We start from the raw sequence: 72,089 nt of genomic DNA on the forward strand, positions 1-72,089 counted from the left end.
CCTGTGGCGGGCGTCCTGTCCACTAGCACCGGTGGAGGTTGTGGGCAGTTCATCGTCCATGCTAGTGTCAGGGGCACCTTGTAGTGCCACAGTGTCCCTCCTGGTGTTCACAAGTTCCTTCAGCACCCCTAGGATGGTGCCCAGGGTGGAGCTGATGGTTCTGAGTTCCTCCTTGAAGCCCATATACTGTTCCTCCTGCAGGCGCTGGGTCTCCTGAAACTTGGCCAGTACCGTTGCCATCGTGTCCTGGGAGTGGTGGTAGGCTCCCATGATAGAGGAGAGGGCCTTATGGACAGTGGGTTCCCTTGGCCTGTCCGCCCCCTGTCGCACAGCAGCCCTCCCAGTTCCCCTGTGTTCCTGGGCCTCCGTCCCTTGGACCGTGTGCCCACTACCACTGCCCCCAGGTCCCTGTTGTCGTTGGGTTGCTGGGTTATCCTGGGTTCCCTGTAGTGGTGGACACACAGCTGATTGACGTGTCCTGGGGACGGAGGTATGGGCCCGCTGGGTGGGCACTGTGCTGGTGTTTCCAGAGGGTGGAAGGTCTGTAGTGGCCTGTGACTGGGTGATTTTTATTTATTTATTTATTTAATGCGTTTTTATATAGTGCGGACTTTACCCGAAGGTGTCAGAGCGCTTCACAATAGGCAAAGTAAAGATACAAGAGGAGAAGAATTACAAGTGAGCCTGTTACAAAACAAACGTTACATTACATGAGGCAATAGTGATAATTGTGCAAGTATCAGGAGCAAAAAATACACGAGGTAGCAAACGATACGTTACGAAAGGAAAAAGTGACGTGTGCAGGATACAAGAGCAAATAAAGTACGAGTAGAGGTAAAAAAATTGCAATAAATGGTAGATACTCAAAACACTAAAACAATAGTTATGTTACATGAGGCAGTGGTGGCCGTTGTGCATGTATCAAAAGCAAACAAGATATAAGAGGTAGCAAATGATACGTTGTAGAAGGAAAGGTGCCGTGTGCATGTTACAGAAGAGTACAAAATACAGGTAGAGGTATAATACTGCACTAAATGGCAGACACTCAGAACACAAAAAACACCCAGGGAAGGCACTTCTATAGGCATGGGGAACAGATTTTCCTATAATGAAAGGACTTCCTTCAGAAAACAGAGGGCTTGAATTAAATTTGGAAGTGTCTTTGAAGGAGGAGAGCTTTGAGGTCAGTTTTGAAGGCCTGGGAAGAGGTGGTGGTCCGAAGCTGAGGCGGAAGTGAGTTCCAGATTCTCACTGCGTTGCCTGAGAAGGATTGGGCCATCGATCTTTCCTTCTTGAAAATGGGAGGTTCAAGCAATAACTTTTCTGCATTACGTGATGGTCTGGAGCCCCCAGAGAGTTTCAGCTTATTCACCAGGTAGCGAGGGGAGGAGGAGTGCAAGGCTTTGTGAGTGATACATGCAGTTTTGTAGATAGATCTTGCCTCTATGGGAAGCCAACGGAGGGTGGATAAAATGGGTGTGATGTGGTCGCTTCTTTTGGCCCCATATATGAAACGAGCTGCTGAATGGAGAATAGACTTCAGGGGGGAAAGGTGGGATTTGGGAAGGCCAGTAAGAAGAGAGTTGCAGGAGTCCAATCTGGAGAGAACCAGCGATTGGACCAGGGTTTTAAGGTTGTGCTCCGGGATAGAAGCGACGAATTCCCCAAAGAAGGCGCAGTTGGTGTCGAGCAGACTTTGCAATGGAGTCGATGTGGGAGAGTAGATTGAGTTTTTTGTCAAGAATGACACCAAGGGATTTTGCGCTCTCGACAATGATGGGCTTATTATTCATTAGATTGATCTGATCCATCCATGATTGCACTGGGAGATGAGAAAGTGAGGAGGAGAGGGGGAGGAATTCTGTTTTGGAGGGATTCAGGATCAGTTGATGAGTTAACATCCAGTTTTGGATGGAGTCGAGAGTAGAGCTAAAGAAGGAGAGATCGTGAGTGGAGGCCACCTTCAGGTAGATCTGAGTGTCATCCGCATATAGATGATATTGGATCCCGGATTTACTCAGGAGATTTCCCAATGGTTCTAAATAGAGATTGAACAGTGTGGGTGCAAGTATGGAGCCTTGAGGAACACCTTGACTGACCGCTAAAGGAGTTGAAAGACTGTTCGCTATTTTGATCATTTGGGATCTATCAGAGAGGAAGGAGGCAAACCATTTGAGCACAGTGCCCTCCATGCCCATTCTCTGTTGAAGCGTGTTAAGGAGAGTGTTGTGATTGACAGTGTCAAAGGCTGCAGAAAGGTCAAGAAGAATTAGAAGACAAGACTCCCCTGAATCGAGTATCCGCAGCGCGTCATCAATCACTAACAGCAGGGCTGTTTCAGTGCTGCAGTTTTGAATGAAGCCGGACTGGAAATTGTCAAGAAGATCATTTTCCTTGATATGGCGAGAGAGTTGTTTCGCTACACATTTTTCTGTGATTTTCGCAAGAAAGGGTAGGTTAGTGATGGGACGGTAGTTGTTGAGGTCGTTCGCATCAGCGGTGGGTTTTTTAAGCAGAGGGGTGACCTGCCCCGTTTTGAAGGAAACAGGAAGGGAGCCTTGACTGAGGGAGAGGTTGACCAGAGTGGTCCAATAGGAAAGAGAATTAGTATAGAAGTCAATGGCAATGGCACTAGGGATGGGGTCAAGTGAATGGTTAGAGGGCTTTGTATCGAGGATGCATTTAAGGAGAGCATCGTCAGAGATGGGGTCAAAGTCTTGCCAAATGGTTAGGGATTTGCGCTCCTCTGTAGGGGTAGGATGAATGACCTGATCTACAAGTGATTTAACCTTTTCGTCAAAGAATACAGCGAATTCCGCTGCTTTCTTTGTGGAATCTTCCAATTTGGAGGTTGGGGGAGAGCTGTTTGGGTTCTTGATGAGGTTGAATAGTTTTTTGGGTCTATTTTTGGCTGAGTCAAGGAGGGATTTGTAGTGTGACGCTTTTCCAAGGAAGATGCGCTTGTGGTACTTGGATCTTGCTGAACGAAGCAAGGCCAAATTTTCAGTGGAGGGCGCTTGTCTCCATTGTTTCTCAAGGGCTCTTATGAGCTTCCTTTCTTCATAGAGGGATTTGTTGAACCAAGGTGCTGAGGGAGTGGGCCTTTTCTTTTTGCTTTGGAGAGGAGCGACATTACTGATTTCGACTGCAAGGACTGTGAGGCATTGGGAGGTGAGTTAGTTAACATCTAGGTCCGGGTCTAGCCTTGGAAGTGATAGCAAAGCAGAATCACAGAGGGTACTGAGGTCAATATTTTTAGTGTCACGGAACCAGGAAGTAGCCCTCTTAGGCTGGCCAAGAGTTATAGAGTGTGATAGGTGAAGAGAGAATGGGATGAGGAGGTGGTCCGACCAGTCTACAAGAATAGGGGTAGCGATAGTCAGCAAGCCTGCTTTAGAAATAACAAGGTCCAGGATTGAGCCTTTAGAGTGTGTTGTTTCTGTGCAGTGTTGGATAAGATCGTTTGCAGAGAGGAAGGTGGCCAGCGAATTCGCATAGGAGTCTTGAGGCGAGCCCCAATGGACATTGAAGTCACCCACGAAGATCTGATTGTCACTTTGCGTGTATTGGTCGCTGAAGAAGTCCGTGAGTTCCTCAATAAACGAAGGGCTGCTACCAGGAGGGTGGTAAATAGCATGGAATCTGAGAGGTGAGCGGTGGTGCAATTGAAGCTCAAGAGATAGGCATTCAAAAGTGTGGCAGGAGCTGTTAGGAAGAGCCTTAAGTAGAAGGGAGTTTCTAAAGATGACTGCAACACCTCCCCCAACTTTGTCAATTCTGTCATTTCTAAGTATAGAATAGCCTGTGGGTACAAGGAGATCAAACATAGAGTGAGAGGTATCGTTGAACCAGGTCTCTGTGAGGAAGAGCATGTCAATATTGTGCAAGTTGATGGTATCGGAGATTTCAAGTTTGTGTTTTATTGCAGATCTGCAGTTGTGGAGCAAACAGCGCAGCTCTGACGCAACAGTTTTGTTGACGGGGGCACTTGGGCTATGAGGGGTGATAGGGATATTGTACTTATATGAGGGCGCTCTGGAGGGTTTAGGTGGGCGAGTGGTTCTGGCAGAGGAGATGGTCGGAATAGAGTAGATAACAGGTTTACTGGGCAGTGGAAGTGAAGGAAGGGTGGCGTTTGAGTGCTTGTGTGGATTTGCAGATGACAGGCTATGCTTAGCTATAATTGGGAGTGGGGGTGAGGTGCATTTCGTGTAAGGGTGAGTGTTTGTCAAAGGAATGGAGGTGTGTGGAAAAGTCGAGATCTTGGAGCTTAAAACTAAAATGGTAGCTTCAAGTTGGGAGATGGCGGTGATTAGAGAGCCTAGCTTATTTTCCAGAGAGAGTAAGGAAGAGCACTGCATGTTGGGTGGATCGATGGAAACAGGAGGGGGTGCATTAGGCAGTGTCCGGCAGGGAGAGGTGGGGGAACGGGAGGGGAGCAGGGGTATAGGGTTCAGAGGTGCACTAGGCAGTGTACGGCAGGGAGAGGTGGGGGAACGTGAGGGGAGTAGGGGAATAGGGTTCAGAGGTGGGGAAAGGTTTTGGATAAGAGCAGGAGTTGGTGCGCCAGGGGTGAGAGGAGAGTTGTCGTCGTTAGCATTGCAAGAAGGATAGGAATTAAGGGCAGATTTAGGGGGCGAAAGGAGAGGAGTGGGGCGGTGGGGCGGTAGGAGAGGGAAGGAGTGTGAGGAGTGATAGGGAATAGGGAGGTATGGAAGGAAGGGAGGGGAGGGGGTTGGATAGGTCCTGGTAGCTAAGTGAGGTGGCTGTGAGGGAGCGGGTATCAGGCAGAGTGGGGGGAATTGGGAGAAAGGGAAGTTGAAGAAAGGAAGTGATTCTGCTCGGTCCGAGGGAGGGGAGGGGTTACCAGGGGAGGAAAGGGGGTAGCACAGTATTGCTGGAGGAGAGTGGGGAGGGAGAGAGATGGAATGTATTTGTGGGGAAATCGGGGTACATAGTGAGGGGAGGAGTGGGCGGAGGGGCAGAGAGGAGGAGGGAACAAGGGGAACGTAGGGAACATAGACAAGGGAGAGGGCTGAAGGAGAGGTGGTCTAAGGAGGGGGGTGGCCGGAAGGGATAGGGGGGAGGAGATGAGAATGGAGTGCCGGGACGGTGCAGAATGGACGAGGAGCGTGTTAGCTAGAGGTGAGGCTGAAGTGAAGAGGGGAGGGGCATACTGTGAGGGGGGAAGAATGGGAGGGGAGGTCCGAGGGGAGGGAAAAGGGTCGACCTGTGCCTCCCCAGGGTGCAGCCTATTGGAGAGTGGGGGGGTCAAGGGAGGAGAAAGGGAGTAATTGGTGGAGCTAGATGGAGAGTCAAGGGATATCTCGGTCGCAGGGGAGGGGAGTAGGGAAGGGAAGAGGCGGTCAAAGAGAGAGAGACAGGTGTCTTTGGCTTGGATCATAACAGTACCGTTGTTATAGAGTGAGATAGTGAGGGAGCCGTTAAAACCCACAGAGGGGGAAATTTTTAGCTGTTTCCCATGAGGGATAGAGGAGGAGGAGGTGACGTTAAAGGAATTGTAAAAGCTGGTAGACCAAGAGGGTATGTCGTGCGTGAAAAAAAATTAGATCGGTTTTGAGCCCCCCATACCGACCATTGTAAAACTGATCGACAAAAAGGGAATCGGGGAAACATTCAATGGTGTTATGCTTGAAACGTTTTGCTGCAGCTTTAGTCAGGTTAGAAGGGTAGATGATTTTGTAGCAATTAATTCCAGACTTAATTAGAGCGGTGGCCATGTTGGGAAATTGTGGAGGAGGAGGGTGGTAAGGATAAGGGAAGGGTGTTACTAGGACGGTGGTGGTGTGGAGAAGTAAGAGGGCAAGAAGGGGGCACGTAATCCAGACGTCGAGTGCAGGAGCCTGAGTTACTCGTAAGTATCACCAAGATTATGGGCAAAAAGCACAGGGTGGAACATAATTTCACTAGCATAACCCAAAATATGCAGGACAACCTCACAATCATAAAACACAATTTAGAGGTAGCCAGACCAGGGTCTGAAAATCGAACTACAAGAAATACATTTCCTAGCACCACAAATACGCAATGGGGCCTGGCGCCCTAGAAACCACCAAGATCCCCTGGTCACCTGGCCAACTCAACGGGGCTCAAATGCCCTGTGTCCAGATTGTCGGGGCTGCTGCCAATGCAGCAAAAGACCAGCGTGCGTACTTGCGCAAACCTAAACGTTGCAACTGGCACTAAGTGCTGCACAGCTGTGAAGAAATGGTGCAAGGAGTGCATCTCACTCCTAACTCAGACAGAACTACCTCCAAAAAGCCCTAAGAGTCTAGAGGAGGATAACTTTCGTCAGTTCACCCGTTGGGAGAGGATTTATCTGCTCTTATTGTGCAGCAATATAGTGTGTTGGCTCTGTATAGCAGCGTCCGGAGATGATTTAAATCACCCTTAAGCCTACACGCAGTCGCTACTCGCGCGCTGCTTTAACTGTTAGGTTACACATGTTTTTATTTCACAAAAATACTTTTTCTAAATGTTAATTTCCCACTTTGGCACTTCTTTCTGCGTAGCTTCGTAAATCCGAGTAGCCTCTTAACGAACTTAAAGCATCGCTTGCGCTTTTATTACGGCAGGTATAAGGCAGGCGCGGTTTTGTGTTTTTTTTTTTTTTTAAGTTCAATTTTAGTCTCTCGGGCGGCGGCGGTAATAAACACTGTTCCTGAGATGGCGGGTCGCGGAGCTGTGGAGAACCTTCCATCCGTCAAAATGGCACCGAGTGTACCATTCTTGGTATGGGTTAGCTAGCCTCCTTTGTGGCGGACTCACTGCTGGGGAGTGCGGGGTTCTTGCTTCGGCGGAAGCCTGCAGTTAGTGCGAGGGGCTTCTCCCGAGTAAACTTTCTGCTGAGCTGTTGGAGAAACTAGAGCGGGCTCTGCTGTTAGCTGCGTCCGGTGCTCCCACCTTCAAGAAACTCATCCGTGGGCTCCGGGTAGGCACCGGGGCACCCTTCCACCTCCGCACACGGTTCGCCGACGCGCCTCTGATCACTCTTGGGCTACAGGGTGCACCGCCCCTGTGCCTACCGTCTGCTGTACCCACATGGGCTCCATGCAGTACGTTCTCGGTGTCGCGCTCGTTGACGGTCGGCAATGGCGTCTGGGTGGACATCTTGCGCTGCGGGTCCGGGGCTCCGCGGCCTCTAGCCCCGGGCGGGCATACCGTGGCCCCGGGCTCCCCCGGCAGCTCCCTCGGCACGGACACAATCCCGAGGACACATGGTGCGAGGCACTGACAAAACACAGGAGGCGCGCGGTGCGCGGTGGAGCAATTGAGGGGAGCCGCAATGTAGGCACGAAGTGAAGTGGAGCGTCTGGGTTCTGGTAACGGGTATGGTTGGCAGAGATTCCTCTGCGCCTCCCTACCTATTTCGGGGTCTTCACGGGATGGGAACCAACTGTCCCTAGGTCCCCGATGGGCCGGGCTGGTCATCTAGATCCAGTTGGAAAGAGGTGCTGTCATCACTGTGGGCCTCTTCTATTGGTGGTGTGGACATGTGTGGACCCTCCTGTCCGGTGATGTTGGGTAGGGGTCCTGCAGGGGTATAAAAGGATGGTTATTACATCTGTGTGTATCATGGTGTGCAATGGGTGGGTGACCGTGTACCCCAGTGCTTGCATTCCTGTGTGAGACCTTGTGTGAGGAAGGTTTTGGGGGTTGTATGGGTATGTGCAGTGGCCATGCTTTAGTGATGGGTGTCCATGCTTTGTTGTTGCATGCAGGGCTTTGTGTTTGGATGGGTGGTTTGTGATATTGGGACATATGTGAGGAGTTGGGGTGCTGGGGGTGAGGGTGAGGGTGGGGGTATGTGATAGCATGCAGGTAGGGTGAGGGTTGTAATAGTTAAGATTTGACTTACCAGAGTCCATTCCTCCACCTACTCCTGCGAGGCCCTCAGGATGCAGAATCTCAAAAGACCTGCTCCTCCCATGTTGCTAGTTGTGGGGGAGGAGGTGGGGGTTCGCCGCCAGTCCGCTGAACTGCCAGGAGGTGTCTTGAGATCACGGAACGCACCTTCCCCCGTAGGTCGTTCCACCTCTTCCTGATGTCCTCCCGATTTCTTGGGTGCTGTCCCACTGCGTTGACCCTGTCCACTATTCTTCTCCATAGCTTCATCTTCCTTGCAATGGAGGTGTGCTGCACCTGTGATCCGAATAGCTGTGGCTCTACCCGGACGATTTCCTCCACCATGACCCTGAGCTCCTCCTCCGAAAACCTGGGGTGTCTTTGCCGTGCCATGGGGTGGTGTAGGTGATGTGTGGGGTGGAGTGTGTGGTGATATGTGTGCTGATATGTAGTGGTGTGTTGTGTGAGGTGCGTGGAAGTTCTATGGGTGGTGGTGTTGTGTGCCTGTGGTTGTTGTTGTTCTTGCTGGTGCTCTCTCTCTCTGGCCTTCTTTCTGAATTTTTTGTCGTGGGGCTTTGTGGGTGTTGTGGGTGTGTGTTTTATATTGTATTGGGTGTGTGGGAGTGGTGTGTGTATGTGTATCAGGTGTGTGTATTTGGAATTGTCCAATGTGGTAGAGTTTTGTAAATTTGTGTGTATTTTGAGCGCAGTGGTGTGTACTGCCAATGGAATACCGTGGTTGAAAGACTGCCGCGTGGATTCGTGTGTCGTGATAGTGTGGGCGTATTTCTGTTGGCGTGACGGTGGAGGTTATGTTTTCGCCAGTTTATCACTGACCTTTGGTGTGGCGGACTTGTGTGGGTGTCTGAATTTTGGCGAATTCCGAACTGTGGGTCATAATAGCTTTGGCGGAATTCCGCGGCGGTGTGTTGGCGGTCTTCTGCACGGCGGTAAGTGCCTTTTACCGCCAATGTTGTAATGACCACCATAGTCCCTGGTGCCTAGTGGATTATGCCCCCCAGATGGGCCAAAAAACAAGGCCGATCTGCCCCAACGGGGGCAGAACTACCTAAAAGTGTTTGTACCCCTTTGGGGGGTGACCCTTGCCCAAGGTGCCGCCCCCGCACAAAAAAAAAAAAAACACATCCCTGGTGCCAACGTGGCTTCTACTCCCACTGGGGGCAGATCGGCTGAAAAATAATTAGCCGATCTGCCCCAGGGGGGCAAAAACGGCGTATATCATTATCCCCACCTTGGGGGAGCGGCCCTTAGCCAAGGGGCTGCCCCCCACACAAAACACACACGCACACAGAACAAATTCCCTGGTGCCTAGAGGGCATTCCCTCCCCCCCCCTCCGGCCGGAGAAGAAACTCACCTTTTTCTCAGTGGACACGCAGGAAGCAAATGGCTTCCTGCGCATCCGGCGGCCTCTAATGATGTCAGCACGCGATCGCACGCTGACGTCATTAGATGGGGGTGGGGAGACTGGAGTGGAAGGGGAAGCGATTCCCCTTCCAGCCCTGCCAGGGTGGGGTGGGAGGGAGGCCCTTTGGGGGAGCACCAGCGCTTCACCCGAGGGCCGGGTGCAGGACGTCACCGTTACGTCCCAGGCACCCTAGGGGTTAATGGTAAATGTTATTGTTTTCAGGAAATGTTTTGGACTCCATGGTGATTCTCTAAGATTGATGATTTTTCTTACTTTAGCAAAGAGCAACTTAGGACAAGTACACCCTGGGATGCTATTTTATATGAGCCATTCTTGCCCTAAAAATTTAGGAAATTTTAATCCCGGGGCCATATTTACAAGAAAGTGGCACTAGTGATGCACCACTTTTCTTGCTGCCTCTTGTGTCCCCTAAAGCCACCATGGTAGCTCTATATTTACAATACGGCTCACCATGGCGCATGTTAAGGGCAATAGCGCATTTTTTTATGCTATTATGATGCTATACTAGATTACCGTAAAAAAAAAAATGTCTTTAATCTGGTATATTGTTAAGAGGCCCATTGAAATCATGGGAGCCTCATTTTAACACCTGCTTTAATCAGGTGTTAAAAATGACGCTAGAAATGGTGCGACGGAATCTTGTAGATTCCATTGTGGCATTTTTAATGGCCCTTTAACAAAGGAAAGCCCCCTTTGCATACATCATGGATCTATTATGAATGATGTGGGGTAAAGGGTTTACAAGGTTGTACAAACCCAGGTTGCGCGACCCTGAAAATGCAGAGCTATGACATGGGCCAATAGTACTGCAAATGTGGCGCTGAAGGGCGCAAGGGTCTTGTATATCTGGCCCCACGTTTCATCAGTTTTGTATGGAGCTTTTAAGCAACCTGCTCTATGTGAGTGACAAAAAGTCCCTCAAACTAAAGTCCAATTTCTGACTATATGTTTGAGTGATTCTATTGTTAGTGTTAATGTATATCAAAAAAACATTTTCTCAAACGGAATGAGAATGCGCTAGATTACGAGAATATTTCAAGGGAAGCATTACCCGGAATTTGCGCCTCTGATGACATCTTGCGTGTTTTCTCAATTTGGTGTGCAGTTTTAACAGTGTGAATGCTCTTTCTGTAAAGAGCATGTATTTCATTTGGCATTTTATCCTCTCTGTCTACTACATCAGCTGCAAGCAGGCAGAATTCCTGGTGTGATTTTATGCAACATCTAATTTGTTGTGATGTATTATGCATGTAGATATAATTGCAGAGCAGGATGATCCAAGTTTTAAGGCTGGTTTGAAGAGAAATATGTATTTCACTGCATCATTTGAAAGATCGACATAATGAAATCTTGGGCTAATAGGCACACTGTTGGAGGTATTAATATGGAGAGAATGCACCTCGATTTTAAAAAAATGTCTGTCTCCCATCAGACTTCATCAGCCAGCAAGTGTGTGAGAAATGCTAAGGATGTACTGATCGAAAAGTACTGCATTGAAAGTGTGATTCGGCGTGGAGGGGAAGGAAATGTCCCAATGTGTAGGGCTGAAAAGCATTCTTGACCAATAAACATGTGTTATTTTGGTGAGGGTATAACTAGGTTAGCTCGACTGCTTTTAAGTCTGGCATCTATAGGAGATAAACAATTTTTTGTGTTGGGTCCTCAGTGTGAAACTGCATCCCAGAAGGGCTATGAATAGACTGCGTCTTCCTCAAATTTAAAGCTTTAGTCATAAGACTAGCCTCCTTCTTTGCCTCCAGCTATGTTAATTCATTTCTAATGTTACTGTGCTCAGAATACGCACCCAGGGACAGGATAATAACGTATAGAGCACTGTTTAAATGTTGTGATCTTGCAAATAGTTCAGATCGTGAGGAAAGGTTTATTGAGGCTGAATCAGAACCATTGACGACCGGTCTTGTTGCATGTGGGACTGCTGGCACAGTCTGCATGTGCCATGGTCAGCAGTCCTTCTACACAGTAACACTCAGGCCCAGATTTACGACATCTTCACGCAGTGCAGACAAAAATGACACTCTCCTCCCCCTGGCACCGGTGCAGAAATTTGCTGCCCTGTGCCAAACACACACCTGTGCGCCATAGTGCAAGGGTGTCTGCGTGAGACTAGCTTAGCTTTTGCATTGGAAAGATACTCCTCCAGTACAAAATACTTTGTGTAGATTAGCTTTGAAACTTTTCCCACTTTGTGTGTGTGCTGCAGCATACAAGCACAGTTGGAAAAGAAAGGAGAAATAAAAGCATTACTCTGTGATGGGGCACTTGTCCTTCTCTCTTCAAGTATGTATTTTCTGTGAATTCTTTCTTGTTTTTCTTCTTCTCCTGTGTAGGTTTCTGTAGTGAAAATGGCAGGAATCGACTTGCTTTAAGCAGCATTTATTATTTAAACAGATGCTGCGTCGGAGCACAGAAACCTCCGCTCAACATCTTGCCACCACCAACCGTCCAGTAAGTATTTGTGCGTTACCCATTTCGAATGCCGTCTCTGCTAGAACTCTCATGAGCTCAGCAGAGACCGCACACAAAGATCAAGACTATTACATTATCCTTTCCCTTTCATAACTACAAAGTTAACATTAAAGAAAAGAAAAAAAACAAAATGCAGAAATATAAATATAATTTAGGGGGTCAATGTGAACACGGCAGTGTTTACTGCCGTGTTCATGCTGGCGGTCATTTCACTGACCGCCAGCCCCCCTGGGACCCTGCCGGCCGCATAATGAACATTTTGCTGGGCAGGCAGGCGGAAACATTGTTTCCGCCCGCCGGCCCAGCAGAATGCATGCCCGGGACATTGCCGGCAGTTCCACATGGAGCCGCCATCAATGCCACTGTGCGGAAGGTGCAGCAGCACCCATCGCGCAGATCACTGCCTGTAAATTGGCCCCAGAGCACCCCTTCTGCTAGCCTTTCTGTGGCTGGGGAACCGGCCAGGGAAAATCTGGTGGCAGAGGGATCATTATCCGAGGGGCAGCGCTGCTCTTTCGGAAAATGATTCCCTCCACTGTCAGGCTGCCTGTTGGTGGTAGCCTGGATGTGGAGGAGGGCCGCCATAGGCGGCCCTCACTGTGTTCATTATATGGCAGTTCAGACCGCCATGTTGGTGGCAACCGCAGCCGGCAGACAGTCTGATCTGCTGGGGTTCATAATTACCCCCTTAATCTCATTATGCATGATAAACCATTTGTACAGTACAAAGGGTCACCCAAGTGAGCAATACAGTGCAAGCTAAAGCAACTAGAAAAACAATATGAATGGACATTAATCTTAAGGATGTACTAAAAGATATATGCAAACAAAACTCACTTGTAATAGATAAAATCAATTAACCCAGAAGTTATTGGCAATACCTCAGGTGTAGAGAGATAGATCATGTACTCCTGCGAGGAACACCGTGAGCTTTGAGTAATGAGTTATCTGAATGATCAACAGAAGTTGAACCATCAACATCCATATCATCAATATTACTCCCTATTGTCCCTTTTAACTTGACCACTCTTGCCTTGTTCCACCAGTGTTTTTTGTCAACACGAATGGCATTTCCACAAACTTTGTCAACTACCTTAGGCTCACTATATTTTGAAAGCCCTTTTTTTTACAAGTAAGGGAGTTCTTATACGCACACCATCACCCACACTAAAAGGTTGAACAGTAACATTTTTCCTAGAATCAAAATATGTTTTCTGATATTCTTGTGAGCTCTCAACATTCCTACGCACCACTTCATCTATCCCTTCAATGACATTCATCTTCACCCTTTTGGACATCCATCATGGCCGAATTTTTGTTGAGGGTTTCCTACCTCTTAGCAACTCAAATGGGGATAACTTAGTCATGGAATGTGGCATGCTACGGTAAAACCATAACATAGAACATACAGCATTTTGGACAACACAACCATTAGCAACAGCCCATTGTACACAGTTGTTTAAAACACGATGCATGCGCTCACCAAGACATCGGTTTGTGGGTGGTACAAGGAGCTTCTACAATGTGTAATTCCACCTAGATTTAAAAAACTTTGAAATTACGAGCTGACAAACTGAACACCATTGTCTGACACAATAGATTAAGGAAACCCTTCCCTTAGGAAAACATCCTTCAGAAAATCCACAATATTCTTGGAATTAGGTTCACCCATTAAAAGGTACTTCAGGCCACTTAGAATAATAGTCCATGACTACCACAGCATACCTTGATGTAAAAGGTAGAATGTTGAAGGGGCCTACCAAAGAAATTCCTACCTTTTCCCACAGTCCTGTTGGATAATCAATGGGCTGCATGGGTGGGGTTCTAACCATGAACCTATTCTCAGCATTGGAACATATCACACATTCATCCACTAAATCTTCAACAGACTTATCCATATTAGGCCACCAGAACACCTCACGCAGCCTGCGTTTGTTCAATGTTTTTCCCAAATGTCCTTTGTGCTCTCCCTGTATCAGTTTGGTTCTCACACTCTCTGAAGGTATTAGATTCCCACCACGTGTTAGTATTCCATCTTCAATGGATAACTCATTTGAAACCTTAACATAAGTTTGAAAGTGGTAAGAAACATTATTTTTCCTGGGCCAGGCATCTTTCACATATTTCATCACTTGAAGCAAAACTTCATCCCTCGCCAATTCTACTCTTCATTCTTTCTCACTAATGGCACTCATTTTTTCTACATCAATTAAAGCAATGAAACAGCTCTCCTGTTCTTCATCCTCAAACATTTGTTCATTCATCCCCTTAATCAGAAACCTAGACAAATATTCTGCTCTACCATTTTTAATGCCAGGAACAAATGTTATAGTGAAGTCATATTGCAAAAGCTTAATTGTAAATTTGGCAATACGAGGGGTTTGATTGTTAATTTTGTCTCCTGAAAGAATAGCAGTTAATGGACTGTGGTCAGTACGTAGTTCAAAATGGCTACCCCAAACATAGGGGTGAACTTTTCTGATCGCCCACCAACAAGCCAATAATTCTTTCTCAATTACAGATAAATTGATTTCAGAACCTCTCAGAACTCTAGACACATAACCTACAGTGTTTTCTTCACTATCCTTACTTTGAGTCAGAATAGCACCCAGACCAAACCCACTCGCATCAACAGTGATAGTGCATTTAAGATTGGGATCAAAAGGTTTCAAAAATTTTGATCCAGCTAACTGTGCTTGAATCCACTCAAAGATAGCTTGACAGTCCTTATCCACAAAAAGGGGACACTTCTTTTCAACATGTTGGTTAAGTGTTGAATCTTGGATGCATAATTTTCTATCAATCTGGAATAGAATTCACATAACCCTATGAACGATTTCAATCCAGCTTTGTCAACAGGTGCTTTAGCATCCAAAATAGCATTTACCAAACCAGGTCTTGGCTCCACACCATCTTGGGACACAACATGTCCCAAGAACTCTACATTCTTTTAAAGAAAATGACATTTCTCTCTCTTAAGCACAACGAGAGGTAGAAAAATGAAAGAACAAAAAGAAGTAATGCCTCTTCTACGGTTCATAAATCTGTTGTCTTACTTTCTTCCCTTTTCCCCTCCCTTGTGTTTTTAATGTAGGTGTATAATTATGGCAAGAACGCCTGTACCTGAAGCTGACAGGTGATCGCGTCCTTCTCCTGAGTCGGCTCAACTCCATCGGGGAAATTGGATTCCCTTGTCTTCTCTGACTCTCCTTTTGCCTCGTCACTATACTGGACCGGGGAGTTTTCTCCACACTGCATGCGCCCTTCTGATCTCCATTGTCTTCATCATGCTCTCCTTTTGCCATGTCACCCCTCAGGACCTGACAGCTTCTGTTTTCTCTCCGCAAGTCTCTTCTTTTTACGCCTTCCTCTCTGCCCGCCGCTTCCAGCGTCTCTCGGCTTCACACTTCCTGTAATCCCCCGTCGCCACTCTCTACTGCCGGGTTAGGAGGCCGTCTGTCGCTTCTCCTGGCACCCCCGGGGTACTCGTCTGTCCATTCCACTCTGTATGTGGGACAGTCTGTAACAGACACACTGTTACAGGGGCCTATTTGAATTGGGCACTATTTTGTTACGCAAAACTGTCTACTTTTTTTAGTGAATAGAGTTTTACATCATGGATGGTTGCAAGGGAACACTCATTCATCACCCATGGAACAACCCCTTTGCACTAAGTCATGTAAATTAGCGCTATGCGCTGCTTTGCATGACTTTTAAATGATTTTCCAGCGCAAAACAAGTTTTGCGCTGGAAAGAAATTGGTAAAAAAAAGTTTTTGAGTCAATTTGTGGTTTTTTTCATGCAAACATGGTAACAAATCTTAGTAAATATACCCCTACGTCTTCTGCTGATCCATATCTCATGGCACAAAGTATTGGATGAACAGGAGCCTTTTAAATTCTCCCTTGAAATTATCATAAGATTTGTTTTTTGGTTGGGTAAAAGGCGTTCAAGCCGTAGGGCAAACTCTGAGAAAGGCTGGTTGAGTGTCCACATTTTGGTGGTCATTCCGACCTCGGCGGTCTTTTCAATAGACCGCCGAGGGACCGCCGTACAGAAGACTGCCAGTGCTGGCGGTCTTCCGCACGGGCCATTATGACCGTTGGCAGCACTCCGCCCGTTTCCGGACGAAGAGCCGTCAACAGCCATACTGGCGGCAGGCGGGGAAGTGGAGGTAGCTCCACCTCCACCGCCACGCCAACAGAACACCGCCCAGCGAATCACGACCTGTTCCCTCCCGGAGGATCACCGGAACAGGTAAGGTGATTGTCCCCTAGGAAGGGGGATTGGGGGGTGTTGTGAGTTGTGTGCGTGCATGGGGGTGTGCGTGTGTGTATGTAGAGGGGTGTGTGAGTGCGTGCATGAATGCGGGGGTGTGTGTATGTGCATGAGTGCGTGCATGAATGCGGGGGGGTGTGTATGTGCATGAGTGCGTGCATGAATGCGTGAGTGTATGTGTGCATGTGTGTGTATATGTTAGGGATCGGGGTGGGGACGGGGGTCCTGCAACCTTTTGGGGGTGGCAGGGGTGGTGGGGGCAGTAGGGGAGGGAGTCGGGGTGGGGGTTGGGGGTGGGGAAGACCCCTATCAGTGCCAGTGAAGGGATTCCTTGGCACTGATAGTGCTTACCGCCATGGATTTCATGGCCGTCCCAAACCGCATGAAATCCATGGCGGTAAGCCGGGGTCAGGCGGGTTGGAATACCGCCGGCGGTATGTGACGACCGCTGGGCTGGAGACCCAGGTCTCCAGCCCGGCGGTCGTTATCGCCGTGGCGGTCGGAACGGTGAAGCGGCGGCTGGCCATGGTGGTAACCGCCATGGTCAGAATTCATGAAAAAAGACCGCCAGCCTGTTGCCGGTCTTACCGCCGCTTCACCGCCGCCCGCCACGGTCGGAATGACCGCCTTTGTCTGCACACCAGAAGTTTGAGTAGAAGAATGCCTGAACTTCTTTCCTTTGTGTTCCACCACTAGTTTTATTGGATAAATAGCCTAGGGTTTCTAAATGATTGATTTATAGTTAATAAAGGCAAGTTTCAGGACACTTTTTCCTTTAATCAAAGTGATTTCAGTGAGATTGGAAAAGAGTGATGTGGTCAAATATCCGCAAACTTGACAGCAATCTGGTTGTTGCATACAGAGTCATTTTTATAGGTAAGAGAATGATTTTTGATATACACAGTAATAAGAAATTACCATAGTCCAGTCTGGACAGGTCCTTGGGTTGTTCCACTTATTTGAAGTCTTCATTAGGTATAGAAGGTTTGATGCCTCATAGGAGCCAATGTAGGAACTTCTTTCTTTCACCATTACGTTTATGCTTGGAAGTAAGTTGAGATTCTTGCCAAGAATAAAACATTGTGATTTGGTTCTTTTGATAATGAAAGCTTTACAGGTTATTGTGTTGAGCGAGTTCAGTCATGGTTGCACTGTTATTGAACAAAATGGGAGATAGAAGCAAGAATTTGATTTGGTTTCCTAGAGATTAAGTTTCAGTTAGTGTTAAGTCAACCATTAGTTTTTTTCCCAATCTATGCAAAAACAGAGAAGTCTATGGGAGAAGAAACTTTCATTTAGATGTTTGAGTCATCTGCATAAAAGTAGTATGAAATACCTTAACTTTGTAGAAGTGGACCTAGTGTTCACATTCGAGGTAGACCAGAGGACTGGACCTTGTTGTGTGTAATGTAACGGTGGGGAGGGGTTGGATAGTGATTTATCCTTTTTCTGCATCAGAAACAATTATTTAGACAGGAGGAGATCCAGCTGGTAGCCGTTCTTTGCGCTTTAGTGTCGTCTACAGGTTTTTTTCAGAAAGGAAGTGACATGTCAGGCTGTTTGGCAATGTAAGAAAAACCCTGAGAGAGAGGCTGTCACAGGGTCACAGTAATGGAGACTCGCAGGCGTTTGTTATAATGTATATGCTTTATTAGATTTTTGGTGGTAAATAACAGTTCTTTTGTTCTTTTCTTTCTCTTTGGTTTTCTTTTCTTTTGATTTCCGTCTTCTCTGAGGTTTCATGTGGTCTTCATTTTCTTCCTTCGTCTTCTTTTTCCAGATGGAGACTCAGGAGACACATGGGGAAAAAGAAGAAAACAAGACCGTTGGTGGAGAGGTAAGTAATAGTACTGCTCTTTCCCTGGTCTGTCTCGCTCTCCTCTCTTTCCTTATCTATAATTCTCTTGCTGATTTCTCTTATTTTCCTTTTCTTGTACTTCTTTCCCCATTTCCCCGTTTTCTAGGTTTCCTTTCTTTTCTCTTTCTTTTTTTCTGTCTATTCTCCTGACTTTACTGTCTCTTCTCCTGCTTTTGCTGTCCCTTTTCTCTTTCTTATGTAGGTTTGAATGAGGTGGTTTGTTTATTTCTTTTCCTACTGCCCTAGTACCTCTTACAGAATCTGTATCAAAGGCAAAACAGAGTGTGACAGCAATCTTAACTCACTTCTGCTATTGATATATGGGTTGCTGTACCACTACGGTGCTTTTCTACTTTGTTTTCACCCAACAGCCTAAATCACCCTACTCGTCAAATAAAAAATATTGTACAAAGCAAACAAAACAATCGTCTTCCCGTGATTAGTTTTACCGCCTCCCACCGTTCCCGATTTCTTTTGCTTTCCCCATCCTGTTATAGGACCGTACCTGGCGGGGCCACGCTTCCCTAGAGCGTGGCCGGTCTGATGGCTTCGCCGCCTCCTGCTCCTCCACCTGGATGTTGGGAAGGTTATCGGGCTGCCACCCTCGTGTTCCCCCTCATCCCGGCATCTCATCCTCTTTACCTCTTCGCACGGGAATCCGCCTTTCTATGCTGTCACCGCCACAGTTCTCCTCTGCTCTACCTTGCGCTGCGCTTCCTCTGCTGGTGTTGTTGCCGCCAAAGTTCTCCTCCTTGGAACATAACGAGGTGGGTTTCAAAACCCCTCCTTTTGTTGCAGACATTGCCGTATTGGCCAGTGGATGATGCACATCCAGGTCACCCACACCGGACCCGATGGTGCCCTCGGGGTACTGCTGGGCCGGATCACCGATGGTCGGCCCGGCACAGAGGCATTAATTAGGTTGATCCAGACCAGTATGAGGAAGAGCTAAGTGTCAACATCAGGACAGTGCGCGCTCTACGGGCATCTAGAATGCAAAAACCCAACACTCGCAAGATAATGTAATTTATGCATTGTGATGATATGTTATTGTTTAACCTTTTGCATTGCAGAATTCCATCCAAAAGATTCATTTTTAAGGTGCTTATAAATACTGTACATTTGCAATGTATTGCTGCAGACATTCAGAGTGTGTTAGGGTGTGGTCCCTTTCCAGGGCCTTCTAGAGACTTTCCCTGCAACATGCCTGGGCGTGGTTCTAGGCTGGGCCAAGACTCTATAAAAGAGAGTCAGCCCAACTTTCAGTGCTCACTATTCAGAGGTCCCGGTGCAGAGCAGCAGCTTCTTTCTGAGCTCCTGTCCCGGAGGCCTATTTGGATTTTCCAGTCTTCTGCACTCATCTCTCATTGGTGATCACTGTTTCCAGGCGGTAAGACGGTGTTTGGACATTTCCCAACACCGTAATTGAGAATTTTCATATTCTTGACTTTAATTCTTAAATGAATAACAGATTACTTGTGCGCTGCCATTTTTTGACATTTGTATGGTGGTTTGCAAATAGGGAGGACGCGCAATTTATTCCATAAAGATTTGACTTCGTTATTACATTGTTGTTCATTGCGCGCTGATATTTCTTGACATTTACATGATGTTTTACGAGTTGGCAAGACGTGCAACTCGTTTCATGAGCATTTAACTTTGTTGTTCATTGCGCGCTACCTTTTCTTGACATTTACATGGTGGCATTCGAATCGGCGAAACCCTCAATTCACTTCTCGTGTGTAATTCATGCTGATCATTGTGTGCTACCATTTTCTGGCATTTACATGGTGGCATTCGAATCGGCAACACGCGCGATTCTTTCCTTGGGTGTTTTTTCATGTTATTCATTGTGCGCTACCATTTCTTGGCATTTGCATGGTGGCATTTGAATCGACAAGACGCGCAATTCTTTCCCTGAGTGCTTTTCATGTTGTTCATTGTGCGCTACCTTTTCTTGGCATTTGTATGGTGGCATTTGAATCGGCAAGACGCGCAATTCTTTCCTCGTGTATAAATAATGTAAATTACTATGCGCTACTATTCTAAGACATTTTCTTGGTAGCATTTTAAGTTGACACGTTGCGTGATTTATTCCTTGAATCTACGTTGTGTGATTTCATGGTGCACATTCCTTTATGGCAGAGGTCTTCAAACTGGGGGGTGGGGCCCCCTAGGGGGGCCTGAAGTGAAACCAGGGGGGGTCCCAGATTCTGGCCAAAATAAATATTATACAGATAACAGGCCTTTATTTTAAGCAGGAGGATGTTATTGCAGTTTTAAAAAGGTAACAGTACCTAACTGCAATGTTTAAATAGGTTTAGACATATTTAAACATTGCCATGTTTATAAAACTAATTGTGAAAAATTCTGAGGGGGGCCCAATGATTTTTATTTTTCAACTGGGGGGCGCGGCATTAAATAGTTTGGAGACCTCTGCTTTATGGTGTTTAATACTCATATAAAAATCTGCAATGTGCGCAATTCACTTCCCAATGTTTTTTCTGAGAAGAACACAACAATACCAGAGTTCTAGATGTAATGCTGTGTGTTCCTGATATGCATTCTTAAAAGGAGATTCATATGGTTGTTTAGAAATTGCTCAGAGTGTTTCCTGATTCTCATGCTAAAGAAAGTATTCGAATCTGAAAGTCCTATTTAACTTTTCCTGTTTCCTCCTCAGGTATTCGGTCATCTAAAGCCTAGTCAGTTTTAGGACTATTCTAGGGTTGTTCATGTTTTTCGGAAAAAAGACGAAGCTTAGAGTTGTAGCATGGTACTGAATTCATGAGATGTAATTTTGATGTTGTGTTTTAACCTTTTGCTTCCTACAGGTCTCCTTCCCAGCTGTTCCCGTCCTAATCCCCTTTTCCCCACTTGGACTCTCTTAGACTCTGTGATAAATCTAATCAGAGTATTGGAGCTGTCTTGTGGTGGAAGTGTTGGGAACGTGCACAGACCCCGAGGATCTGGTGACTCTGACAGGATAGCGAGCCCAAAAATTATTATCCTCCTGGTTTCTGTATGTTCTCAGCATGGCCACACTGGACGAGCTAGTCAAGGCTATCACCCAGCTCCAGTCAGAAGTGGTATCATCAAAGGATTTGACAAATAGTCTAGCTGAGAGGGTGAGTCAGTTACAGAATAAGGTTGAGAAGAAAGAACAAAGTCCGACAGGTGTGTCTTGGCCAGGTACTTCTTCTCAGACTTCTGGAGGTAATCCGACTAACATTTCCCTCAATGTTCCTTCAGCCATTCCTTTAGCTCCCCCAGAACGCTTCTCAGGTGATCCCTTGAAAGCGCAATCTTTTCTGGTTCAAGTGGAACTTCACTTCACCTGCAGACCACATACTTTCCCTGATGCCCAGTCTAAAGTAGCTTTCTTGTTGTCATATCTGTCTGGAGATGCATCTACCAGGGCTATTCCTCTTGTGCGTAAAAATAGTCCCCTGTTGTACAACTGGAAACATTTTGTTCGTGAATTTGAGAGAGTTTTAGATCGTAGAACTGTAACACAGTCAGCAGATCGTGAATTATTAGACTTACGCCAAGGGAATCAGGACTTAGGGGGTCATTCCAACCTTGGTGGTCAGTGTTAAAGCGGCGGCTCAACCGCCAACAGTCTGGCGGTAAAAAAAATGGAATTCCGACCCTGGGGGAAACTGGCAACAGAGACCGCCACTTCAACACACCGCCCGCCACGGCGGGACAAACAAACAGTGCAGCGGTCACTGCCAACAGACAGGCAAGAGTCAATGTACCACCCACCCCATCACAACCTACCAATCCGCCACCTTTTCCGGGGCGGTAGCCCCGCCGATAAAAACACGGCGGAAACAGTCATTTAGAACGGAAAACGCTCACCTCCATACACCCCACGATGAATCTGGACAGCATGGAACCCGAACTACACATACTCCCAGCGATTGTCTACCTGCTCCTCTACCAGGAGCACGAATGCCAGCGCAGAAGACAACGGTGAGTACTGCACCTACGACACAGGGGAGGCAAAAAATTACGGGGACAAACATACGCGACACACCCACCCCCACCCTCACCCACTACAACACACACATCAATGCATAGCAATACATCACAGTTACCCCCCCAAACTTCCCGGAAGAATGCAAAGACAAAAGGAAATGATTATAAACATTGGAATATATTGTATCACTGGCTTAAAAATATATCACACATCTAAAACCTTTATATACATACATTTTAAAGTCCGATCATTGTAGCAGGCATCGTCCGTGGACCACTGGGCCCAAATCACATGGGCAAAGCCCACACAGGATACCTGACTCCAACGGAGAGAACACTGCAGGGGCATCAGATAGCAAAACTACAGGCACCTCAGGGGGAAGGGAAGGGGGGGGCACCTCAGCCAGATGAGTCCACGACGCCAGATCCACGATGGGCCTCCATGGCCACTGTTCCATCCTGGGGAGTGCAAAGCCACAGTCTCTCAAGTCTCTACAGTGGGTGGGTTGCCCACTGTACCATCCTGGGGAGTGCAAAGCCACAGTCTTTAAACTCGATAACAGTGGGTGGCTTGCCCACTGTACCATCCTGGGGAGTGCAAAGCCACAGTCTCACAAGTGGATAACAGTGTCCACTGGTTCTGGAGGGGGACTGGTGCCCAGAGTGCTTCGTGCAGCCCTGCCCGACACAGAGGCGGGCCTGCCCCTTCCGCCAATGGGCCAGCGGTGCTTGAGACGGCGGTGCCCAGTTCAGCGGTGCTTGAGACGGCGGTGCCCTGTTCAGCGGTGCTTGAGATGAAGGGCCCTGTTCAGCGGTGCTTGAGACGGCGGTGCACAGTGCAGCGGTGCTTGAGATGAAGGGCCCAGTTCAGCAGTGCTTGAGACGGCGGTACCTGTTCAGCGGTGCTTGAGACGGCGGTGCACAGTGCAGCGGTGCTTGAGATGAAGGGCCCTGTTCAGCGGTGCTTGAGACGGCGGTGCACAGTGCAGCGGTGCTTGAGATGAAGGGCCCTGTTCAGCGGTGCTTGACACAGCGGTGCACAGTGCAGCAGTGCTTGAGATGAAGGGCCCAGTTCAGCGGTGCTTGAGACGGCGGTGCCCTGTTCAGCGGTGCTTGAGACGGCGGTGCCCTGTTCAGCTGTGCTTGAGACGGCGGTGCCCAGTTCAGCGGTGTTTGAGATGGCGGTGCCCTGTTCAGCGGTGCTTGAGAAGGCGGTGCCCTGTTCAGCGGTGCTTGAGACGGCGGTGCACAGTGCAGAGGTGCTTGAGATGAAGGTCCCAGTTCAGCGATGCTTGAGACGCGGTGCCCTATTCAGCGGTACTTGAGACGGCGGTGCACAGTGCAGCGGTGCTTGAGATGAAGGGCCCTGTTCAGCGGTGCTTGAGACGGCGGTGCACAGTGCAGCGGTGCTTGAGATGAAGGGCCCAGTTCAGCGGTGCTTGAGACGGCGGTGCACAGTGCAGCGGTGCTTGAGATGAAGGGCCCAGTTCAGCGGTGCTTGAGACGGCGGTGCCCTGTTCAGCGGTGCTTGAGACGGCGGTGCCCTGTTCAGCGGTGCTTGAGACGGCGGTGCCCAGCTCAGCGGTGCTTGAGACGGCGGTACACAGTGCAGCGGTGCTTGAGATGAAGGGCCCAGTTCAGTGGTGCTTGAGACGGCGGTGCCCTGTTCAGCGGTGCTTGACACGGCGGTGCACAGTGCAGCGGTGCTTGAGATGAAGGGCCCTGTTCAGCGGTGCTTGAGACGGCGGTGCACAGTGCAGCGGTGCTTGAGATGAAGGGCCCTGTTCACCGGTGCTTGAGACGGCGGGGCACAGTGCAGCGGTGCTTGAGATGAAGGGCCCAGTTCAGCGGTGCTTGAGATGGCGGTGCCCTGTTCAGCGGTGCTTGAGACGGCGGTGCCCTGTTCAGCTGTGCTTGAGACGGCGGTGCCCAGTTCAGCGGTGCTTGAGACGGCGGTGCCCTGTTCTGCGGTGCTTGAGACGGCGGTGCCCTGTTCAGCGGTGCTTGAGACGGCGGTGCCTGGTTCAGCGGTGCATCAGATGAGTGTCCAGCGGTGCTTGAGACGGCAGTGCACAGTGCAGCGGTGCTTGAGATGAAGGGCCCTGTTCAGCGGTGCTTGACACAGCGGTGCACAGTGCAGCAGTGCTTGAGATGAAGGGCCCAGTTCAGCGGTGCTTGAGACGGCGGTGCCCTGTTCAGCGGTGCTTGAGACGGCGGTGCCCTGTTCAGCTGTGCTTGAGACGGCGGTGCCCAGTTCAGCGGTGCTTGAGATGGCGGTGCCCTGTTCAGCGGTGCTTGAGACGGCGGTGGCCTGTTCAGCGGTGCTTGAGACGACGGTGCACAGTGCAGCGGTGCTTGAGATGAAGGTCCCAGTTCAGCGATGCTTGAGACGCGGTGCCCTATTCAGCGGTGCTTGAGACGGCGGTGCACAGTGCAGCGGTGCTTGACATAAAGGGCCCTGTTCAGCGGTGCTTGAGACGGCGGTGCACAGTGCAGCGGTGCTTGAGATGAAGGGCCCAGTTCAGCGGTGCTTGAGACGGCGGTGCACAGTGCAGCGGTGCTTGAGATGAAGGGCCCAGTTCAGCGGTGCTTGAGACGGCGGTGCCCTGTTCAGCGGTGCTTGAGACGGCGGTGCCCAGCTCAGCGGTGCTTGAGACGGCGGTGCACAGTGCAGCGGTGCTTGAGATGAAGGGCCCAGTTCAGTGGTGCTTGAGACGGCGGTGCCCTGTTCAGCGGTGCTTGAGATGAAGGTCCCAGTTCAGCGATGCTTGAGACGCGGTGCCCTATTCAGCGGTGCTTGAGACGGCGGTGCACAGTGCAGCGCTGCTTGAGATGAAGGGCCCTGTTCAGCAGTGCTTGAGACGGCGGTGCACAGTGCAGCGGTGCTTGAGATGAAGGGCCCTGTTCAGCGGTGCTTGAGACGGCAGGGCACAGTGCAGCGGTGCTTGAGATGAAGGGCCCAGTTCAGCGGTGCTTGAGATGGCAGTGCACTGTTCAGCGGTGCTTGAGACGGCGGTGCCCTGTTCAGCTGTGCTTGAGACGGCGGTGCCCAGTTCAGCAGTGCTTGAGACGGCGGTGCCCTGTTCTGCGGTGCTTCAGACGGCGGTGCCCTGTTCAGCGGTGCTTGAGACGGCGGTGCCTGGTTCAGCGGTGCATCGGATGAGTGTCCAGCTCAGCGGATCCGGCCATGGCATGGAGGTCATTCGCCACCTGACCTGTGGCTGGCGGTGCCTTCCTGCCCATCTGTCATGTGGCTGGCGGGGCCCTCCTGGGCTGCAGTGCCAGGACTGTGGGTGTCCTCCTGCCCACCTGGGATGGGGCAGGCGGGGCCCTCCTGGCCAGCTGGGCTGCTTGCGGACTTGTCGGGCGTGCTTCCCTTCCCAGCCTTCCCTGTTCGCCTGTGGCCCTTCCCCACCTTTGGCGGTGTGCCAGGTGGCACCACACTTCCTGCCGGAGCCATGGTCGGGATTTTGGTCCCTGGTGTCTTCGGCCTCTCGCGCCGGCCACTGACAATCTTCGGATGTTTTACCGGGGGTGGGCTGGCCGTGCCTTGGCTCCTTCCTGAACTGGCTGCCCTTGAGGGTGGGGGACTCCACAGTCCATGGCACACTGTCATTCCAGGTCCCGCTTTTGTGGTGCTGAGGTGCTGACTGGAGTCCTATGAGATGGACGGGGTGGGGGAGTTGTAGGAAAGAGGTCAAGTTTGGAAAGGAAAACCAATTTAGGATCAGAGGGACGGGTAGGTGTAGTGGGTATGGGAGTGGAGGAAGAGGTTGTGGTTGTAGGAGTCTTCAGTCTGGTGTCTTTGGGTGCAGGTGCTTGGGCTGGATGCTGTCGTGAGGTGGATGGCTGTTAGGTGGGTAGCTGCCTGTGTTTGTGTAGCTTGGAAGAGGGGGTCACAGACACAGTGGGAGAGGACACAGGGGACGTGTAAATGGTAGAGGGGGTGGTGACTGCACTTGTGCGGGGGGTTCTGGTGGGTGTGCTGGTGATGGACGTAGTGGCTGAAGATGTTGTACATGCAGGTGTGAGTGGAGACGTGACAGGGAGGGAGGAGGGAGACGAGGAGGAGGGGGACACAGTGAAGGCAGTGGGTGTTGGTATGTCTTTATGTGGATGTTGCTTGTGTGAATGCTTGTGTGATGTGTGGTGCTTATGTCTGGATGAGCTTCCCTTGGGTGTTGAGGTGTGTGCAGGCTGGTCTGATGGTGTGTCTGGGATAGGCAGAGGCACAGGTGATAGGGTAAGGGTGGAGGAAGTTGGAGGGGGGAGGCTAGAGACAGGGACAAATGCTGCCATCAGTGCTGAGGCCAGAGTGTTGAACGATCGCTGATGGGCAGCCTGACCCGAATGAATGCCCTCCAGGTATGCATTACTCTGGTGCACCTCCCTTTCTACACCCTGGATGGCATTCAAAAGGGTAGACTGCCCAACAATGAGCATCCTCAGGAGGTCAATGACCTCCTCACTGAGGGCAGCAGGGGTGACAGGGGCAGGGCCTGAGGTGCCTGGGGTGAAGGAGATGCCCACCTTCCTGGGTAATCGGGCACGGGACAAACGCTGAGGGGCTGCTGGGAGGGCGGTGCTGGTGCGCTGGGTGGCGGCTGTACCTGTTGTTGCGTGGGGCACGGATGTTGCCGCCACCACAAGGGAGCTCCCTTCAGAGGACGAGTCCGTGTCACTAATGTCTGCACGAGTCCCCGCTGTGGAGCTCCCCTCGCCCTCCGTCCCACTGGTGTACTCGGAATCCGTTGCATGGCCCTCCAGGGCCATGTGGGATGCAGCTCCCTCGTGCTCCGATGCCACTTCTCCTCCGCCTGATGATGCTAATGCACACATGAACAGGAAGACCAAAAAAAGGGGGGGGTGAAATAAAGACATGTTGAGTGCATTCATTGGCGACACAGTTGGCGGAGAGGACAGACACAGAAGCCCCCTGCACTACGGCGCGCACTTGGGGTCCACTACTCAATCCGTGGGACATGGCCTACAAGCCTATGGACGACAACTTCACACATAGATGACACAGGGCCATGGATAACTGTACTTGGCACCCTACAGAGGTGGGGGGTGGGGGCACAGGGCCATGCCTTACGGAGGGGCCTAGCCTACAGAAATCACTCTGGCCCAGGGATACCCACAGCCCTCCTCCCCCACCCAGACACCTCCACTGCACGCAAAGTCAGCAGAATGAGGTTGTACTCACCCCCTTGTGTCTGCTGTGATGTCCTCACGCGCCCATCCAAATCGGGGTAGGCCACCGCCAGGATCCGGGACATCAGGGGGGTCAAAGTACGACTGGCACCCCTCCCACGTTGGGAGGCCATCCCCAGCTGAGCCTCCGCCGTCTTCCTGCTCCAGCGTCGGATATCCTCCCATCTCTTCCGGCAGTGGGTGCCCCGTCTGTGGTGGACCCCCAGGGCCCGGACGTCCTTGGCGATGGCACGCCAAATGGCTATCTTCTGGTGGGTGCTGACCTATGTGAAATGTACAGGGGGAGAAAAATAGTCATCACCTTCTGCATCCTCAATGTGAGTGGCCCCCCTTCCCTACCCTTGCCATGTGGCACATCCTGTCATCCGTCGTCTGATGCATGCCTCATTCGCTCCCCTCCCCACCATCTTTCATCCACCCGACTCAACACAGGCATTGCCCACAAAGCATGGTCCCAGTGTACTTACCTGTTGGTCTGGAGGACCGTAGGGTAGCGCATACTGGGGGAGGACTCCATCCACGAGTTTCTCCAATTCCTGAGCAGTGAAGGCAGGGGCCCTTTCCCCAGTCGCATGAGCCATTGTCTCTTCCAGACCGAGGTCACAGCAGCACTTGCAGTGTAGGTCCTCTCCTGTCGAAGATCAGGTATCGAGTGATTAAGCCGATAGAAAATGGCGGTCACGCCCGCGGCGCTGCGTACCGCAGTGGTGCGTACCGCGACCGCCGGCGCACATCGTCATTGGCTCCTGAGACCCATAGGGTTCAATGTTAACCAATGCTGCTTTACGCCGCGGTCTTCGACCGCCTACCGCCAAGGTGTGCCACGCCAGCGCATTGACCTCACATCCCATTGTCACACTTCTCAGGTCAGGCAGCCGCCATTTCAAGGGCCCACATGGCTTACTTTTAACTGCGTCACACATACCTAGGCCTTGCATCAACACTCCTACAAACCATTCAATGCATTGGGAATTGTGTTTGGTGCAAATTGTGGTAACGTACCTGTGGGCTGATTGACTCTGTGCTCGCTGTTGTCCTACATAGGCACCGTCCGCTGGGACATGCGAGGAGATGGAGGAATCTTCCTGTGTACAGACCGCTGTTGGACCTGTCGACAATGGAGGAAAGACATGTCATACTGACATACAGGCTTGACCGAGCCACTATTCAGGAACTGTGTGCCCAGCTGGAGCCAGACCTGATGTCATCCATCTGCCAACCCACAGGGATCCCACCTCTAAGGCAGGTGCTGTCAGTACTCCATTTCTTTGCAAGTGGGTCATTTCAAACAACAGTGGCCATATCATCAGAGATGTCCCAGCCTATGTTTTCCAAGGTGTTGTCCAGAGTGTTGTCTGCCCTTCTGAAATACATGCGGAGCTACATTGTTTTCCCTGAGGTGGAGGATTTGCCTACAGTGAAAGGTGATTTCTATGACCTTGGACATATCCCCAACATCATAGGTGCCATTGATGGGACCCATGTGGCTTTAGTACCCCCCAGCAGGAGTGAACAAGTGTACAGAAACAGAAAGAGTTATCATTCGATGAATGTACAGATGGTGTGTTTGGCTGACCAGTACATCTCCCATGTTAATGCCAAGTTCCCTGGCTCAGTGCATGACGCGTACATCATGCGGAATAGCAGCATCCCTTACGTGATGGGTCAACTCCAGAGGCACCGTGTGTGGCTAATAGGTGACTCTGGTTACCCCAACCTGTCCTGGCTACTGACCCCAGTGAGGAATCCCCGGACGAGGGCAGAGGAACGGTACAATGAGGCCCATGGGAGAACTAGGAGGGTGATCGAGCGGACCTTCGGCCTTCTGAAGGCCAGGTTCCGCTGCCTCCATATGACAGGTGGATCCCTATTGTACTCACCAAAGAAGGTGTGCCAGATCATCGTGGCCTGCTGTATGCTTCACAACCTGGCTTTGCGACGCCAGGTGCCTTTTCTGCAGGAGGATGGTCCAGATGGTGGTGTTGTAGCAGCTGTGGAGCCTGTGGAGAGTGAAGAAGAGGAAGCCGAAGAGGACGACATAGACAACAGGAACACAGTAATACAGCAATATTTTCAATGACACACAGGTAAGAGTCCAACCCGTCATATTACATATACTTAACCCCTACTACCTCTCTACTGTCTGACCTTTTCACCCAGTGTATGGTAACTGAGTTGTGACTTTCCCTTCCAATTTCAGAGATGTGGCCCCCAGTGTGTGACATCTGCTTTGTTTCCCCATGGACTACAGCTGTGTGACAGTGGTATGTTGACATCACAATCTAAATATGCATTTTCGGACGGTAATGTCTAATACATTAGTACAAAATCACAGCCAGACTCCTGATTGTTTTGTGCAACAACTGTGTTTATTTCAGTGCTCTATATTCATGGGTGATTGCAAATCGGTGAGGGGTGATGGTGGAGGATTGTCCATGGCAGAGTCCAGACTATTAGTCTCACGGGGGCAATGTCCAAATGCCTGTGGAAAGTGGAGCATGGGCAGTATAAGAATGGACAGGGTGTCAATGTGGGACAGTGGGATGACAATCAAGGAGGTATCCTTTCCTGGCGGGGGTCTTGGCATCTTACTCTGTCTTCTTCCTGGATCTCAGGGCCCGCTTGCGGGGTGGTTCTCCTTCTGCAGGGGGTGGGGTGCTGGTGGCCTGTTGGTCCTGTGGCGGGGCCTCCTGTCCACTAGCGCCGGTGGAGGTGGTAGGCAGTTCTTGGTCCATGCTAGTGTCAGGGGCCCTTTGTCCTGCCACAGTGTCCCGCAATGTGGTGACTACCTGATTCAGAGCCCCTACAATGGTGGCCAGGGCGGAACTGATGTTTAGTTGTTCCTCCCTGAACCCCAAATACTCTTCCTCCTGCATGTGCTGGGTCTCCTGAAACCTGGCCAGGACCGTCGTCATCGTCTCCAGGGAGTGGTGGTATGCTCCCATGATGGAGGAGAGGGCCTCGTGGAGAGTGGGTTTCCTGGGCCTGTCCCCCCCCTGTCGCACAGCAGCCCTCCCAGTTCCCCTGTTTCCCTGGGCCTCTGTCCCCTGGACCGTGTGCCCACTACCACTGCCCCCAGGTCCCTGTTGTTGTTAGGTTGGTGGGTTAACCTGGGTGCCCTGTAGTAGTGGACACACCGGTGATTGACGTGTCCTGGGGACTGAGGGATGGGCCCGCTGGGTGGGTGCTGTGCTGGTGTTCCCAAAGGGGGGAAGGTCTGCTATGGGCTGTGGCTGTCTGAGGGGAACCGACTGTCCCGAGGTCCCCGATGGGCCGGGCTGGTCATCTAGATCCAGGTCGACAGAGGTGCTGTCCTCACTGTGGGCCTCTTCTGGGGGTGAAGTGGACATTTGTGGACCCTCCTGCGCGGTGACGTGGCGTTCGGGTCCTGCAGGGGTATAAAAGTATGGTTATTGCATTTGTGTGTGCCATAGCGTGTAATGGGTGGGTGCCCTTGTACCCCAGTGCTGGTATTCCCGTGTGGGGGCTTTTGTGACGGTGATTTGGTGGGGGATGGGTATGTGCAGTGGGCATGCTTTGGTGATGGGTGTCCATGCTTTGTGGTCGCATGCAGGGCTTGGTGTTGGGATGGGTGGGCTGTGATGTGGAGACATTTGCAAGGAGCAGGATGTGATGGGGGTGAGGGTGGGGTATGAGTTGGCATGCTGGTGGGGTGGGGGAGATGAAGTAGTGAAGATGAGACTTACCAGAGTCCATTCCTCCAGATACTCCTGCGAGGCCCTCAGGATGCAGGATCGCCAAGACTTGCTCCTTCCATGTTGTAAATTCTGGGGGAGGAGGTGGGGGTCTGCCGCCAGTCCGCTGCACTGCGATGTTGTGCCTGGATACCATTGAACGCACCTTCCCCTGTAGGTCGTTCCACCGCTTCCTGATGTCATCCCTATTTCTTGGGTGCTGTCCCACAGCGTTGACCCTATCGACTATTCTGCTCCATAGCTCCATCTTCCTGGCAATGGTGGTGTGCTGCACCTGTGTCCCGAAGAGCTGTGGCTCTACCCGTACAATTTCCTCCACCATGACCCTGAGTTCATCCTCGGAGAACCTGGGGTGTCTTTGCGGTGCCATGGGGTGGTGTGGGTGATGTGTGGGGTGGATTGTGTGGTGATGTGTATTGGTGTGTTGTGTGAAGTGTGTGGAAATATTGCTGGGTGAAAGTTAAATGCACGTCTGGGTGCTCAGTTCTCTTTTTCTCAGTGCGTGGTCCCGATTCTGTAGAAGTGGGTGTTTGTGAGTGCTGTGGGTGTGTGTTTTATATTGTGTTGGGTGTGTGGGAGTGGTGTGTGTATGTGTATCAGGTGTGTGTTTTTCGATTTGTCCAATGTGGATGTGTTTTGTAAAAGTGTGTGTATTTTGAGCGCGGCGGTGTGTACCGCCAATGGAATACCGCGGTTGAAAGACCGCCGCGTGGATTCGTGTGTCGTGATAGTGTGGGCGTATTTCTGTTGGCGTGATGGTGGAGGTTTGGTCATCGCCAGTTTCTCGCTGGCCTTTGGTGTGGCGGACTTTTGTGGATGTCTGTATTTTGGCAGTTTGCCTGTTGTGGGTCAGAATGACCGTGGCGGTTTACCGCGGCCGCGGCGGTATGTTGGCGGTCTTCTGACAGCGGTAAGCGGCTTTTACCGCCAAGGTTGGAATGACCACCTTAGTGTCATATTTAACCAACTTTAATCGGCTGGTCGCTGAGACATCCTGGCCTGAAGAAAAACAAGCGGCCTTGTTTTACAGAGGACTCAAAGAGGAGCTAAAATACATCTTAGCGCAAATCGACCCACAACCTGCAAACTGTCAAGATTTAATAAACCTTGTCTTGAGGCTTGATCATCGTTTAAATGAACGAAAAGGAACGCGTAAAAAGACTGAATAACATTCTTGGCATGCTCATGATAACAAAGACTCAAGAACTCCGAGAGAAAGAACGTTGGAACCGGTGGAAATTGGAACCATCAGGAGACCTTTGACCAAAGATGAAAAGGACCTACGCAGAAAAAATGGGCAATGTCTCTATTGTGGGCGGAAAGGTCATTTCGCCAAAGATTGTCCAATCAAAACAAAGAGCAAGCGAGGCCCAGTTCAGAAAGTTGCAACCAATGCATCAGTCGAGTCGGAAAATCTAAAGCACCCAAGTTGCAGAGAAGGGTTGCTCTTAGGTGTCACCGTGGATCCTTCACAATCCAAACATCTAAAATTGGGAATAAGAGTTCAGGTCAAGAAAAAGACCTATTTCAAGAAGGCTCTAGTCGACTCTGGGTCTACCGGAAACTTTGTTGACGCCCAATTGGTTCGTGCATGGGGGATCCCATGTATTGAAAAGAAGACCCCGGAAACCATCCAGGCAGTTGATGGAAAACTCTTGACTGGAGGTCCGATAACTCTTCAGACTGTCCCCTTGACAATAATTTGTGAAGGTAAAAATCAAAGAAAGAAACTTAAAGAGGAACTCATCCTTGACGTGATCCATGCTCCCCAGTATGGGATCATTCTTGGCTTGCCATGGTTAACTCATCACAATCCAGAGATTAATTGGGCAGAACGAAAGATCGTGTTCTCATCAGTGCTATGTAAAGAACATTGTCTCCAAAGGACTCAAGAATCGGAAGTTCGCCATTCTTACATAGCTACCGCCGCAGAGAAAGAAGTTCAGTTGCCCAAACAGTATTCGTCTTATGAAGATGTATTTGATGAGAAGGAAGCTGAGAACTTACCTCCTCATAGATCTTATGACTGTCAAATTGATCTAGTCCCAGGGGGGATACTTCCCAACTGTCGTGTGTATGCCCTGTCAGAACATGAAAATCAACATTTACGAAAATATTTGGATCAATTCTTAGAGAATGGTTTCATCCGCCCCTATAAGTCTCCCACAGCTTCTCCTTTATTTTTTGTTCCGAAAGCGAATGGACAGCTTCGAACTTGTATCGACTATAGGGGCTAGAATAAAATCACCTTCAAGAACAAATATCCTTTGCCTCTAATTCCGGTCTTACCGGAACAAGTAAAGAAAGCAAAAATCTACACGAAGCTTGATCTTCGAGGTGCTTACCATTTGGTCAGAATGAGAGAGGGTGACGAATGGAAAACGGCATTCAAAACAAGATATGTCCTTTTTGAATACACCGTCATGCCTTTTGGTCTGTGCAATGCTCCAGCAGCATTTCAATTTTTCTTAAATGACGTTCTTAGAGAGTACCTCGATATCTTTGCCATAGTTTACATTGATGACATTTTGATCTACTCAGACAATGAGAATGAACATGTTCAACATGTCAAGAAAATGTTGGCAGCTCTTCGTAAACACCATTAATATTGCAAGCTAACCAAGTATGAGTTTCATGTTAGCACAGTTGAGTTTTTAGGGGTTATCCTTACCCCTCAAGGTATGGTGATGGCAGAAAGGAAAGTAAAAGCCGTATCTGAATGGCCCATCCCAAAGACTGTTCGTGATGTACAATGTTTCCTGGGCTTTGCAAATTTTTACCGGAGGTTCATCAATCATTTCTCCCAGACAGTGGCTCCAATTACTAAGTTATTAAGAAAGAAAGAAAAATTTGTATGGTCCCCAGAAGCAGACCAAGCCTTTTCAACTTTGAAAGAAGCTTTCTCCAGTGCCCCAGTCTTGACTCATCCAGATGCGGATCGACCTTTCATAGTGGAAGCTAATGCTTCAGATGTGGCAATAGGAGCAGTCTTATCACAACGAAACAAAGACACTGGTCAGCTTCATCCTGTAGCTTACATGTAACAGAACTATGTCATTGCTGAAAAAGAGCTTCTGGCGATTCGTGACGCCTTTAAAGAATGGAGACATCATTTGTTGGGAGCTAAATATACTGTCACAGTATATACTGATCATCGCAATCTTCAATTCATGAGTTCTGCCAGACTTTTGACTCCTCGGCAATTACGCTGGATGCTGTTTTTTGCCGAGTTTGATTTTGTGGTAACCTTCCAGCCTGGTAAAGATAATCGCAAAGCTGACGCCTTGTCCCGCCAAGAGTCTACCACATTGCCTGCAGTTCAAACCTCCAGAGCTATCATTGCTCCTGACAAGGTCCTATGTATCATAAAAACAGAAGATTTCTTTGAAGACATCCGCAATTCATTCTCTGTTGAAAAATGGCAGGCGTGGGCCCAAGCAGATCCAAAAAGATCAATCAAGCAAGGATTACCCTTTCACGATGCTCGTTTGTTTGTGCCCACTACCAAACTTCGCAAGATAGTGTTTCATTGGTTGCATGTTATACCTACAGCAGGTCACCCTGGTACTCGTAAAACTCTTGAATTAATCCAACGCTATTTTTGGTGGCCTACCTTAACAAAGGATGTAAAAACAACGGTAAACAACTGTGAAGTCTGTGCTCGCACTAAAACAAGTCATTCAAAACCGAAAGGGTTGTTACACCCACTCCCAACCCCAAGTCGTCCGTGGGAACACATCTCTTTAGACTTTATTACAGGTCTGCCAGTGGTTCAACAGCATTCAGTAATTCTGGTGGTAGTAGATAGTCTCACGAAATATGGACATTTCATTGCCTGTAAGAAATTACCCACCTCTAGTGAACTGGCAACTATCTTACTGAATAGAGTGGTTCATTATCATGGACTGCCAAAAGTGATCCTCTCCGATCGGGGATCGCAATTTGCCTCCAACTTCTGGAAGACATGGTGTAAAACACTCCAAGTGACATCTACCCTATCTACTAGCCACCATCCTCAAACAGATGGTCAAACGGAGAGACTAAGGGGGTCATTCCAACCCTGGCGGTCATCGACCGCCAGGGTGGATGACGACGGAAGCACCGCCAACAGGCTGGCGGTGCTTCCCTGCCCATTCTGACCGCGGCGGTAAAGCCGCGGTCAGAAAAGGGGATCCGGCAGTTTCCCGCCGGATTTCCCCTGTCTGGGCTGAATCTCCATGGCGGCGCTGCCATGGAGATTCCGACCCCCTTCCCGCCACCCTGTTTCTGGCGGTTTTTACAGCCAGGAATAGGATGGTGGGAACGGGTGTTGTGGGGCCCCTGGGGGCCTCTGCACTGCCCATGCCACTGGCATGGGCAGTGCAGGGGCACCCTAACAGGGCCCCAGCATGATTTTCACTGTCTGCTTAGCAGACAGTGAAAATCGCGACGGGTGCAACTGCACCCGTCGCACCCCTGCAACACCGCCGACTCCATTCGGAGCCGGCTTCTATGTTGCAGGGCCTTTCCCGCTGGGCCGGCGGGCGCTCCTTTGGCGGGCGCCCGCCGGCCCAGCGGGAAAGCTAGAAGATTCATTTTTAAGGTGCTTATAAATACTGTACATTTGCAATGCATTGCTGCAGACATTCAGAGTGTGTTAGGGTGTGGTCCCTTTCCAGGAACTTCTAGAGACTTTCCCTGCAACATGCCTGGGCGTGGTTCTAGGCTGGGCCAAGACTCTATAAAAGAGAGTCAGCCCAACTTCCAGTGCTCACTATTCAGAGGTCCTGGTGCAGAGCAGCAGCTTCTTCCTGAGCTCCTGTCCTGGAGGCCTATTTGGATTTTCCAGTCTTCTGCACTCATCTCTCATTGGTGATCACTGTTTCCAGGCGGTAAGACGGTGTTTGAACATTTCCCAACACCGTCATTGAGAATTTTCATATTCTTGACTTTAATTCTTAAATGAATAACAGATTACTTGTGCGCTGCCATTTTTTGACATTTGTATGGTGGCTTGCAAATAGGGAGGACGCGCAATTTATTCCATAAAGATTTGACTTTGTTATTACATTGTTGTTCATTGCGCCCTGATATTTCTTGACATTTACATGATGTTTTACGAGTTGGCAAGACGTGCAACTCGTTCCATGAGCATTTAACTTTGTTGTTCATTGCGCGCTACCTTTTCTTGACATTTACATGGTGGCATTCGAATCGGCGAAACGCGCAATTCACTTCTTGTGTGTAATTCATGCTGTTCATTGTGCGCTACCATTTTCTGGCATTTACATGGTGGCATTCGAATCAGCAACATGCACGATTCTTTCCTTGAGTGTTTTTTCATGTTATTCATTGTGCGCTACCATTTCTTGGCATTTGCATGGTGGCATTTGAATCGACAAGACGCGCAATTCTTTCCCTGAGTGCTTTTTATGTTGTTCATTGTGCGCTACCTTTTCTTGACATTTGTATGGTGGCATTTGTATCGGCAAGACGCGCAATTCTTTCCTCGTGTATAAATAATGTAAATTACTGTGCGCTACTATTCTAAGACATTTTCTTGGTAGCATTTCAAGTTGACACGTCGCATGATTTATTCCTTGAATCTATGTTGTGTGATTCATGGTGCACATTCCTTTATGGTGTTTAATACTCATATAAAAATCTGCAATGTGCGCAATTCACTTCCCAATGTTTTTTCTGAGAAGAACACAACAATACCAGAATTCTAGATGCAATGCTGTGTGTTCCTGATATGTATTCTTAAAAGGAGATTCATATGGTTGTTTAGAAATTGCTCAGAGTGTTTCCTGATTCTCATGCTAAAGAAAGTATTCGAATCTGAAAGTCCTATTTAACTTTTCATGTTTCCTCCTCAGGTATTCGGTCATCTAAAGCCTAGTCAGTTTTAGGACTATTCTAGGGTTGTTCATGTTTTTCGGAAAAAAGACGAAGCTTAGAGTTGTAGCATGGTACTGAATTCATGAGATGTAATTTTGATGTTGTGTTTTAACCTTTTGCTTCCTACAGGTCTCCTTCCCAGCTGTTCCCGTCCTAATCCCCTTGTCCCCACTTGGACTCTCTTAGACTCTGTGATAAATCTAATCAGAGTATTGGAGCTGTCTTGTGGTGGAAGTGTTGGGAACGTGCACAGACCCCGAGGATCTGGTGACTCTGACACTAAGTTTGTAAGATATATATTAATTTGAATCATTGGGATCCAATTCTCTCTTGCGTGGGTCATCAGAAATTTCTTTCAATAAGAAGAATACTACATGTTTTCCTCTCATTGTTTTTTTCTGTTCCTCAGTGACTTTCCTAACTTTATCATTGAAGATCAACACTTTTCAATCTCTGTCTGTCTCATTTTCAACAAAGTACATGGTCTGTCAAACTGTTGGTCTGCCCGCCATATTTACAGATAGGTGGACTGTTAGTTTTCCATTGATGGTGCCCTGGTTCACTACCAAATGTGACTACCAAACCTTTTTGTAGCTTGAAGGGACCTGCCATGAGGGTGGTTCCTTTCATGGTACAGAGATGACCATTGGGCTAACAATCATCTCTAATGGGATGGCCTAATGTCCACCAGGGTGGTGGGCATTAGGTCCTCTGCCACCCCATGGAATTTCCACTCTGTAAAACCCCTGACAACCATGGGTCATGTCCATACTGCATGAAAGCACATTTAAATAAATAAAAAAATAGGGAAGGAGACAGTTTATGCTGATATTCATGGCCTTTGCCTGAATAGGGTTTGTGGATGGTAAACAAGACCTTGAATTTGATCCTGGTATTCATTGGAAGTCAGTGAGTGTTTCATCTTTGATTAAATGCCAATCAGGCAATGCAGACATTATTACCAAAAAAACTAAGAACACCAAATTGCAAATTAAAAAAACAACACTCTTAATCCCATTATTGCATTGTCTTTTCCACATTGCTAAAAAAAAATCCAACTTTTTACCTAAGACGAACTTTTCACATTTCTTTGTAATTAAAAGCAATTCACTAACTCATCTGAGCTCTAAACTACTAAAAGCTGGAAGAAATAGTTCACAATGGGACTTTGTAAAGTATGTGCAAAAAACAAGTTTGAATGTGTAACAACAACCAAAATACAAAAAGCTTGCTTACCACCTCCATCAGAGCCCAGAAGGCTTTGTGCTACCCAGGGACACCAAACGGTAGAAAGAACATTTGCTTGCCTTCACTGGTGAGGTTTACTATTTCACCCCCTTCAGTCCTGTACTGCTGAGCAGAATGGGAGGGTCTATTATTTGCATTGCCCAATCTATGATCGTAGAACATCCAGTCAATAGGTTATTCTCTTCTTCCCAAACCAATATGGCACTTTTCTATGCACGCTGAGGGCATATCTTATTCACCTGTACATCAGGTGGTGAAGTTCTGTAATAAAAGTGCAGGAACATATTTTGGAAGCATTTGTCATTATAGTCTTTGCCCAGTGCTCTCTATTGTTATTTCACTATTTTCGCCCCTTAGCCTAGGTTTCAATGGACTCCTTGATTTCTACCTGACCTCCGAATCCTTTCAACTCTATCCTAGAGAAGTGTACTGTCTGACTTTTGGTCATCTCTGAAAAGTGAAGCCATTCAGTGTTCTGCTTTTAGGATGTTTATATTATGAGATTTTATTGGTGTTGGCATTGAAAAATATTCATCAAACTGCACACAATACACAACATTCTTATTTTTTAGCCACTGTCAATGAGATCATTTATAGGGCAGTATTAATAAACCATAAACAGCACACCCTCATAAAAAGGGTAGATATGCCCTACCCCTACCCTCCCTCTCCTTAGAGCCCACCATTAGTACAGCCCACCAAAGTCATAGCATAGATGCTCAGCTTATTTAGATTGTGTGAAAAATGTAATGACTCCATGGTGGAACATGTTTGCTACATATCTACATCACCTATGTTGCACTTGCCAAAAACCCTTGCTCCATTGCTGGAGAAAAATCAGGGTTGAGAACCAGTGGTGTATATGTGGATCGGAACATAGCAGAAGCTTCCCATTTATTGACTATGCCTCATATGTGCACTTTCATATTCACTGGGGTAGTAAGATATGAGTTTCATGAATTATGGTGTCCTTGAAGCCAGATGAGCTCTTCTCAAGCAATGTGTAGCAATTGCTTTGTTCATATGACACCATTGTGTATTGATTACCTGCTTGGACAATTCTGCTGTGAAGTGTAACTGAGTGTAAGTCGTACAGGGCCACACCTCTTGGCATTTATTTTGTTGCAACAATTTCAATGGAACTCTGGGTTTAGAGCCTTGGCATGTAATGTGTTTACTTAGTCATGAAGGACAACAAAGACACTTTCCTCCATTAGATTTGGAAGTCTTTGAAAAAAATATAAGACTCTGGCCAAGCTATTAATTTTTATCACGTTAGTATAATTAAGAGGAGTGTTCATTTATGGACAATGTGTTAAATTTCAGAGAGAAATGATGGATATCTAGCCATATATATGTGCAGAATGTTTGATGCAGGATTTACTCTTCAGTATTTTCTTTGATTTGAGGTCGAGCCCAGTGGAAACCTAGTGCTCAAGATGTCAGTTGTAGCTCTATGATTTAGCTTTATTAATCTTATATCCTGACAATGTTTCCATCTGCTCTAGGAGGAAAAAGCATTCTTCAGCAAGGTACCAGGCTCTCCCAAAGAAAGAATCAGATTGTCTTAAAAAAAAACAAGATTATGTGTTTTTGTGCCAAAATGGATCCCTTACATGTTCACTACAGCTCTGATATGGGAGGCTAATGGCTCAATGATGAGAGCGAATAAGAATGGTGACAGAGGGCACCCCTGTCCTGTACCTATGTATAGTCAGAACATCTGAGATACTTGGCCTTTGACTGGAACTCGAGTTTGGGAGCACTATAATTAGCCATCCACATAGATATAAATCTGGGTCCCATCTGAACCAAACAGTTACAAAAGCCCCTAATCCACCCAATCAGAGCCTTCTTCTGTGGCCAGGGTTACCAGAAGTGCAGGAACATGTCTCTTCCCCACATTCTCTAATTGATATATCAGTCTGTCAATGTTGTCATGCATCTGTCTGCCTTTATCTAAGCCCAATTGGTCAGGGTGGATAATGCCAGGCCGAAGATCCTCCAATCTGCTTGCCAGAATTTTCTAACGCAGTTTGATGTCAACATGTAAATAAGCATTTGTTCAGTTTTTGAGGTCTTTGCCGGGTTTTAAAATAATACCAATGACAGCTTTCAACATGGAGGGAGTTACTGAGCCAACCGTGGCAAAACTGCTAAACAGGAACATCAGTGATGAAAGGCCTTGTAAAAAGCCCTGTGTATACCCATCAGGTCTGGTGCTTTGCCAGTTTGCTGTCCTCTTGCTGATGTCACATCCTGCCCCTGAATTGGGAAGGTTTTTTATAACCTTTGGACTTGTGTCCCATTTGAACACACTGGGCCTGGTTCATCTTTGCATTGCATTACCCTTTAATCTTGTATGGTGTCACTCGGTAAATGCATAAGTGAGTTTTAGCAAGAAATGCAAGGGCATCTTTGCTGGAAAATGTATTCCATTTATTTAGTTTATACTGATTTTTTTGCTTTTGATCACCCGGTTTTGGACATTTTACTGTGGGGAGTCTTATTACATGTGCCTCATCCAGGGTAATCACACAGTAAATGGAGTGTATGACTTTACCGCTATTGTCCACCTTTTGAGATAAGGCTGTTGCTATGCTGTTGCTATGAAATTACGGTATAGAACACATGGTTATACATTGAACATGTGCAAGCCCACGTGTCCTACAGCAAGACATTTTTGGAAAGAACAGGAAGGTGATGTTAATAAATTGTAAAACTCAGTACTGGATACTATCCCAAGAAGTATGAGAAGTGGTAATAGGGACAAAGCTATAAGGAAAACAGAAGCAAGTTGTATTCTCAAGTTAGATACATTGGAACCAAAGGGGCTAAATGTGGACAATGAATTATATGTATTTGTATAAGATTTAATTATTGTGAAATATATATGAAAATGCTACTTTTTAACTTCTTGTCACTATGCTATTTCACATTTTTTGTATTATAATTTGTTTTTTTTTCTTTTTCAGTGTACTTGAGGACCAATATCATGATAAAGAGAATAGTTAGAAAAAAGATTTTTAGAAAAAGAAAAAAAAGAAAAAGATTTAAAAGTAACAAAAAAATAAGATAAAAGCAAAAAGAAAGTGAATAACGGACAGTAATGATGAGATTTATAAGAAGGGGAAGAAATCCCACTGGTGCAGGATTGAATGGGACATTAACTTATTAATAATTAAGTCTGTTTCTGATTTGTGAAAAGGATTATGTACAAGAAAGGTTAGAAAATTGTTGTGTTAATTGTGTTGGTAAGATGATGATTCTTTCTGTTTTGTAAGAACTGATAAGTAGTTCGTTTGGGAGAAATTTGTACAGGATGGCATATAAGCGACGATTGTCAGGATCTATTTGGTCCTTTGTCAGTTTTGTTGAACATTTTCATCTAGAGGAGGAAGTAAGACTGTTGTGATGGTAGCCATGACAAAGATCCCATAGTTGATCCAAACACATTGATTTCACTCAGCAATTTAAAATAAAAAGATTTAGCATCAAAGTTGGGAGTGCTGCTTTTTCTTTAATGTAAAGGGAGTTTTGATGGATATATAGATATGTGTGTGTGTGTGTGTGTGTATATGTATATGTATAGACATATAATATATATCTATATCTATATACATACACACATATATATATATATGTATATATATATATATATATATATAAATAACATAGTGGCGTCCCCCCTAGGTAGTTATAGTTAGGACCTAGTTTTTATAGAAAAAGCATTTTTTGACTTCCCTATTTCTTTGACACTGGTTGAAGATTCTTCACAAATGTTGCAAAAAAAAATTTGACTCTCAGGTCAGCTGCTATCTGGAATCTTTCTGAGTGATCCATGAAGTGGGGGCTGAGAAAAAAAGTGGTTCCCAAAATGCTTTTTCCTATGCATTTTTCCATATGGACTTTGAACAGCAATAGAGCCCGAACCACTGGACGGAATTACACCAAATTTGGCAGAAAGGTAGATCTTGGTCCAGAAAGTGACCTTTTTGTTATTTAGTATAAATCTGTTTATTAGTTTTGAGAAATTAAAGAAAATTCCAATTTGTATATGTAGGGACGCAATGGCTCCACAAACTCTCCCAATCTCGTGCTGAGATCTGATTCGCTGCTAACACTTTAACAAAGAAGTGTTGGTAGTAATCTTGGGACTCAGCACTGGACAATCACCCAGAAAAAAAGATTAAAAATAGGAAAAGGGGCCAGGGTTGGGGCCCTAGCTCTGGTATTGGGTTCCAAGAGGGATTCCCAAAAAGCAAAAAAAAAGCTATTTTTTAAAATTTTCAGCGGGAGTCACAGCAGATCTGCAGATTCACTGAAAAAGAAAAAAGTGCATGCTCCCACCCTTGTTTAAATGCAGACACGGGTGGGCCAATTGCTGAAGGCATTTACATTTTGAATGCAGGGAGCCACCAGTCCCCTTGTACCCCTAGGAGCTACCACTTCCCCAGAGCTTTACACTAAATCAATGCAAGGGGTGGCCACTGCTCCACCTGCAGCCACATGGAACACCATCCCCCCAGGGCTTTACACTAAATCAATGTGGGGAGCAGCACAATACAGCAACAGCCCTAGGGACCACCTCCTACCTATGGTTTTAACTAAATTAATGCAGGGTTGAGGTGCGCCCCCCCCCACTGCCATGGGGACTGCAATCTCCCTAGGGCTTTACACTAAATACAAGCAGGGGCCTCCACCTCCCCGGGTGAGAATTGCACTGAATGTGGGGGGGGGGGACATGGCCCTTCTGCAACCCCAGGGACCACCACCTCCCCTGGACTAAAATAAAACAATGAAAGAGGTCTGTTTCTGGGCCCTGGGGGCCTCCAGTCCCCCAGGACAATACATGTTGGAGAGGGGCTGTGCAGCGACCCTATGGGAGACAAAGATGGCCCTGGAGACCACTACCCCCCAGGGCCGGCCCCTGCTATATCCCGGGATGCCCACCCCTGGGAGATAGCTGTTTGCTTTCTTTAAGCATGCATACATACAGAACAGATTTTGTAAAAACCTTAATTATTTTTCATTAAACAGATATATAAACATATGTATATTATATATAAGAATGCTGATATATACATAACATAGATAAATACAGAACGGATTTTGTGAACAAATTTGAATTATTTTTTATTAACTGAGGATATCTATATTTTTAAATAAATATAGATATTATTATTATAGATCTCTCTCTCTAGATATATATCTATATATATATCTATCTATCTATATATGTATATAGATAGATAGATATATATATTTGCATATATCGATAGATAGCTGGAGAGATAGATAGATAGATAGATAGATAGATAGATAGATAGATAGATAGATAGATAGATAGATAGATAGATAGATAGATAGATTCCTACTGGTGGTTGTCCATGTCTTTGTCACCCTTTGAAGAATCTTCACCTTATTTTCCAAAAAAAGGTGGCCCGATGATTGCACATGGGAAGTTTTGGGATGATCCATCAAGTGGGAGCCTAGAAAAAGGGGGATAAAAAAATGTTGCATTTCCCATGTTAATCCCATAGCACTTGTCAACATGTCTACAGCCCGAACCACTGGACGGAATTACACCAAATTTGGCAGAAAGCTAGCTGCTGGTACGCAGATTGTGCTTTGTGTTATATGGTGTAGATCTGATCAGTAGCTTAGCAGATATTTATGGGCAAATAAATTTGTATATGTCTGGTGGTGAATATTTTGCAAAATTTGTGAATTTTCGCAAATACGCACGTGAAAAGACGTGTTGCAATTGGCTGACCACAACCTGACAAGAAAGTTGCGACCGTCATTTTATTTCACAGGATACGCTTCCTGGGGGTGAAAATTCAAATTGAAAGTGGCATAAGGGGTCAGGGTAAAGGTACCTTGGCCCCAAGGGTGTGATATAGATGTTTTTAGGGGCAAATTATAGGTGTAATATAATTTTGTATGACGGCGTGTGATATTCATGAAAATTCATGCTTTTTCTTGAATTTCTGTGAATTATTCACCAAATATTTGTGATTATGGAAAAAGTTTAAAGAAAACAACAGACTCATTCATATGCTAATTCATTCACTCATACATGCACTCAGCAAGCACCCACTCAGACACCCTTCAGACACTCATGCACCCACTCAGACCCATTCATAGACTCACACACCCACTTTCAGGCCCACTCAGACACTCACACACCCACTCACATATCCACTGACAGAGAGAGGCCCTGTGGCCTACTTGTGCTGCATACGGCTAAAGGTCATGCGTGGGAACGGGTTTGGGTGGTTATAAACATATGGGAATTAAAATTACTTTATGTTAAAAAAGCACAGAAATTAACAGAAAAAACAAAGTTTACAGGGATGTAATAGTTAGGTTCTGAATTACTCCACATTTTATGTAATTGATGAGATCTTGTATGGCAACTTTGATATCACTGCAATGTTTTCAATAACATCATTGATAAGAAAACAGTGCATGGTATGGCGCGGGTTATAGTTACCTTAGGGCACTTAAACTTTTGTTTGCTTTACAAACCCTCACAAAATAGTTTTCTTTCCACAGCATTTACATATTTGTCCAATGGTGGGACATTTACCTTTGTGTGGAAATAAAAATCCATGTCTAAAGCATAACTTCTTTTTACATATAGGTATCACTTTCTTTCATTCAGATTTTTGCTTTGGCTTACTTTTCACACTCATGACTGATTCACTCTGGGCACCTCTGGCCACCATGTCAGAAGACTGTCCTTCAGCACACTCTTTAGCTCTTGCAGCCATTAATGCTCATTCCAGACTAAGAGGTTCTCTCAGAATTCATTGTCTGAATTAATCTGACAGGCATACATCAACAACTCAAAGACGCATAAATTCTTCATCATTAAATTAATTGAACATGCAGTGTTTGATGAGACTATCGAGTCTCTATATAAATTAATTGATGGTTTAACCAACTTTTTGACGTGCTGGACTGAAAATGTAGCTTTTTTAATCACATTTTGGTTCTGGATTGAATTTAAGATTCAATGCTTCTTCTGGTATGTGGCTCCGTCAGTTCTCAGAATTTATTAACAACCACACCAACAACAGCAAACTTTTTGAGATACATGAAAATCTTTATGTTATCAGTTTCTTTAACCCCTTTGCTGCCAGGCCTTTTCCCCTCCTGTGCCGAGCCTTTTTTTGGCTATTTCGGGCAGTTCGCGCTTAGGCCCTCATAACTTTTTGTTCATATAAGCTAACCACGCCAAATTTGCATCCTTTTTTTCCAACATCATAGGGATTCCAGAGGTACCCAGACTTTGTGGGTTCCCCTGAAGGAGACCAAGAAATTAGCCAAAATACTGTGAAAATGTTGTTTTTTTTCAAAAAAATGGGAAAAAAGGGCTGCTGAAGGCAGCTCGTGTTTTTTTCCCCTGAAAATGGCATCAACAAAGGGTTTGCGGTGGCAAGATCACCGTCTTCCCAGCTTTCAGGAACAGGCAGACTTGAATTGGTAAAGCCAATTTTTCAATACAATTTTGACATTTTACTGCGACATACCCCATTTTTACTATTTTTTGTGCTTTCAGCCTCCTTCCAGTTAGTGACCCAAATGGGTGAGAAACCAATGCTGGATCCCAGAAAACTATACATTTCTGAAAAGTAGACAAAATTTTGAATTCAGCAAGGGATCATTTGTGTAGATCCTACAAGTGTTTCCTACCGAAAATAACAGCTGAAATAAAAAATAATTGAAATTGAGGTGAAAATTATTTTACAACCCCCCACCTGCCGGAGGAGAAACTCACCTGTTTCTCCGTTCGCAATCTGGAAGCAAATGGCTTCCAGTGCGACCAGCACTGTGTAATGCTGTCAGCGCGCGATCGCGCACTGACCGTCATTACAGGGGGGTGGGGGGGTGGAAGGGGGATGGCCTTCCCCTTCCATCCCTGCCTTGGGGGGTGGGGGGGAACCCCACGGAGGGAGCGCTAGCGCTCCCTCCGGGCCGAGGACGTAATGGTTACGTCCTCGGCACAGGAGCACAGAAGGGGTTAAGTGCATCAATGAAATCATCAAATGTACCTATCCAAGCAGTCAATCTTTTTGCAGTATTTTACTTTTGGGCAGTATTGAAAGGTGGTGGTGGTTGCAGGAGGGTGGCAACATGGTAACTAGTTATGGGAATGACTGAGGGGTGGAATTGTTTAAAATGCTCCACTATGACCTGTGGCATCTACGCAATCTCTGAGGCCCTGTGATAGATATGCTTCTGGATCATCCTGGATAGCCTTTGGGACTGTGACCCCCTTCCTGATCTCCATCAGAGCTCTTTCACTTTTGGAAGCCTCTGGAGTTACCATCTGGCAGCTTTGGTGGTGTGTCACTTCAGATATTGGACAGCTCAGTAAGTACAACACCGGTACTTCTTTGTGGGTCTACTTACCCAGTGCTGACATCGTAACACTCCACTTATCAAGTCTCTGATAAGTGTAATGACAGTATGCTTCCTTCTTACTTGTTCTATCAGCCAGACACTCTATATATTTTGTTAGTAATTGACTACAGCAGTTTTTAGCACTTTTCTGTATCTGTACTTACCCGCCTTTTTCAGTAGAGCATTGTAGGAAGTTGGCTCTGTATATCAAAATGAGAGATAGTGTGCACAGAGTCCAGGAGCTCCCCTTAGAGGTTGGTAGTGGCAAATTTAGATAATACTAATGCTTTATTTTGTAGTAGTGTGGTCAAGCAGTAGGCTTATCAGAGGGTAGTGTTAAGCATTTGTTGAACACACACAGGCAATAAATGAGGAACACACATTACAAGACTTAACTGCAGGCCAATAGGTTTTTATACAGAAAAATATATTTTCTTAATTTATTTTTAGAACCATAAGATTCAAATTTGAGGTAAGTACATAAAATACAAGGTACTTCACACAGGTAAGTATAGAAATTTGATTTAAAACAGTAATACATACAGTTTTGGTTAAAATGGCAATGAGCTATTTTAAAAGTGGACACTGCAAAAATCAACAGTTACTGCGGGAGGTAAGTTTTGGTTAGTTTCTCAGGTAAGTAAAGCACTTACACAGTCAGTCTCCTGGGCAAAGGCAGCCCACCATTGGGGGTTCAAGGCAACCCTAAGGCCACAGCACCAGCAACACAGGGCCGGTCAGGTGCAGAGGTCAAAGGAGGGCCCAAATAACATAGGCGCCTATGGATAACAGGGGTGCTCAGGTTCCAGTCAGCTAGCAGGAAAGTACCTGCGTCCTTGGGGAGAAGACTGGGGGGTTTTGTAGAGCACTGGGGGGGCGGACACAAGCACACAAAACACACCCTCAGCGGCACAGGGGCGGCCGGGTGCAGTGCGCTAAGTAGGTGTCGGGTTTGCAATTGAAAGCAATGGAGGGACCCGGGGGTCACTCTGGCAATGCAGGCAGGGCATAGGGTGGCTTCTCGGGCCAGCCACTGACTGGGCTAGGATAAGGACTGCCTGCTGGTCACTCCTGCACTGGTAGGTGGTTCCTTTCGGTCCTGGGGGCTGCGGGTGTAGTGCTTGGTCCAGGCGTTGGGTTCCTTTGTTACCAGGCAGTCGGGTCGTGGGGAGCCTCTGGATCCTCTATGCAGGTGTCACTGTTGGGGTGCAGGGAGGTCATCTCAGGGTGTCCACGTCATTTGAGTCACCTGGGAGTCCTCTCTGCAGTGTTGGTTGTCCTGGACTCGAGCTGAGGGCGTCGGGTGCAGAGTGTGAAGACTCACGCTTCTGGCGGTAAGTGAAAGCCTCTTTAAAGTTGTTTCTTCATTGCAAATTTGTTGCTGTTTCTGAACAGTGCCGCTGTTCTCTGGAGGTTCTTGGTCCCTGGGTGCAGGGCAGTCCTCTGAGTCCTCAGTGGTCGCTGGTCCCACTGGATGTGTCGCTGTGCAGGTAATTTGAGTCCCGAGGCAGGCCGGTCGGGCTGGGGCCAAGTCAGTTGTTGTCTCCGTCGTCTCTGCGGGGCTTTCAGGTCAGCAGTCCTCTTCTTGTTGTAGGTTGCAGGAATCTGATTTCCTGGGTTCAGGGTCACCCCTAAATTTAGGGGTATGTTTGGGTCTGGGCTACTGCCCTGGAGGGTGGCTACACCTTCTTTGTGCCTCCTACCAGAGGGGAGAGGGGCACATCCCTATTCCTATTGGGGAAATCCTCCAAAATTAAGATGGAGGATTTCTAAAGGCAGGGGTCATCTCAGCTCAGCGCACCTTATGGGCTGTCCTCACTGGTAGGTGAGTCCTCCTGGTTTTCCTCATTATCTCCTCTGCACTTGCCGCCAAAAGTAGGGGCTGTGTCCGGAGGGGCGGGCATCTCCACTAGCTGGGATGCCCTGGGGCGCTGGACCAACAGGCATGAGCCTTTTGAGGCTCACTGGCAGGTGTTTCAGTTCCTGCAGGGGGAGGTGAGAAGCACCACCACCCAGTGCAGGCTTTGTTCCTGGCCCCAGAGTGACAAAGGCACTCACCCCATGTGGCCAGAAACTCATCTGGTTGTGGCAGGCTGGCAGGAACTGGTTAGCCTAACAATAGGAGTTGGACTGGCATGAAGGGGGCATCTCTAAGATGCCATCTGTGTGCATTTTGCAATGAATCCCACACTGACCTCAGTGTGCATTTATTGTGCTGAGAAGTTTGATACCAAACTTCCCAGATTTCAGTGTAGCCATTATGGAACTGTGGAGTTCGTAATTGACAGATTCACAGACAATATACTCTTTATGGCTACCCTGCACTTACAATATCTAAGGTTTGGCTTAGACACTTTAGGGGCATAGTGCTCATGCAACTATGCCCTTACCTGTGGTATAGGGCACCCTGCCTTAGGGCTGTAAGGCCTGCTAGAAGGGTGACTTATCTATGCCACAGGCAGTGGGTTGAGGGGATTGGCACCCTATGGGGAGTGCCTTGTCGACTTAGTCATTTTCTCCCCACCAGCACAGACAAGCTGTGAGGCAGTGTGCATTTGCTGAGTGAGGGGTCCCCAGGGTGGCATAATACATGCTGCAGCCCTTACAGACCTTCCCCGGCCACAGGGCCCTTGGTACCAGGGTTACCAGTTTCAAGGGACCTATCTGTGTCCCAGGCCTGTGCCAATTGTGGGAACAAAGGTACAGTTTAGGTAAAGAACACTGGTGCTGGGGCCTGGTTAGCAGGGTCCCAGCACACTTTCAATCATAGTGGTAAACCAAGGCACACCATCAACGTCAGTTCCTTATTGTTGTAGTAATCAAGTTCCAACTGAGTGTGAGTAATATAGTGGATATTTTTTTTTTTTCCTCAGTGTGCTTCAAGGGAGTCGATCGCAAAACATCATTTATTGGGGTCGCGTTTACATTATCATGGCTTATCATGGCCGTACCTTTTTGGATACAGTTTGTTCTCGAGGAGGATTTGATACTTGTATTTCTGGACTTTTGATTCGTCCAGACAATCTCTGAACTCCCCAGTATATGCATATAAGTCTTGAAAAAGTCATTGTTGATGAAACATGTGTTGGCTGATGTGTCTTTGGACTCATGATGGCTGCTACTCCCTTGAAGCACATTGAGGAATAAAAAATATCCACTATATTACTCATGCTGAGTTGGAACTTGATTACTACAATAAGGAACTGACGTTGATGGTCTGCCTTGGTTTACCACTATTGAATCTTCATGTGTTGATTGATCTTCAACCAACACAACTGCATCAGAGAAGGCTGGGTGCTCACCAGTTTGGACCCTCTACAATACTTCATGTAACCTCTGGACATTGCTTTCTTTACTCATATTACATTCATATATAGGAGGTGCAAACCTTATGCATAGCCACTGTTTTTTGTTGTCACACTTTCAATCATAACTGGCATCAACAAAAGGCAAAATGTTAGGGGGGAACCATGCCAAGGGAGGCATTTCCCTACAAGCATGTGTAATGTACATTTTTAACTGGCATGGCATCACAGTACCTTTATGTATGGCCTGACTAGCAGGTTCTCAGCCAATTACATGTAGATTCTTTACAGTGCTTTTGTTGCCTTCAACGGCTTAACAGCTGCTGGAGCTGTGCATTAACTGCACATGCATGAAGCATTGATTCCATACTTGGACAGCGACATGTGTGTCATGCTCGAGCAGTTTGCTTGGACCATGAAAACACTCTCTAAGAAAGCACAATTGTTATTTGGGTTACTTATCCCCATTATCTTGTTACCAGTTGTAGCGTCCGCCCCAGTCTGGATACCCACCAATGACTATGCCACACATGGAGCTGAATATTACACTTAGTTATTTTTCTGCGTGTAACTGTGAACTCAACATTCTAAACCAAGCTTTTATTGCATTTCACTGTAATAATTATGTCACACTTCTACAGAGTCCATTCAGAGCCTAAATGGTTCCATCATAAAACTATTAAGACACTAAGGCCCTCATTCCAACCCTGGCGGTCTCTGACCGCCAGGGCGGAGGGCAGCGGAAGCACCGCCAACAGGCTGGCGGTGTTTCCTGGGCTATTCTGACCACGGCGATAAAGCCGCGGTCAGAAAAGGGGAACCGGCGGTTTCCCGCCGGTTTTCCCCTGGCACAGGGAATCCTCCATGGCGGCGCTGCTTGCAGCGCCGCCATGGGGATTCCGACCCCCTTCCCGCCAGCCTGTTTCTGGCGGTTTTCACTGCCAGAACCAGGCTGGCGGGAACGGATGTCGTGGGGCCCCTGGGGGCCCCTGCACTGCCCATGCCACTGGCATGGGCAGTGCAGGGGCCCCCTCACAGGGCCCCACAAAGATTTTCACTGTCTGCTTAGCAGACAGTGAAAATCGCGACGGGTGCCACTGCACCCGTCGCACCCCTGCAACTCCGCCGGCTCCATTCGGAGCCGGCTTCATTGTTGCAGGGGCTTTCCTGCTGGGCCGGCGGGCGCTCTTTTGGAGGGCGTCCGCCGGCCCAGCGGGAAAGTTGGAATGGCCGCCACGGTCTTTTGACCGCGGGGCAGTCATTCGGCGGTGACCGCGTGGCGGGCGGTGACCGCCGCCCGCCGCGGTCAGAATGACCGCCTAAATGCACAAAAGGACCAAGGACTCTGCCCTAGTTGACCACAGGCATTTTTAGCCTTTCCAAGGGTGAGTGAGGCTGCCTGTTAGAAATGGGGTCTTTGGTTGGCAGTCAGGTTACCCCGTGTCCAAGCAAGGACCATCACTCTAATCAGGGTAGGTTGCACACAATCCAAATTATCCTGTGCACACCCTCTGGTAGCTTGGCACTGAGCAGTCAGGCTTAACCTATAAGGCAATGTGTAAAGTATTTATGCAACAAATCATGCAATAACACAAGAAATCACCACACAGAGTTTAGAAAAATATAGAATATTTAGCTGAATAAATGCAGGTCAAAACGATCACAATTCAATAAGTACACGTTGAAATATCACTTCAGAGAATGATAAATAGAGTTTTTATTTTTAAAAAGCAACAAGTGTCTTTTGCAAGAACAAAGTACCTAGTTTGCGTTCAAAATCTCCGCTCGGGACAGCAGAGGAGGAGGTGCGTAGAAAACGGGGAGGTGTGCGTCAATTTCTCTGGTGCACCCAGGCGATGCGTCAATATGTTTTCACGTAGAGAAAGCTTAGCATCGATTTCCAGCGCAAAGACTTGGACCCTCTTCAGGTTGCGTGGTATTCGGATGCCCCGGGGACAATGCAGAGAAATCATGGGTATACAGTGTTGAAGTAAGCCTCAGCAAGGCCTACTAGTGTCAGGTGTTCACCTTTCTCTGCACAAAGTCCTCAGACCATGTAGGAAGAAGTTGGCACGGAAACTGGAATAAAAGACATAAGTTTATTAACCTCATGAGGTGGTACTACAATTCAGACAGCACCCTTTGGTAATGTCTGAAGTAGCACACTGAACTGAGAGAGCATGGTCCTTTTATACCCACGCAGGGGCCAAAAGGAGATGGTACAATTATGGAAACAAGACTTGTATGCATGTAAGGTCATGTGAAAAATGCACAGTCGACAGGTAGGAGGAGCTAACAGTTTCCAAGGACTTACAGCTGCAGACCTTACTGAGCATGTGCGAAAGTAAGAGATGCTAAATATAACTCGTCACTAGGCAGATTTCAAGAGCAGTTAACAGAAAGGTAGGACAGAGCACATGGTGAGCACATGGCAGCATGTAGCAAAGAAAATGGCTGCCATGAATACAAAATGGATTCCGCAAAATGTTCATAATAGTTACTAAAGACAAGATGTCTTCTGCTAATGCTTAATCTAATCACTGCTAAATTACAACAGACGACCCTTTCAGCATTAGCTGAAAACATTCGTCTTTCTGGGATAATCTAAATATTCATCCTGTATATTTATGCTCATCATTTCAGCTATTTCCTTATCTAACAAATGTTGTGCTTTCATTTCTGTAATATTTCTTTTGGTAGGCATACAAGCAGTAATACACATGGAGCAGAACATTGGACCACACTGAATACAGATACAGCATGTAAAAAATATTGCAATTATTACACACAGGATAGTCAATAGTTTCCAGCCACAGACGGAAACAAGAGCCCAAAACCATCCAGAAAAAGTCCAAGTACCAGTCTCTGTATGGATTTCTGCAGCAATTTTATGCAATTTAGATATTGCATCATAGACTGAAGGTGAGTGATCTGGGATAAAAACACAACAACTACTACTGATGATTCGACATGCACCACCTCGATCAGCTAATATCACATCTAATACCATACGATTTTGGAGCGCTACAATTCTTGCAATTTGGAGCTCTTCAGTAATATTCCCAAGTGCCAGAGCTGCCTGATTGGTAACAGTTTCCACAACCCTAGTCAATTGTCTCACTTTCCTACTGTTTAATACAATACCTACATAGGGGAACAATCCTAAATTAAAATCAACATATTGTTGCAGGCTAGTATCAGTTTGGTCTACCTCATTTGTACTTATTTCCCTTTTTTATCTATTATTAATGATGTCATTGAACAGTTTTAAATCTCTGTGATATGATGCAGGAGCCAGAAACACAGGGGGTAATAGAAAAGATACATAACACACACCTGACCACCCAACAGGTAGTTGGTAATATCCATAGTTACCACAAACAAAATATGTATTATGTGAAGCTGTAAAACTACTATTATTTAGACCCTCAATAGTTAAAATCAAGGTACAATCGCGTATCCCTACTGGAATTCGTCCAATGCTTCGTATACATAAATCTGCTTTAGTTTTTGTAATAGAAATCACAAATTGTTCTTTCTTGTCAGAGTCTTGTATATTTGTTAAGACATATGGTATTGAAACATTGTCCGGTTGATACTCTTCCGATTCCCATTTAGTTCCTTTAGCTTGGGGATACCCATCTTTGTCTTGGTAGCACACTTTATTAAGGCAAAAAAGAAGTCCGCCCTCCGTACGTTTTCTAGATGCAAACAAAAGCATGTACCAAGCTTCACAAGAACCATTGTGTGAAAAAGGAAGAGGAATGAAAGGTGTTCCTCCTTTCTTTTGATGCGCAGGTATCATTCCACATACCCAACAGTTAGTAGTATTTGTAGCATTATGAGTATGATGCAACATCTGAATGAAAGTATTATTGAAGTACGATTGACGGTGCTTCTGCTCCTGATAGGGAAGCGTAAAGTAATAGTGATCCTCTGGTACTGGAGTAGTGGCAACAAAGAACTCACGAGCAGGAGACTTCTTTTCAATAAACCAGGTGATCGTTGCTGTAACCACCAAAACAACAACAAACCCCATAATACTAATGATCAATTTGTTATTCATTTTAGCAACAGTGATAATCGACCCTTTCAGAAATGAATTCAAAATAATCGTTGGAGCTCTTATCCCTGGGCAGCCGCTGATTTCTTCACCACGGGCCAAGACGGGTGTCACTACTCTAATGCACAGCTGATCCACCCCCCTTGCCAAATTGGCTCTCCGTTTCACTAACCCAGGGCGGTAGCTCAACCAGTCTTTTCAAAACAATTTTCAGATTCTTTCCTTGGTCTCAAATTATATTGCGACACTCCAGAAGTCGTATGGTCCAAGAAGACCTCTGCAGATTCATCAGGTGATATAGCACGGCCTTTCTCCGTAGTCAAAATCTCTCGATGATCGGTCAGCACAGCAGGTTCCACCAAGGTAGGTAGCACTCTCTTGCAGTGAGTACTATGGACCCAATTCTTTCGATTCGTCACTCGAACTGCTGTCCTTGTCGCAAGGAGCACCTGTTTCTGGGCCTCGCCACCTTGGTTCCAAGCTGCTTGATCTTTCAAAAGACTTAATCATCACCTGGTCACCAGGTCGGAGCTCATGGCCTTCACCTGTGGATCTGTCAGGAAGTGCTTCTCGAACCCGTTGATGAATAGAAACCAAATTGTCGGTTAACTGTGCCAAATAATCATTCATCAGGACACAAGGTACATCATATACAGATTTTGGTTTAGGAACTCCCCAAATGTTCATTGGCCTCCCGAACACTACTTCATAGGGGCTAAGGCCAAGTCGGGAGTGTGGTACTGACCTAATAGACAATAATGCCAATGGTAATGCATCCGGCCAAGTTAAGGATGTGGAAGCCTGTATCTTCGCTAATTTCAGTTTCAATGTAGCATTATACCTTTCCACCAACCCTGCTGATTGTGGGTGGAAAACCGCATGGAACTTCTGTTTGATGCCTAATCCTTTCAGGACATACTTGATAACTTCCCCAACAAAATGAGGTCCGTTATCACTCCATAAAAGTCTGCAAACACCAAACCTAGGGAAAAATTCTTTCAAAAGCACCTTCGCTGTGGTAATGGCAGTATTATCCTTTGTGGGGTACGCCTCTATCCATTTACTGAAGGCACAAACCACCACCAAGACATACTTTAAATTATTGCAGCGTTCAAGCTGAATATAATCCATTTGTAAAACTTCAAAAGGTGCAGTTGGTGTAGCAAACCCTCCTGCAGGAGTACGTGTCCCTTTTCCAGGATTGTATTGTAAGCAGATCAAACAAGACTGTACTACTCTCTTAGCTGTACTGGAAATTTCTGGATGCTCCCAAACTTGCGTAAGCAACTTCGTTATTGTTGAAGCTCCAACATGTGCCAGTCCATGTGCCATCTGAACCATAGGTTGTACAAAAGCTATAGGCAATTTCCATTTATCCATCTGCTTATTCCGCCAACAGCCCTCATCATCCAATTCTCCATCTTTAGACCATTGCTCACGTTCTTTCACTGAAGCAGATTTCTGTATATCTAATACGTCTTGTCTTGCATTATGCCAGTGTTCAGCTTGTGACTTCACTACATACATAGAAGTAGTACTTCGCTGCATCGCAGTCTCACGTGCTACACGGTCTGCAAGAGCATTACCTTGCCCTATCTTATCGGTCACTTTCTTATGTGCACTACATTTCACAATAGCTAGTTTCTTTGGATATGTCAATGCAGTCAAGAGGTTATGCACTAATTCTCCGTGCATTATCTGCATCCCGTGGGATGTAAGAAAACCTCTCTCCTTCCAAAGCAAACCAAAATCATGAGCCACTCCAAAAGCATAGCGGCTGTCTGTGTAAATGTTCACACTTAAATCAGTACTAAGCTCACATGCTCGTGTCAAAGCTATTAGTTCAGCTGCTTGAGCTGACTTCTGCGGTATACGAGCTGTCTCCACTACCGTGTGTATTGTGGTGATTGCATATGCAGCTGAGGTCGTACCATCTGGCAACTTCAAACAAGACCCATCAACCCACAGTTCCTCGTCTACATTTAAAAGGGGCGTATCTTGTAAATCAACACGACCCTTTGTCTGTTCTTCGGTAAGGAATATACAATCATGTGTTTCTTGTGACTGAGGCTGAGTCACTGGATATGGCAACAAAATAGCTGGATTTAGTGTTGCACATCTCTTCAGTGTAATGTGAGGAGCCAACAATGTCAACTCATAACCTGTCATGCGGGCACTAGTTAAATGTTGTGTCTTTGTTTGATTTAAAAGAGCATCAACCGCATGGGGTACTAGCACCAACAGCTTATGTGACAAAACTATCCCTTCACTCTGACGTATTGAGACAGCTGTTGTGGCAACTGAACGAAAACACCCGGGCAACGCTCGAGCGACAGGATCAAGTACTGCTGAAAAATATGCACAAGGACGCTGCTTATCGCCATGTGTCTGTACTAAAACTGATAATGCACATCCATCCTTCTCATGTACATAAAGTACAAAAGGCTTCATGTAATCTGGAGTACCTAACACTGGTGCAGAACAAAGGGCTTGTCGCAGCTGTCGGAAAGCAGTCTCACATTCATCTGTCCATGGGAGGGGCATTGGAGTATTTTTAGTCAGAAGTGCTAGCAAAGGTTTGGCATTGTGTGAATACCCTAATATCCATTGCCTACAAAAAGAAGTAAGGCCAAGGAATGCACGAACATCTTTCTGAGTAGAGGGTACTGGTGTGTCTAAAATTGCTTGAATACGATCTGATGTAAGTGCACGGCCCTCCTTAGACAAAAGGTGACCTAAATAGGTTACCTTTGGTCTACAATATTGCAATTTCTTTCGTGACACTTTATGATGGTGTGAAGCAAGAAAAGAAAGTAAGGACAAAGTGCACTTTTCACATTGCTCCGGGGTATCAGCTGGCAACAAAATATCATCGACATATTGTATGAGAGCCACACCTTCAGGCAAAACAAAAGAATCAAGTTGTCGTTTTAACGCCTGACTATAAATGCTTGGGCTCTCCGTGTAGCCTTGAGGAACTCTGCAAAATCTATATGATCGTTTATTCAAAGTAAAACCAAACAAATATCGGCTGTCAGGATGAATAGGGATCGAAAAGAAAGCATTCTTCAAGTCTATCACAGAGAACGTAGTTGCTGTCGGGGGAACCAAAGTAAGGAGTGTCGTGATGTCAGATACCACAGGATATTGAGGTATCACAATCTTATTGACTTCTCGTAAATCAATAATGAATCATTAAATCCTAGTATCAGTATCCTTTTTCAGAATAGGAAGAATCGGGCTGTTACAAACATTATACAGAACTTCCTCGACAACTCCGACTGCAATAAGATCATGCACAATTCGTGTGAGTGCTTCTTCGCCCTCCTGTGAAATTTTGTATTGAGGCAAACGTGGCAATCCAGCTCCCTCCTTGACACTAATATGTACCGGTGGAATAATCATTTGTACCACATCAGTATCTGAAGTAGCCCACAAAGTACTAGGGAGTGAGGCTAATGCAATATCCTCTTTAACAAGACAAACTCTTTCCATCACAGGATGATTATCATTTAAAATAACACGCACCCCTTCAGGAGAACATCGTATTGTAGCCCTGAAATTCTTGAGCATATCAAGACCCACAATATTGTCTGGTGTATTTGGAGAAAGCAAAAATGAACATGGAGCAGTAAATTTATCAACATGGAATGCAAGTGGTTGTGACAATGGGCTAGGGGAAGGTGTTCCATCGAAACCTATCGATGTAATGGTTAAGCCAGATAGGGGAGCCCTTGGAATCAATTGTTTAGACAAGGCGCTACGAGTAGCTCCTGTGTCAACCAGAAACTGATCAGTAAGACCCAAAACGTGTGCTGTAACATAGGGACCCCTCTGATCTACTGGAACTTCAACTGATTCCTTACCCCATCCTAGGCAATCCTATGCATAAGCAGAATCTTGGAAATCAGGCTGCACATGATCAGCCATCTGGTATTGGTTCCGTCTATCAAAAGTGTTAAACCCATCCTGCCCTCGTGTATTAGCATCAACCCTAGCATGATCATTCGTACTTCTAGGTCCTGAATATCCTGAGCGATTTCTCATTTGTCCCCGACCACGTGGACACTGCTGAACACGTAGTGCTGGACAATCGGCAGCCCAATGCCCAAATTTCTTACAATACGCACACTGATCATCAGACAAATTCGAACGAGTGTAAGAAGAACCATAAGATCCACGTCCACCTCTATCACTGCCTCTAAAAGGCGGACCATAAGCTTGAGCCAACATAACCTTCGTCTTTAATTCTTTAATCTTTTTCTCCTCCCTACCTTTCGCTTCTAATTCCTGTCGTTCATAACACTGAGCCATAGTCAAAAGAGAAACCGGAGTAGAGGTAGTCCATGAACTTTCACTAGCTTTTAGGCGACTAGCTATTCCTGGTAACAGATTTGCAACATATTTATCGACGAACAAATGTCTGCCCGTATCATCTGATAGTGACTGACCGCTAAAATCATGAAATGCTTCTTCAAAGCGTGTAAAGAAATCAGAGACTGATTCATCTGCCTTTTGTTTACAAGACGCTAAAACCGTCCAATCTATCTTTTTAAGGGAATAATAGTTTTCAACTTAACTAATATGGCTGCAGGAAGATCTAGGATCAACTGATATGGCTTTTTCGCAGGTTCCCTATCCCTGTCTATCTGTTCTATTTCTTTCCATGATGCCCCAAAAACTGTACGATCATAAATTTTACGAACAGTTCTCCACATATCTGACGGTAATATCAATCCGAAAAATAAATCAATGTCAGCCAAAGTCATAGTACAAGAACTAATTGCTCCCTCAACTTCCTCATAAAAGGCGGCTGGATTTTTCCGCGGGTCAGGTAATGCTGTTTCGGGCTGGACTGTTCCCATGGGGAACAGGCTCAAGACTGATTTGCATATGGCTGGGTCCAAACTGGAACGGCATGGGCAGCAAAAAAACGATGGATTAAACCCAGATCTGTGACTGGGGGTGAATGTTTGACAATGTTCAGCATTCCGTCCATCACTTGTTGTTTTTGCATTTTTCGCCCTAAGTGGGAAGGGTATGCCCAGACGTGGGTCCCGTGCTTCCCATGCCACTGGATTCAAGCTAGCCTGGCTGATGAGGGGTGAAACCCCGAAACCGGTCCCAGGATGCTTGTTTCCAGTCCAGGGAAGACCTGGCCTAGCAGTTCGGGCTGGACTGTTCCCATGGGGAACAGGCTCAAGACTGATTTGCATATGGCTGGGTCCAAACTGGAACGGCATGGGCAGCAAAAAAACGATGGATTAAACCCAGATCTGTGACTGGGGGTGAATGTTTGACAATGTTCAGCATTCCGTCCATCACTTGTTGTTTTTGCATTTTTCGCCCTAAGTGGGAAGGGTATGCCCAGACGTGGGTCCCGTGCTTCCCATGCCACTGGATTCAAGCTAGCCTGGCTGATGAGGGGTGAAACCCCGAAACCGGTCCCAGGATGCTTGTTTCCAGTCCAGGGAAGACCTGGCCTAGCAGTTCGGGCTGGACTGTTCCCATGGGGAACAGGCTCAAGACTGATTTGCATATGGCTGGGTCCAAACTGGAACGGCATGGGCAGCAAAAAAACGATGGATTAAACCCAGATCTGTGACTGGGGGTGAATGTTTGACAATGTTTAGCATTCCGTCCATCACTTGTTGTTTTTGCATTTTTCGCCCTAAGTGGGAAGGGTATGCCCAGACGTGGGTCCCGTGCTTCCCATGCCACTGGATTCAAGCTAGCCTGGCTGATGAGGGGTGAAACCCCGAAACCGGTCCCAGGATGCTTGTTTCCAGTCCAGGGAAGACCTGGCCTAGCAGTTCGGGCTGGACTGTTCCCATGGGGAACAGGCTCAAGACTGATTTGCATATGGCTGGGTCCAAACTGGAACGGCATGGGCAGCAAAAAAACGATGGATTAAACCCAGATCTGTGACTGGGGGTGAATGTTTGACAATGTTCAGCATTCCGTCCATCACTTGTTGTTTTTGCATTTTTCGCCCTAAGTGGGAAGGGTATGCCCAGACGTGGGTCCCGTGCTTCCCATGCCACTGGATTCAAGCTAGCCTGGCTGATGAGGGGTGAAACCCCGAAACCGGTCCCAGGATGCTTGTTTCCAGTCCAGGGAAGACCTGGCCTAGCAGTTCGGGCTGGACTGTTCCCATGGGGAACAGGCTCAAGACTGATTTGCATATGGCTGGGTCCAAACTGGAACGGCATGGGCAGCAAAAAAACGATGGATTAAACCCAGATCTGTGACTGGGGGTGAATGTTTGACAATGTTCAGCATTCCGTCCATCACTTGTTGTTTTTGCAATGCTGTTTTAAGTGCCATTACATCTGCCCTATTCCAAGGAGTATACACCCAATTATAAATAAAATAACCCTTAGCATCAACAGAAGTTTTATCATCATTTGTACCCAATCCTTTAGGAGGAACATACAAAGGCGCGGCCTCCAGCATTGGTTTCGCGTGAACTATCATAATCTTATCTGTTTCAAAGATGGAAGCTTGTGCCCCTTCGGTCTGAGATGCTCGTGCAACTGCATCCGCAGCCCTTTTCTCTTCTTGCAAACGGACTGCCACAGTATGTAATTTCATTAAACGCCTGATTGCATCAGCCACCTGGGAGAAAACAAAAAGACCATCACGCATTTGCTTATAATCAGCTGCTACATCATCGGGCTCTAACTCATCAGGATATTTCCGGTATAGTTCAATAACTTCTGATCCAAATGCCTCAGTAAAATATAGCTGCTCTTTTTCCGTCCACCCTTTCATGTTGTCTAAAAGTTCAGAAGCAGAAACAGCGCTACGAATTGTTTTACGAGCAATAGATCTAAGCTCAGCAGCACGGTCAGCAGGCAGCATAGAGCGACTGTCCCGCATCTTCTGTTGCTCCGAACTGGAGACTTTAGGTAACTCATGAGGGGCAGAAGGGACGACATACGGAGGTGGAGGGCGATCCAGTAACAATAAATCATCATGTGGTTTATTAAGGATAGGATAGAGGGGTTGCCTAACAGTGTATTGGCCAGTTACCTGTAGCTTACGTTCTTTCTCCTCTAGCTCCTTTAAGTCATTTATTTCTTTCTTTCTCATTTCCAATGCTTTCACATATACATTTTTCCGCTGCTCTTTCTCAAGCAAGGCTTGCTCACGCTTCACTCGTCCACACGCTTCTTTCTCCCACACTCGTACACAGTCAAACATATCGTGCCTAGACTTTCGCTTACGCATACATTGTTCCACATACTCAATCTTTCGCAAATCATATGACCCATGCATAGGCCAACGTAACTCAGGATCCGCGCAGGTGTATTTATTCCATAATGTGCTGTACATTATAGAAGAAAGACCATGTTTAACATACATATCTCTATTTGGCGTCCCCTCTGGGGGTGCCGGTTGCGATTCTTCCAGTTTCAAATTGGTACCTTTACAAAAGCAACACATCCTACGAAGTGCGCTAAAAACAGGCATGCCAAAAATAGTGCAGAATATGCAATATTATAATCAAAGTAGCACTTAAGGTGCCGTTCAAATCAAAATCAAATTGGAGAGAATTCTCCTCATTACCTGCCTATATAAATTGCAATTTATATATCAAATCCAAAGAATACAAGTTGACTAGTCACCCAAATCACAAAAGCCACAGTAAGTAGTACTAACTACATTACCAAACACAGGCATCAAAACCCACAGCAAGTGCCGAAAAACGGCTCTTACCAATCACAGGCTGTCCAGGTTCCAACTGCCAAGTTCTAAAATCGACCAAATGGTCACTGCATGACGAATGAACAAAAAAAAAGGATCTCAGTCGAGGACCGGCGCCACCTGGATGGTCAAATCAGAAAGAAGGGAAAAACGCCGTGGTTGCCAAGACTCGGGTCTCCTCAGGCATTGATCGTCCGCAGCGAGATTCCAATCCTTCGTCGCGACCAATCCATTGGGCATCCGAGTCGCCGATGAGTCCCTGTTCGGGCGCCAATTTGTTGAAGTAAGCCTCAGCAAGGCCTACTAGTGCAAGGGGTTCACCTTTCTCTGCACAAAGTCCTCAGACCATGTAGGAAGAAGTTGGCATGGAAACTGGAATAAAAGACATAAGTTTATTAACCTCAAGAGGTGGTATTACAATTCAGACAGCACCCTTTGGTAATGTCTGAAGTAGCACACTGAACTGAGAGAGCATGGTCCTTTTATACCCACGCAGGGGCCAAAAGGAGATGGTACAATTATGGAAACAAGACTTGTATGCATGTAAGGTCATGTGAAAAATGCACAGTCGACAGGTAGGAGGAGCTAACAGTTTCCAAGGACTAACAGCTGCAGACCTTACTGAGCATGTGCGAAAGTAAGAGATGCTAAATATAACTCGTCACTAGGCAGATTTCAAGAGCAGTTAACAGAAAGGTAGGACAGAGCACATGGTGAGCAGATGGCAGCATGTAGCAAAGAAAATGGCTGCCATGAATACAAAATGGATTCTGCAAAATGTTCATAATAGTTACTAAAGACAAGATGTCTTCTGCTAACGCTTAATCTAATCACTGCTAAATTACAACAACAGGATGAAGTCAGAGGAGCTGTGTCGATCCGATGGGCAATGCATGGACATTTCTGTCGCTGCATTGATTCTTCTCGCAGGAAGTCGGGCTGCATCACTCAGGCTCAGCTTTGCATCGATCCAGTGGGACGTGCGTAGAAGTTACGGTCACAACACTGGTGCTGCATCTATCTCCTCTCGGGTAGCCAGTCTGCGTCATTCCAGTTTAGCGTGCTGTGATTTTTTTACCACGATGCAGGCTGTGCGCCATTTCTGGCAGGCTGTGCATTGAATTTTTGCCGCACAAGGAGTTCTTCGCAGGATGAAGTATTTTTGGTCCTGAGACTTCAAGGAACAGGAGACAAGCTCTACCCACACTCTTGGAGAGCACTTTTCAGCAGAGCCAGAGGTCAGCAAGGTAGCAGGTCAACAGCAGAGCAGCAGTCCTTTGCAGAAAAGCAGTCAGGTGAGCCCTTTGGACAGCCAGGCAGTTCCTCTTGCCAGGTTGCAGGATCTGCTTCAGAGTTTCTTCACCAGTGGTATCTTGTCCAGAGGTTTTTGAGTTAGTAGGGTCAAAGGCCCTGTTTAAATACCCAAATGTGCCTTTGAAGTGGGGGAGACGTCAAAGAGTGGCTTAGAGGTGCACAAGGTCCCCTTTCAGTTCTATCCTGTCTGCCAGGGCCCCAGGAGGGGGTTTGGCCGTCTATTGTGTGAGGTCAGGCCACTGTCCTTTGACATGTAAGTGTCAGGCCCTACACCCTTCCAGCCCAGGAATACCCATTCAGTATGCAGATGTGTGCAGGTATGACTGAGCATCCTGTGTTTGGGGTTGTCTGAGTAAAATGCACAAAGGAGCTGTCAAGTAACTCAGCCAGACATGGATCGCAAGGTACAGAGGAATTTAAGGGCAGAGAAATGCTCACTTTCTACAAGTGGCATTTCTTAAACAGTAATATTAAATCCAACTTCACCAGTTAGCAGGATTTTATATTACCATTCTGGCCATACTAAATATGACCTTGATACTCCTTTCAGATCAGAACCTACCACTCAGACAGTATATGAGGGTAGCCCCAATGTTAGCCTATGAAAGGAGTAGGCCTCACAGCAGTGTAAAACAAATTTAGGAGTTTTATACTACCAGGACATTTAAACTACACAGGTATAAGTCCTGCCTTTTATCTACATAGCACCCTGCCCTATGGGTTACCTAGGGCCTAACTTAGGTGTGACATATGTAGAAAAAGGGGAGTTTAAGGCTTGGCAAGTACTTTTAAATGCCAAGTGGAAGTGGCAGTGAAACTGCACACACACGCCTTGCAATGGCAGGCCTTAGGCATGGTAAAGGGGCTACTTAGGTGGGTGGCTCAATCAGTGCTGCATGCTCACTAGTAGCATTTAATCTACAGGCCCTCGGCGCATGTAGTGCACTTTACTGGGGCCTTACAAGTAGATTAAATAAGCCAATTGAGCATTAACCAGTGTCACCATGTTTTAAGGGAGAGAGCATGTGCACTTTAGCACTGGTTAGCAGTCCCAAAACCAGCAAAAACAGTGTTGAAAAAGTGGAAGGAGGCAGGCAAAAGGTTAGAGGTGACAACCCTAAGGCTGTCAGGTCTGGCATGTGTCCCCCCAGCTGAAAGTGGGGAGAGCTACCCAACCTCCTGTGAGCTCCGATCGCTAAGGCGGACTTATCTGGAGAGATCATCAGCATTGGCATGGTCAATCCCCGGGCGATGCTCCACTGTAAAGTCCATCCCCTGTAGGGAAATAGACCACCTCAAGAGTTTAGGATTTTCGCCCCTCATCTACATGAGCTGTCTGAGGGGCCTGTGGTCTGTCTGAACCCGGAATTGAGTCTCAAACATGTATGGTCTCAGCTTCTTTATTGCCCAGACCACAGCAAATGCTTCTCTCTCAATAGCACTCCACCTCTGTTCCAGTGGTGATAGACTTCTGCTAATAAACACTACTGGTTGGTCTACGCACTCCTCATTTAGCTGTGCTAGAACTGCCCCATGCCATGTTCTGAAGCATCTGTCTGCACAATAAATTCCTGGGAGTAGTCAGGTGCCTTGAGCATGGGGGCCGTGCACATGGCTTCCTTCACGGAGTCAAAGGCTTTCTGACAAGCCTCTGTCCAATTCACCAACATAGGTTGCATTTTGGATGTGAGTTCTGTCAAGGGTGACACAATGGTTCCATAGCCCTTGACAAACCTACAGTAATAACCAGTGAGGCCTAAGAAGTCCCTCACTTCCGTTTGGGTTCTAGATGGTTGCCGGGCCTTGATAGTTTCAATCTTGGCCTGGAGGGGAGGCACCTTGCCACCACCTACTAGGTGTCCCATGTAGACCACGGAACACTGCCCAATTTGGCACTACTGGCCTTGATTGTCAGACCTGCCTGTTGCAGGGCCTGAAGCACCTCCTTGAGGTGAAGCATGTGTTCCTCCCAGCTGGAACTATAGACGGCAATGTCGTCTTGGTAGGCTGCACAAAAGGCATCCTTGCCAGCTAGGATCCCATTAATCAACCGTTGGAAGGCAGTTGGGGCATTTTTCAAACCAAAGGGCATTACTCTGAACTGGTAATAGCCCTCAGAAATAGAGAAAGTGGATCTCCCTTGAGCCCCTTTAGTCAAGGCGATCTGCCAGTGCTAGCACGGATGTTTTAATAAAAATTATTAATGAGTGTTCATGTATTTTGAATAATAAGTTTATGTAGAAATTTTAATGATGTAGAAAAATAATGCATGCATTTGAAAATGTGATTACGAAGAATGGCCACTAATATTAATGAAGTGTACTAATCAATGATTAAAAAGTATGAAATATTGAAAATATGTTAGACTAATCCAGTAATATGTCATATTGAGAGTTATGAAGTAAGCTTTAGCTTCACTAATTGTAGGCCTTAACCTTGTGAGTGTCTTGGCCTATTTTGCCAGGCCTCATCTAAAGCTGTATTTCTTAGTGTTTAATAAAAATGCTGACCAAGTGAATTAAACTGTGAAATGTCTATCATATTGTTTAAATGTGCTCATAAGGGAAGCTTTTTGTGTGAACCGACTGCTAAAAGATGATGTTCTTGCTAATGCAACATTTTATGTGTAATGTGTGTGAGACTGACTTTCCCAGAACAAGAACAATGAAGATACTGACTAGAGTACAAGCTGTAACAATATTGTTACCTGATAAGCCGGATGATGAGGACATCGTAAGACGAACCAATCCACAATATGAGAATGGAGAAATATTAGAAATCATAGATTTGGGATAGTAGTTTTACTGGACAGAGTGTGAACATACGATTAACTGACCAATAGGGAATTATGGGATAGTTTAGGTAACTTTCATATAACAACACTGCACAGTGAGAAGACGGGCACTCTGGGTCATTCTGCCGTTGCCTTCATGCAGTCATTTTTGCCCATTTGCTTGCTGACCGAATGGTCGATATTTCTTGTGCGTCTTTACTAGAGACGTGCTTAACTTTAATGCTTAATGACTTTGCCCTTCTCATTTCTGATGCTGAAGCCTGATGCTTTGCTGATCGACTGATGTCCTGCAGACAATGACTGATTCTGCTTTGCTGATCCACCCTGAGGAGAGGTATATTCCGAACTGTGATTACCATGCATATTTGCTTTTTATTTCTAGGTAGCAACTGCGCTATTTTGATAGAACCATAGTTAGATGTTTTTCCAAATGTGTGTTACTAAATTGTTTTGCATGAAGCCCAACATGCTAATCTGTTGTTAGTTAAGGATCCTCCCTTATTATAACAGAATCTAATGCTTGATGAACTTCTCTGCTGAATTCCATGTATGTTATAACGTTGACACAGTTGACTTTGTTATTGATTTGCACGATAACTTTAGAATGCGTTGTAGTTTGAGCTTTGATTAGATTGCATTTTTTCAGCCGCTTTGGACAACCAGTGTTGTTTCTGTATGTTTTTCATTTGATTTTGAGATTAATCTGCATGACCTTAGCATTGTTCATCTAGGGAAATAAACATTGTAAACTTTTATTAAAAGTGTGGTTATTCATGACTGAAAGGTCATGGTGTGTGACAATTACTGACTCAATTGATTATTGATTTATTGATTACTAATGCTTGTTGATTATTGTGTATTCATTATTGATTATATACTGGAGCTACTGTAAGAACATCTTAATTGTGAGTCAAAAGGTTCATCAACCAATTTGCGTCCCCTTGTAAGTTTCCTTATTAAGGTCAGGTGCAGTAGCAACAGTATCCTGACGTGAGGTCAAAGGTACTAAGGAACTTTGCAGCGCCGAGACCTGTCTTCTAACTCATCAGCTCTCAGGACGGGGTGAGCATCTGTCTTCATGACAGAGTTGACACCCCGGTAGTCCGTGCAGAACCTAAGTTCTGGCTTGGCACCGGGGGCAGCAGCCTTGGGAACCAACACCACTTGGCTGGACCAGGGACTGCTGGACTTTTCTATCATCCCAACAGCCAGCATCTTGGAAACTTCATCCTTGATGCTGGACCTCACTTTGTCTGACACCCTATAAATTTTATTCTTTACACTTGGACTGTCTCCTGTGTCAATGTCATGGACACACAAGTGTGTGAGTCCAGGATTCAGGGAGAACAGGAAAGAGAACTGCTCTGACAACTCGTAGCAGTCTCCCCTCTGATCTAGAGTCAGGGAGTCAGAGAGATTAACACCCTCCACTGGCCCATCACCTTCTTTGGCAGAGAGGAGGGCAGGGAGAGGCTCACTCTCTTCTTCCATGCCTTCTCTGTCACAAGGAGCATACTGACGTCAGTCCTCTCAAAATGAGGTTTCAGTCTTTAGTGGTGGAGAACCCTCAGGGGGTTTCTAGGGATCTTGAGGTCCACTAATTACGTGGCCTCCAACTTCCACTCCTTGATTTCAAATGGGCCAGTCCAGCGATCCTGGAGAGGTCCACGCTCTACTGGCTCCATCACCCATACCTTGTCTTCAGGTGAGAATTCTACCTGAGTGGCCTTCTGGTCATACCACTCCTTCATCATCTCTTGACTGGCCTCAAGGTTGTTCATGGCCTGTTTCCAGAAACACTGTGTCTGGTTGTGGAGGGCCAGCATTTAACTGACCACATCCTGGGGAGGTTTCTTGTAAACTTTCTCCCACCCCTCCTTTACTATGCTTAGTGGTCCCCTGACACGGTGACCATAGAGAAGTTTAAAGGGGCTGATCCCCACCCCTGTCTGGGGCACCTCCCTATTGGCAAAGAGAAGACAGGGCAAGAGGAAGTCCCACTTATGCTTCATGGTCTCAGGCAGGCCAATGATCATGCCTTTCAGGTTATTGTTGAATCTTTCAAAAAGCCCATTGGTTTGAGGATGGTAAGGGGTGGGAAACCGGTAGGTTACCCCACACTCATCCCACATGGACATCATGTACGCTGACATGTAGTTTGTGCCTCTGTAGACACAACCTCCTTTGGGAACCCCACACGGATAACTATCCCCATCAGAGCTCTGGTCACCACCGGTGCAGTCACTGTCCTCTGAGGGATCGCCTTTGGGTAGCAGGTGGCATGGTCCACCAAAACCAGGATAAACCTGTTGCCCAGGGTGGTTTTGGGGTCCAAGGAACCAATGATGTCGATGCCCACCCTTTCAAAGGGGGTGCCAATGACGGGGAGTGGGATCAAGGGGGCCTTAACCCTTTTCCCTGTCTTCCCAATAGCCTGGCAGGTTGGGCAGGCCGTACAGAAATTATTTGAGGCTACCCACATTCTAGGCCAATGGAAGTGGGTGACAGGCCCAGCAAAGGTCTTGTATTGCCCCAAATGTCCTACCAGGGGGATGTTGTGAGCCAGGCCCAGTAGGAAGGCCAGGTAACACAGGGAGACCTCCAGCACACGTGCTGCCCCAGCAGCCAGTACCTTAGCCTCACTGTAGAGGAGATAATTTTCTCAATATGTGGTGACCGCCAGAGGCTTCACCTGCTGCTTGGGCTGAGGCCTGTTACCTGAGACCCTCAAGAGTTGGGCACTCCTTCTGCGCTTTGCAGATCTCCTCCCTGGTTGGCCTGCCCTCCACTTGCCAGCCAGCAAGCTCAGGCACGTTACCCAGGTCAGCAAAATCCTCCTGAGTTGGCTCAGGGGATCTCTTCCTCTGGAACCACGTCAAACAACGCGGGAATACTTGGTGCTGCTTTCCCGCACCTCTTGCCCTTTCTCTGGGCAGCTGTTTGGGTCATTGTTCCTGGCTCCAGATGCAATTGACCCCATTCTCAAGCAGCCATGGACTGTGTGGTCATGCAGACCCATTCATGCAAACCTAACATCTCCAGGTGGGATCTGAGTTCTACCTTTTTCCAGGCTGTGCGCTCAAGATCATTGCCTAACAGACAATCTACAGGCATGGCAGGACTCACAGCTACTTTTGGAGTATCAGAGACCCCCCCACAATCAAAGGGAATCAGAGCTACCGGTAGGTGGCCTTCGTGATTGTCAGTGACTATGACCTGGTGGAATGTTTTAGGGATGATCTGCTCTGCTGACACCAGATGACCCCTGACAGTAGTCATACTGGCTCTTGTGTCAAGCAGAGCCTCCATCCTTTGCTCATCAATGGTGACCCACTGCATATACTTAGGGGTATTGCAGGCATGTGGGTATTTGCAGCCATTTCCTTATCTCCGAGGAATACTAGTGACACCTTTATCTGCTCACCAAAACTAATTGGGACCACCTTCCCCCCGAGTGCTACACTAGTCAACCCAGGTGCCTGCCCTTCAGTGAGGGGCTGTGCCCTCTTGGGACACTGGGAGTCTTCCTCATAGTGTCCAAACTTGAAGCACTCTAAGCACTTGGAGATCAACTTCCCTTTTTTCTTGTCAAAGTACCCTGGTTTCCGGTCAGATTCAGATGGGGACTGGTTGACAACCCCCCCCCTAGAAATTTTTTGGGGGGGCTTTTGAGAACACCTTATTTTTAAGTTTTTCTCCCCCCCTTTCATCTGGTGGGAACCCTGACCACCTTTGTGGGTGTCCCCCCAGAAACCTTTTTGGACACTCTGGTGCTAACCCAGAGGTCCACCTCCTCAGCAAGCTTTTTAAGATCAGTCAGCTTACTGTCAACTAGGTGCTGGCCCAACTCTGTAACACCAACACTGAACATATGCTCTTTCAGGATCAAATTATATAACCCCAAATAGTCATCTTCTTTACTACCCCGCACCCATTCATTCAGTGCCATATGGGAGAAATCAAAAAAGCCTACCCAGTTCTGTGTGGAGAGTTTGTTGCTGTCCCTGAACCTCTGACGGTACTTCTCATGTGTCAGCCCAAACCTGGCAAGCAAAGCAGCGTTCATGGGTGTGTATCTGTTTTGATCCTTGGGATCCAATGCAAGGAGTGTGTCCTTCCCCACTACTGGTACATACCGCCACAAGGCTGACCCCCATTGCTCTTCAGAGACCCCATGAGCCCTTAGTGAAACTTCAAAAGCAGCCAACCACTTATCAATGTCATCTCCCACCACATAACTTGGCACTACATTTTTGGGTATACGAACCTTCCTTTCCCCAGCAGGTCCTGCATGTATGCTGCCACCATCACTGCCGGACTCAGACTACCTTGCCTTGATATCCAGCACTTTGAGACTCAATTCATGAGCCAACAAAAAGTTTTTTTTCAGCCAAGGCTCTCTCCACTGCAGCCTCAGCTCTCTCAGCTTCATCTTGTTTGGCTGCTCTCTCTGCTTTCCTCTCCTCTGCTTCCATGTTTTCCTTTCCTCTGCGGTCATTCCATGGCTAGAGACACTGCTCCCTGGTTTACTAGGGGATACAATTCCAGGTAACATCCCCCACTACTGGCAAAAAATCCTCTGAGGGGGCCATCCTCTGGACCCTCTTCCTCAACATTCTCATCTGATGGGCTTCTGCCCAGGCCCTCAGCGCCTTTTGGTATTCCTCCTTTCTGGAGGCACCCTGGACAAAATCTTCAATTCCTGCTTGAGACCCACCCAGAGACATGTTGATTGAGCATTTAGTTTAAAACTGTCAGACAGAAAATAAAATTGCAGAAAAAAAGATAAAAAATCAAGTTGACCATCAACTGTGGGTAGATAGTGTACACTTAGCTATTGTATGTCACTGTAAAAATACAGGTCCTATCCTCACTGCTGATCACCAGTGTGAGAAATTGGTCCTTTGCTGGCAGTCAGGTTACCCCCTGTCCAAGCAAGGACCCTCACTCTAGCCAGGGTAAGTCACACACAATCCAAATGATCCCGTGCCCACCCTCTGGTAGCTTGGCACTGAGCAGTCAGGCTTAACGTAGAATGCAATGTGTAAAGTATGTGTGCAACAAATCATGCAATAACACAGTATAGCACCACAAAAATACACCACACAGTGTTTAGAAAAATGTAGAATACTTATCTGGATAAATGCAGGTCAAACAATCAAGATTCAATAAGTACACGTTGAAATATCACTTCAGAGAATGATAAAAAGTGTTTCAGTCTTAAAAAGGAACAAGTGTCTTTTGCAAGCACAAAGTACCTGGTTTGCACTCAAAATCTCCGCAAGAGGCTGCAGAGGCGGAGATGTGTGGAAAACGGGGAGGTGTGCGTCGAATTCTCCTGTGCACACAGGCGATGCATCGATAAATTTTCAAGCAGAGAAGGCTTTGTGTTGATTTCCGGCGTGAAGACTTGGATCCTCTTGGGGTTGCAGAGTATTCGGACACCCCGAGGACAATGCGGAGAAATCCTGGACGTGCAGGTGAAGTCACAGGAGCTGCATCAATCTGGTGGGTGATGCATGGAAATTTCTGTTGCATGACAGGTGCTGCGTTGATTCTTCTCACAGGAAGTTGGGCTGCATCGTTCCGGCTCAGCTTTGTGTCGATCCAGTGGGCCGTGCATCGAAGTTCCAGTCTCAACGCTGGCGTTACGTCGATCTCCTCTTGGCTGCATCATTCTGGTTTGGTGTGCGGTGAATTTCTCACCGCGATGCAGGCTGTGCGTAGTTTCTGGCAGGCTGTTGGTCTAATTTTCGCCGCACAAGGAGTTCTTTGCAGGATGAAGTCTTTTTGGTCCTGCTACTTCAAGGAACAGGAGGCAAGCCCTTGGAGAGCACTTCTCAGCAGAGTCAGAGGGCAGCAAGGCAGAAGGGCAACAGCAGGACAGAAGTAATTTGCAGAAAAGCAGTCAGGTGAGTCCTTTGGGCATCCAGGCAGTTCCTCTTGCCAGGTTGCAGGGTCTGGTTCAGAATTTCTTCACCAGTGGTATCTTGTGCATAAGTGTTTGAGTTGGTAGGGTCAGAGGCCCTGTTTAAATACCCAAATGTGCCTTTTAAGGGGGGGAGACATCTGAGTGTGGCTTAGAAGTGCACAAGGTCCCTTTTCAGTTCCATCCTGTCTGCAAGGGCCCTAGTAGAGGGTTTGGCAGTCCATTGTGTGAGGGCAGGCCACTGTCCTTTGACATGTAAGTGTCAGGTCCTCCACCCTCCCAGCTCAGGAAGACCCATTCAGTATGCAGATGTGTGCAGGTGTGACAGAGCATCCTGTGTTTGGGATTGTCTGTGTGAAATACACAAGGGAGCTGTCAAGTAACCCTGCCAGACGTGAATTGGAAGGCACATAGGGATTTAAGTGCAGAGAAATGCTCACTTTCTGAAAGTGTCATTTCTTAAACAGTAATATTAAATCCAACTTCACCAGTCAGCAGGATTTTCTATTACCATTCTGGCCATACTAAATATGACCGTGTTACTCCTTTCAGATCGGAACCTACCACTCAAACAGTATAT

This window comes from Pleurodeles waltl, chromosome 4_2 (genome assembly GCF_031143425.1).
Source record: "Pleurodeles waltl isolate 20211129_DDA chromosome 4_2, aPleWal1.hap1.20221129, whole genome shotgun sequence".
NCBI lineage: Eukaryota > Metazoa > Chordata > Amphibia > Caudata > Salamandridae > Pleurodeles > Pleurodeles waltl.